The following is a 54,791-nucleotide window of genomic DNA, read 5'->3' on the forward strand; positions in this document are numbered from 1 at the left end:
CCACTGCGTTGGCTTCGTTTCTCCATCTGAGTGCTAGTGACACAGGTTTGTTTAGTTTGTGAAGATTCATTGAGCTGGGCCCTTGTGATCTGTGTGCTCTATATGTCAATGTGCAGCAATTAAAAACTTTCCTTAAAAATAATTTTAAGAAAGATATTTAGAACAAGACATTTTAATAGATGCTTGTCATGGTGATCCACCTTGAGATAAAGGAATACAAAAACTGGGCAATAAACGTAAGATTTATTCCTTGCCTTACAAAAATGATTAATAAATATTTTTTTTTTTGCGTCCCCAAGTATTTAAAATAAGATTCTATTGAGACGTAAAACTTTTTCAGTGACATGGCCACAAATGAGGCACAACCTGTATTTTAAAGACTGTTTCCTGCCTTTTCTTTCTTCGGCAATCCTAGGTACAGATCAGAGAATCGCTCAGAATGCAAATGTCTTGAAATCATTTTGATTGGATGTGCTCTAGCAGAGGCCGGAATTGGGCAAGAAGGAGGCTCAGATCACTCCATGGCTAGTGGGCTGTACCTGGAGACTTCGAGACTTCTTCCAGCTCCAGGGTGCCACAGCTTTATGAGGTAGAAAGAACATTGTGTGTTTTAAAAAAACAAACAAAAGAAATGGAAACAAAATTCTAGAAAAGTCAAGTCATACCCCAGAAATAAAAAGGGACTCAAAGAAAAACATATACACACACATGAATAATGAATTTCTATTCTGGTTCTTGGTTCTCCCCTCCTACCTACCAAAAAAGTTCCTAATCGTCAGGACGCTGGACATAATTTTACCTATGCAAAGGTAGAACCAAACCATAAATTTCTGACCTGTGTTCTACTCTGAGGTTACCTGTGCTAATGGTATCCATGAGGTACTGAAAAAGTAGAAATGGTCAAAGGGCCAATGCAATATAATAATTTGCACTAATTTTAATGTGATCGTGTATGCTGGATTTTTATGGACAATCTCGATTTTAAGTAACCAATCACTCTGTTCTCTTAACTGAATTTTCAGCAATTCATTCATTCATTCATTCATTCATTCATTCAACAAAACTACTTGCTGATGGTACTGAGCTTATTGTATATCCATGTGGGAAAAATTAATTTGACCCCAAACTGCACCAAAAAATTAATTTGAGATGAACCATAGACCTAAATGTGAAGGCAAAAACAATCAAGTTTCCAGAAGAAAACTAAGTAGATGAACCCCTATGGCCTTAGGCTGGACATAAAGAGTATTATTTATAAAAATAAGATTAATAGTATTTTTTAATTAAGAAATTCTGTTAATCAAAAGATGACATTAAGGGTGGCAACCACTCGATGTGTCCCTTTCACGTCGATGTTTCTCTCTCTCCCTCCCACTCTATCTGAACAAAATATCGAAAAATGTCCTCATGTGAGGATTAAAAAAAAAAAAAAAAGATGACATTAAGAGAATGAAAAGAAAGCCACAGACTGGGGGAAGATAGTTGTAATACATGTATTGGACAAAGGACTCATATGTAGACTATGTAAAGAACTCATAGACCAGTAAGACAGACAAATCCCTGAAAATGGACAGAAGATTTAAACAGACACTTTACTAAAAGGATATCAAAATGTCCAATAAACATATGAAAAGTTGTTCAATATTATTGGTTATTAGTGAATTGTAAATTTAAATCACAACAAAATACACACACATACACACACACACCTTTTTAAAAAAGTAAACAGACTGAATATACCAAAGTTGTGGAGCAACTGGAAATCTCATATCACTGGCTGGAATATAAATTGTCATACGACATTGGGAAACTGTTTGGCAGTCTATTTAAAGCTTAATATGTGTATACCATATGATCCTACAATTCCAATCCTGGGTATAAATGTAGGATGAATAAGTTCTGGGGATCTAATATACAGCATGGTGATTATAGCTAATAACACTGTATTTATATACTTGAAATTTGCTATGAGAGTTGGTCTTAAGCATTCTCACCACACATACAAAAGGTAACTATGTGAGGTGATGAATACGTTAACTGTTTTGATTGTGGTGATCATTTCACACTGTATATCAAAACATCATGTAGTGTACTTTAAATATATACGATTTTTATTTGTCAAGTATACCTCAGTAAAACTGGAAAAAGGATTATTTGTAAGCAGCTTCATTCATGATAGGCAAAAAGTTGATGCAACCCAAACATCCACCAATAGACTGAGTACATAAACTATTGAATATTTATGTAATGAAATAATGCACAGCATTGGAAAAGAATGAACCATTCATTGTTCCATGCAACAACATGGATGAATTTCATAGACACACTATTGAGTGAAAGAAGCCAGACACAAAAGTACACACGCTGTGTAATTCATCCATATCAAATTCAAATATTGGTAAAACTAATCTATGGTGATAGAGACCAGAACAATTGTTACCCTTGTGGGACACTGAATGGGAAGGGGCATGAGGAGGCTGGAGATTGTCAATGTCTTCATCTGGGTAGCAGTTACTTGGGTGTACACATATGTAGAAATTCATCATTCTGTACACACAAGCTTGTACACTTTATTGAATTTATACCTCAAAAACAAAAAGTAAAAAAAAATCAGACCACATATGCTGATTGCACGTCCCACGACAGTCACCTGTGCCTTTTCTTACAAGCACTCATGCTGATCTCCCATCTCCTTGATGTTTCAGGAGCCCCCTCCCCAGAGAAGGCATACATTTGAGAACTCTTTATCCTGACAGACACTGAGAGCCAAATTTATTTCAGGCAGGAATAGAAGGGGTGGGGTACAAAAATACCGCATCTGGGGAGTAATCTTTTCACCCACCACCCAGAGGATCAGTACAAGCTCAATAAACGTTTATTGATAAACAACTTACTATTTGCCATAAATAACATTTACCACACACCTTACTTTAGGCACTGCCCTAATAGCTTTTCCTTTTCTTATTTAATACTTATATAACCCTACAAAGTTGTACCATTTTTAGTCGTCCCCCCCCCCCCATAGGTGAGGAGATGGAGATTTATGGAGCGCTGGTTAAATTAGTTGCCCGAGGCCTTACAGATAGTCAGGTGATGAATGGAAATCCCAACCCAGGTTATCTGAATTTAGAACCTGGACTCTAAACAACTTGCTTTGGAATGAGGGGTGGCGTCCAAACCCCGCCCGCACGTTATATAACACACGCGGCGGCCCTGGGACACCGCGTGGGGCCCGAAGCTGTCGCGGTCGCCGGGCTCGGCGACGGACCCTCCAGGCCCTCGTCGCACTAACTGCACACAGGTGGTTACCGCGGCCGGAGAACCAACTGCGCTGATTCTCTCCCCAATAACCTCCAGCCAATTTGCTTGGGGAATCAGGAAGGTTCTCCGGCTCAGAAACCACACCTTTTTCCCGGCTTCAAAAGACACCCCGGAGGTAGGCGTGGGGTTTCACTCCTCACTCCTGGAAAGAGAACCAACGCAAAACTTCTAGAGAAGCTGAGGAAAAGCAGGTCCGCGAGGGAGCGGGACAGAGATGGGAAAAGCTTGGGGGAAGTTGTGCGTTAGGACGGGCAGGAAAGAGTGCAGTGGAAAGTAGAAACAGAGGGAGTCCCAGTAACTCCGAAGTTCAGGGGGTGTCAACGTAGCCCCTCTCTATTGCGCGTGCGCAGTGCTACTGCCTTTGGCACCCCCGCCCCTTCCCGCCGCCGAAGATTTACTTGTCTCTCGGCAACCATTCACCCGAGGAGCCAATCAGAGGGCACCTTTGGCCCTGCCCTTGCCGTCAGCGTCCAGGCGGAAGGATCCCGTGGCCGTTGGCTCCGCCCTGCCCTGCCCCTCGCTCCCCCGGGAGGCAGGCTTAGGGGCGGGGGCGGGGGCGGGGGCTGTGGGCGGAGGCGTGGTCAGGCCGTTTAAGAACGAAGGGGGCGGCGGCCCGCCGGCTCACTTGGTGCAGCTGCTCGGGGGCTGTAGTGACCGTCCCGCTCCTGTTGGGGGCTGCCCACACCAAGGACCTGCCTCTGTCGTCTCCTCCTCCGTCGCTCAGGTGAGTCCAGGGCACCCCTCCTCCAAAGGGGCGCGGATGCGGCGGCTCCAGAGAGCCCCTCTCTCTGCCGTCGGGGGTCTGTCCCCGCCGAACGGAGTTCAGGTCCTCGCCGAGCCCAGCGGGGGCGCGGGGGCACGAGGGGTGGTGCGGACAGGTGCTGGGACCCGCTGCTCCCTTCCCCCGCAGCTTCCTCAGGGGCAGCCGCACTCCACCCCCGTCCCCGTGGGCCAGGCGAGACGCTCCGAGAGGGAGCTGCAACTTTCCAGAGACTTCGCCGGGGCTTGGCAAACTTCAGCGAGTTCCTGCTCGCGCGTCCAGCGGGCTGCGCGCTGGCCGGGCGCCGCGGGGAGGCCGAAGCGTACGTGATGGGGCCTTCGGCTCCTGCCGGCGGTCCGCCGGCGCCCCGCCACCCCTGCCTCGCTTGCGGTCTCTCGGGCTCGCACCTGCGCTCCCACCGGCACGTCCCAGCGTCTCCGGCCCGCGCAGCGCGAACTCGAGCGCGGCGGTTCTGGGTGGCGCAGTTGGAGACGCAGCGGTCAGGGGCTGGTACCAGGCTGGGCAGAGGAGGGGCGCTCCCGGGTCTGGGTGCCGGGGCCCGGGCCGAAGTCGCTCACTTTTCTTGGACTCACACCAGACTGTGGACCCCGTGAGGAGCCAAGTGACCCAAGCGAGTGACTTGTGTGCTGCGCTTCTCTCGCAAACTTCTCGGGAATACGGTGTCTGCGACCTGGTTCCGCCCCTTTTAGAAATGAAACTTGCTTACGGTGTAGACTAAAAGCCATGACAGTCAGTTGACTCGGCTAGCGGTGCTGCGGGTGGCTCAGACGCGCCGCTGCCCCGGGAAGTGTCGCAGTTCAGATCGCGAAGGTGTGAGGGGAGTCAGAGGAAAGTGACGAACCCGGTACAGGTCGGTAGCCTACCTAAATACATCGCCGCGGGCGGCAGAAATCCGGCTCCACCTCGGAGCAAGGGGGACTGCACCCATCCTCACGGAACCTACTGTTAGAGCTGGACCCCGCGGAAGGGATCCGCTCAGCTCCCTAACCCTCTCCTTTTGGTTCAGAAAAAGGCTTCTGCAGGGCTGCCGAAATCCTTAACCAGGGATCTGCTGCTTTTTAACTTTTGGTTTTGTGTGTGTGTGTGTGTGTGCAGTTGAACATGCAAACAGTGCAGTGCTTAAAGTGTACCGATTACTGTAAACATTTTCGAAGACTGTGTAATTGAAGACTCTGTAATCATTTGTATTGTGACAGTTGGTATTCAGGATATTTGGTAGGTGCGTTAAGAACCTGAACCTCCCCAGGAAATGAAGTTAAGATTATTAAATCCTCCTGAAGCGAACTCTGGGTTTGGCCCAGCTGTCCTCCGGGGGATGAGAGTGGCCATTGTTGGCTTCAGTAACCTTTCAACATGCGTAACTTGGCAAGGACTTGGCAAGGAACGGAGCAAGGAAGCAAGGTGAGGGTGGTAGGAGCGCTAACAGAGAATTGTGCTGAGTCTTAAATCCCCAGAGGTATTATCCAGGAGGGGGGAGACCCGCACATGAGACTGTTAGCCGAAGGGGGTGGGGTGGGGACTAGAGAATGCTGACTTTTCTCTTGGCTGTGGTCTGAGCTGGACCAGCAGGGATTCTGTCCTTTGCCATTGTTGTTTGTGAAGATGGAAAACTCAATATCTCTGGAGTCAAGCTTTTACTTGAGATAACTGAAACCTTATGTCTTGAGGGTATACCCATATCTTTAGAGCACCCTTATTCTCAATGAGGCATTTTTAGAAAGAAGCTTTGAGTATGTTGTATATATTTGTTCAGGTAGCTGTGGGGAGAGTCCCATAAACATAAAAAAAAAATACTTTTTCTCTGCCAGGAGGCTTCTAAATTGTTACCCAAAACAAAGGTTCCTAATTTCATAAGGAACATTAGTGTGTGAATGTAGAACTAAACAGCAACACTCTCTATGTGGGGTTTCTTCCACAGTGCCTAGAGATTAAGTTGGGGGAGCTCTGAAGGAAAGGATTTGGCCCTTGGCCTGTTAGAATGAACCTGATTTAGCGGAGCACCAGGGGCCCCCCTACTTAGTTCCTTTGCTCTAGTCTGAGCACCAGTAGCTCCCAGAAGTCCCATCCTGAGTTGCAGAAGCTTCCCCAATAGCCCCTCTCCCAATAGCGCCTTGCTTAGCCAACATTCCCAGCGGTCAAGGCTGGAGCAGACTGGACATTTTGCACCATCCACCAGAGAACAGAGAAGTCCTCGTACTTCTAAAAGTCCAAGGAACCGCCTGGCAATAAAGATAACTTAGAGTGGACTGGAATGTCCTTGTTCTGCTCATGCCATTAACCAAAGGACATTTTTTAAACTCACATAAGTAGTACCTTGTCTTCATCTTTGATATGTTGTGTGCATGGGGCCAGTCACTAAAGAATGACAAGCCATGAGCTCTACATGGATGAGAGAAGTTGAGGAAACCCAAGACTAGTTTCGAGAATTCAGTTAAACTTGTGTTTGGGTTTCTTGGTTTCACACCAGACTCTGGGCTGTGTCTGTTATTTTGTATGTGTGTTTGTGTGTTTGTTTTAAGGGGAAGCAATGCAGACCCTGAGGTGTTACTTGGGGATAAAACATTACTCTGGTTAGATAAGGTTCATTGCTTTTTTTGTGTGTTACTGAAGTAAACAAGGCAATATAGGAAAACCTGTTCTGCCATGTTGGTTCTTTGACTGTCGCACATTAACCTGGCATGCTCTATTTTATGATGAAGCAGACACCTGTGGGTAAAGGAATGCGCATGTGTTTAATAGCCACTTGGGAACAGCAGTGGTGGTGCTCTCTTGGGCTGCTTCTGGGATTTCTGGCCTCAGACTTTTTTATTCTTTCACTACACGCATTATAAGGAAGCTCATATTTGTACTTGAAGATGGAGTAGAGGAAGCATCTTTGTATAACTCAGCTATGTGAGAAATCGCCTTGTGAATTGTTTACAATTAATAGATTTTGGACAGCTGTCCCCAGTAGCTACTCTAGAACTGTTTGCAGAATTTCCTGAAACAACAGGAAAAAACTATATGAAGAAACAATTGTTGTTGTTAAGCATCTCCCTGTAGGGTGTTTTTAGTCTCAGAGCCTTTTGGAGTCCTGGTCACTAGCCACTTTAAGTGCTTATTTCTTGGCTAACAGTGGTAGAGTCAGTAAGCAGTTCAGTGCTTCCTAGGCATCATTTGTGCTCAGTGCTGAGGAGGCCACGGGAATGGTGTGTGGAAGTGCCCTGGCTGCAGGAGGAGCTGGTGCTGCTTCACAGTGTCCTCTAGGCATTCAGTTTTTGTTTGTCTTAGCCACAGTCTGTGAGCCCGGGAAGGCTGGGGTGAGTGTTCTCTGCTGGCTCCCAGGCGCCTAGAGCAGAGCCTGACCCACAGAGGTTAAGTGGAGGGGCTGGCACTCTGCCCTTCTCTCACCGGGGACGCCTGCTTCCAGTAGGTGTTGTGCTGTTGGGCCAAGGTGCCTTAAATGCACTGGTTTCTGGGCCTTTTCTAAATGGAGGCCTCAGGGGTGTAAGTTTGGAGCTGAGAGGCTGTGACCACTAATTGGCCCACAGCTGAAACCCCTCAAGCTGTTAACCTGCCCCCTTCCAGCACCTCCCATCCTGCCCATCCACCCAACACCAGCCTTACAGGGCTCACTCAGCCTTTCTCTCTCAACGTGCACTCGGTGGCCAGTTCTGCTGAGTCTTTGTCTTTTTACTTTTGTTTTCCACTGCCATCACTGACCTGGGCTAGGCCCTTCCAGCCAGCAACTCAATGAGAGCAGCAGTCAGCTCCTCTCCCTGCCTCCGGCCAATTCTACACCCCCAGCTCCTGGATCACCACCTTCATAACTCACAGGGACTGCCTGTCCCTCTAGACTAGAGGCTGAGCATCTTGTCAGGACCTGAACCTTCCTGACCTTCTGTTTATTCTCTACCTCCTACAGAGGAGTCTTCCCAACTGCCCTACCTTGCCTCACAGAACACATACTCAAATCAAACTAGTGCTACTCCTCCCTCACCATCCTTTAATCCATCTTTGGACCCTTTTCAGAGGCTTCTGAGCTAACCATCTGAGGAGGTCCTTGTCCCGTGCCTCTGCTCTTCCGTACGCCTTTACAGTTCTGCTTTGTGCCTTATTTTCTACTCTTTTCAAATCTTATCTTCAGTTGGATGAACACAAAGTCCCATATCTGTCTTCATAGTGTCTCCCTGGGAACACCTGTGAGAAGAACATTATCATGAATCTTGAACTGCTCCCACCCCCTTGTGTTGATCTAGCTGCTTCATCTTGCTTAGCTCTCAGGAGGGTGGGAGAAGGGGCAGTCTTCTACCTTGCCTGGCTGGCTACCCTCACCCCAAATACACCTCGTTTATCCCTGATCTGTGGTCGTGAAGAGGTGGGCATGAGCACCACCATAGCCCGCTGCCTGCGTGACCGTAGCCAGTCCTGTCACCCGTGTGGAGTAGCTGTAAGGTGGCTGCAGTAGGAGGCGCACTGATCCAGGCAGAGATGAGGTGGACTGAGCTCCTGTGCTGGCCAGGGGCTGGCTAGGGTCCCCCGTGCCCAGGCCCTTGGTGATCCTGATCCTTACCTCCTTTCTGCTCTGAGGCTGCCTTAGCTGTGAAGACACCCAGATTGGGGTCCTGGTAGTGCGTTGACCTCTTCAGGCTTCAGTTTCTTCATCGTAACAAGGGCGATAGACCAGTGCTGTCCAATAGAAATATGAGAGCCACAGTTAAGTTTCCGGTAGTCTCATTAAGAAGTAAAAATAAACAGGTGGAAATAATTTTAATTTTATTGATATCATTTCAGTTTGTAATCAGTGTAAAAATATCAATGGACTATTTTACTTTTTTTTCTTGTACTGAGTCCTTGAAATCCAGGATGCATTTTACACTCACTCAACACCTGAATTTTGACTTGCCCCTTTTCTACAACAGCCACATGAGGTTGTGGATACAATAGTGGACAGTGCATGTCCCCACCATGTGCAAAAATGCTTGGCTCTCAAATTCTGATTCTGTTTGTGTGGGAGGCAAGAGTTAACAATGCAACGTTATGGAAGAAGAGTGTCAGCTAGGATATAAATTCTATAAGGGCAGAGCTCTTTGTTTCTTGCTTTGTCTCATAAGCTTCTAGAACAGCACTAGGAACATAGTAGGCACTCATATATTTGAAAGAGTGGAAGGAAATTCAGTCATCGTGACCAACTCATTGATAATCATTCACCCTGTGAATGAGACCTGACCCTAGAACACAGGATGTTTGATTCCTAGTCCAGCACGGATTATTTTGTTTCTCTATAGTTGAGAGTAATCATAAGGTAATCAAAGAACTGAAGATCAAATCCGAGAGTGTCAGGGGACCAGGACTCTAACAATTCATCAACAGTTAAAATTTGAAATTGCAACAGGAAATAACTCTTAAATTATATGATGCCTAATGACAACAACGCATGACTTGGTAAATGCTGATTTAATGATGATTATCCTAGTGAGTGAGAGTCATGGTTTATATGACTCCACAAATGTGGGAACCACAAGGTAAAGTGGTTTGGCTACCTGAAGAGCAGTTGGTGCAGAATAGGTACCAGCCCATGGTTTTTCCCCTTCACTTCAGTCCCACCCCTTTACCCCCCATTCTGCCTACCTACCCAGATTTCTGCTCTTAGCAGCATATATAATGTTGCCAGAGGGACCACTGAGTAGCTGCTGTGCTCAGAACTGGAGGTCAGGTGACTGCTCTGTGAATGTTAACTCCACAGGGGAGGTCTGTGCGGAATGAAAACTGGATGGAACTGTGCGCATAATTAGCGTCCTCACTGAAGTGGAGGCCAGCTAGGGCTTAGATGTATGTGGGTGTGTGTGTGTCTAATGTACGTAAAGTGCATTTGAGCACCTGAGTGGCCTGTGCCTTTCCTGAGAAGGCCCAGGGATGCTGCTAGTGACTAGGCTTTTAGGAGACTGAGGACCTCTTTTGGACAGCTGGCAGCTGTTCAGAGCTCTAAGCTGGAAAGTTGGATGATCAGGTAGCCTGTGAGAGCAACCCTTGCTAAAACCTGAAGGCTGTCAGCCCTAAACACTGTAGATTGCATGTAACCTTGGTCACCCTTCCAGTAAAAACTCTCCTTCTAGATAAAGATTGTCGCATTTTCCCAGGCTAGTGAACATCTAAAACTGTAGGCCCAGCTCTGGGATCTCTTAAAATGAGTTCAGACCAGTAACATCTCTGATTTAGAAAGAGGCATTTGGCAGGAGGGAGTGGGCCACCCAGCAGCAATGAGGATTATTTCCAGTTCAAGTTGCGTAGTTAGCACTTAATAATGCTGACACCTTGGAAAAATCAAGGCTTCTCTACTTAGCTTCCATCTAAAGATGTCTACGCTCCGACCTTGTTAATATATACCTCTGTGGCTACTTCAGCATATTCCTTTAAGCATTTGTGCGTCTGTGTGTCCCTGTTACATGTGGGCCAGTGTTTTGATTCTGTTCATGCTGTTTTGTAGCGCCAGCGTTATCTCTCCAACCACACTTGCTGAAGCATCCTATTTTGACAGATAGGATGAGCTTTCTGTTTGGAGTCTTCTCAGGGTGGGTGTCTATGGACAGAACCCAGTCATTGATAACCACGAAGACTGTATGTTGGCATCAGTGGAGAGGATGAACTTGTGAGGGCCCCTCAAACTCAAAAAGCCTGGTGTAGAGCAAGGTGGCACAGGTTCTCTGTGGTCCAGGACCCTCTCTTCCTTGAGCTCAGGCAGCATCCCTGTTGCTGTGGGAATCAGACTAAATTTTTTTTTTTTTAACCTCACCCGAGTACATTTTTTCCCCATTTTTTGTTCAGCTAGAGTGGGAGGAAGAGAGAGAGAGAGAAACATCGACTTGAAAGGGACACATCGAGTGGCTGCCACCCACACGACCAACCAGGGCCGAGGACAAACCGCAACCGAGGTACATGCCCTTAGCGGGAACCGAACCCGGGTCTCTCTGGACCACAGACCAATGCTCTAACTGCTGAGCCAAACCAGCCAGGGCCAGACCAAATTTTTTAGCTCTGGTAAACAGCAATGTTCAGTGGCTAGGAGGATGCTGATAACCCTGAGAAAATAGATTGAGACCTGAATGTGACCAAGAGCCGAGAGTGAGAAAAGACCATCTGCGGGCTTGTTGTGTCACTGACGGAGAAATGTTTTCTCTGGGCACAGCTTTATGGCATGGGGCAGTTATTTGAAACAAGGTAGAATGTGTTTGTGGGTGTTTACACGGGCAACTATAAACATAACTTCTTGGAAAAAGTAAACACAACATATTTGATTGTCCTTTTCATAAACAAGGCATTATTTTATCTGGTTCTATTACTTTGGGCTGTCTACTAATGTAAACTTTTATTCCATGTACATTAGACACAGGTGTGTGTCTCGGTTATCTGTACCTTTTTGTGTTTTGGGGGCAGTGGGGAAGTCTCCAGAATACCCACTCCTCCCTGGCAGTGGGGCCCAGGGCCTGGTGAAGGGGCTGGCAGCCAGCAGACACAAGGCTTGCTCCGGCTTCCCCCTGGTCCTAGATAACTTCTGGCCTTCACTCCTCTAGGAATTCAAGGAGTAAGGGAGGTTTTCTCTTCAGAAGGCCAGATCCACCTTGACCCTGGATTTCCTCCGTTCCGCCCACTTATCTGCTGCTGCGTATATCAAACCATGGCCATTCAGAGTGCCTGGCTATTTTCTCAAGGTGAAGGAATCTCAAGGGTCAGACTAGACGCAGGTGGGAAGAGTGGCAGGTGTCCAGTCCCAGGTTACCACACACGCTGGGTCGGTCTGTGCCAGGCTGCTTCTGTTTTCGGTTCTGTCCCAGCTCTCCTGGCTGCTCAAGCTCGCTGTGGCTCCTGCTCACTCTTGCAGATGGACCTGCCTTGTCTCGGCAGCTCCAGTTGGGCTATCCGTTTCCTAGATCTGGTGAAGTTGCCCTCGTGTTTGCAGGGAGTGTCCTGTTCTGTTGCTTTATCAGCAGATGGACACTCCCGACCTCCAGCCGCCAGCACGAATCCTGGCAGTCACTGCTTTATGCTGTGAGCAGAGCAGTGTGCCTTAGTTGCCCAGAAAGGTAAAGATCAGCCATTTCTAGAATCTCCCTCTTGTGCCATTGTTTTTTCTTCTTAACGCTTCCCAGCAAGCTGATTGTCACAGCTCCCTCCACTCCTGAGTCCTCCCTTCTCGACTCGCTGTGTCTGAACTCACCAGTGCCTTGCCTCCTGGCCAGCACCTCGGAGCTCCCTCAGGAGAGGACCCTCAGCCTTCATCACCCAGCTATGGTTCCTGTAACACAAACATTTGCATAGCTGTTAGAATTTCTACTTAATTACATTCAGTTCTGGTGGCTCGCCAGACCGCACACATCCCCAAATCCAGGACGATTTCAGGGCTAGAGTTTCTGTACTGACAGTTGTTAGTTTCGTTTTGAATGCTTCTGTCTTGCTTTCGGCACCTGCCCTCTGACCTTTCTCAGGTGACCTTAGCTCTTTCCCTCCATCTATGAAAACTTTCTCACCTTCTTCCCCTTTCCTGCCTTCCCCCTCTCCTTCCTCTTGCTGTGGTCTACTTCCTCCCACTACCTAAGCAGCTAGTTCGTCTTTAAAGCCCCGCCCCTGCCCCAACACCCACACCCAAGTAGCCACCTCCAGGGAGTCTTCTTAAATGCCATTCCTGCCACTTGCCCTTGCCCGTGGCGAGTCCCTGGGTGGTTATTTTGTGGATCCTCTTTGTGCCCAGTTTTCTCATCTGTGAAGGAGACGTAATAGTATCTCCCTCACCAGGGATGTTGAAGGAGCCAGGGCGGTAACCCACACAAAGCACTGGAACTCGGGCTCACTGCACTTGGGATGTTGTCAAACAGAGTTTGGTGGCTCATACTAGGACACCTGGCTAAACATATAGTCACCTTTGGTGTCCTCTGGCCATGGCTGTGGCCACACAAAGCCCCCACCGGGCTCACATCTGTCAGTACCTGCTGGGGTCTGAGCGAGTGGTAGAGTGGCAGCTGACATGCCTCTCGCTGAGATGTGGGAGTTCCAGACCGCACGTGGGCAATGACTTCTCTTCTCCGGAGCCTCTCTGCCCTCAGAGCCACCTTGTGTCCTTGAAGATGGCCACTGTCCTTTGCTCAGCTGGAGTCTGCACTGAACAGGCACTGAAGGGTGACTGACCCAAGCTCACTGTCTTGGTGTATGTGGTGGGGGCCAGGGGCTGTGGGGAGGGAGGTGCCATCATTACATGTTAACAGAAGGTTCCTTCTCCCTCTTTGGACAGGACCAATAAAATCGATTCTAGAAAAGATCACATTAGCAGCAGCAAGCACTGGTACAAGTCGTCTCCATTTGCAAGACTTGGAACACTGACTCTGGAGCTGAGGATCTGGAGCTGATTAAGTGAGATCAGGGGACAGCTCACTTAATCACTCCTGGTCCTCGTCCCTGAGCCGAGGGGAAGGGGCAGTTGTAGCGCCCTCAGAATGCTTGTGAGAGTGGAATGGGATCTGCTGCATGTGGTCAGACTACCTGAGGCACCGGCCCCGACGGTGCTTCTCCGTCAGCTGGATAAGAGAGGGGCGGGGTAGGGTTTAGAGGCCTGTTGCCATCCACTCCCACTTCTGCTTCAATTCTCTAGGCTTTTATATGCCAGGGAACTTTTGCTTTGAGTGTCTGCTGCTGTGGACAAGGAGAAGAGTTTGTGTGGAAGGTGCCAACAACAGGTGCAAGGGTCCCCTCTCAGCCAGGAGCTGGGACAGCTGGTGTCTTTGCTCTGCACACACATCTCCCATGGAGTTTGTCACCAGGCTTGGTCCAATGCCCATGCTGCACCTCTTACCGTGAGCTGGAAAGTGTACCTAGGAAAGTCCAGGCTTTTTAAATCCTCACTCAAGGATATTTTTTCCATTTATCTTCAGATAGAGTGGAAGGGAAGGAGGGAAGGAGAGAAGGAAAGAGAGAGAGAGAGAAACATTGATGTGAGAGAGACACATTGAGTGGTTGCCTCCTGCATGACCCCAACCGGGGCCGGAGACAAACCGCAACTGAGGTATGTGCCCTTGGCCGGTATTGAACCTGGGACTCTTTGATCTACAGGCCAACACTAACCGCTGAGCCAAACTGGCCAGGGCAGTCCAGGCTTTTGAGGAAACATCCAGTAACAGTAAGAGGGACCTTTGCCATGAAAGGAATGTTTGGAGTTCTTTTGTATTCTTCGTTGTTGTTGTTAATCCTCACTGGAGGATATTTTTTCCATTGATTTTTTTGTTTGTATAGAGTGAAGGAGTGAGGGGAGACAGAAACATAGATGTTTCTATGTCAATTGGTTGTCTCCCACATGTGCCCCAACCAGGGCCAGGGATCAAACCCACAACCCAGGCATGTGCCCTTGACCAGGAATCAAACCCTCAACCCTTTGGTGTGTGGCCAACACTCTAACCACTGAGCCACATCAGCCAGGGCTGCTTTTGTATCCTTAAGCCCACAGCAGGCCAGGCGAAGAGGGTGAGGCTCCGTCATCTCTGGGCGTGGAGGGGCTGCCTCAGAGCTGCGGTGTCTCCAGGGAAGCTCTGGAGCTGTCACGCTCAGTGTCCCAGACTCAGCTTCAGTGTGTACGTCCTCACTCGGAGGCGCGTCTCCACATACACGAGAGCTCTGGACAGTGTCTGTGTTTCCGACTAGTCACAAGTAGCAATCAGTGTGGACTTGGCCTACGCCTGTGACCATGAGACCTAAGTGCCATCCATGCTCTCAGCACTCCATGTCCAGCTGTCCCTCCGCCACCCTGCTCGCCCACCCCGAGTCCCTGCTCGCTTCGCTTTCTGGGATCTGGAGAAACTATGAAGCAGGACTAGAAAGAACCCCCTGCCCCCAATGGACTTAAACACAGGATTTCAGGTAATCCCGCACTAAGTGGCTCTGTCCTTGGCAGTGGGGAAACAGAAATAAATTAGACATCGGCTTGTCCTCAGGGAGCTTGGTTTAATCTGGCTTCCTTTCCTCCAGCTGTGGTTGCTATCTCTGCAGACCTGTGTTCTTTTCATGTGTGTATTCTATTCTGTTACAGCCAGATGATGGAAGAAAAGGAATTAAGGGGTACCCAGGACAGTTGTTCATCGTGAGTCAAACATTTTAGATTAAATAGCTTGACCTGAGTAGGCAGTTGGTCATCTTTACTTGTAAAAAGGTGCCTGAATTTTCAAATCAGTGAGGAAGCATGGTTCCTACCTTTCCCAGTGTCCTCTGTTCAAAACATGACGACTCTACTTCTCACACAATAAAAGGAAAATCAAACACTAGTTTGAATTTATGGGGCTTCAAATTAATTTTTTTTCTACTCACTATTCTGTGAATTTTTGAACCACAATTTGCCTTTAACCAGGGCATTTCATAAGCTGGGAATGTGTGTTTCATGTGATTCTTTTATATGGGGATTATATCAATGTTGATTTCATGTGGTTAATTAAAATGAAAACTGTTTCACTAAGCTCTGGTGTGTTCTCTAAGCATTAAGGGCCCATGACTTGGATTTATTAGTAATACCGGTGTTTGTCTAAGTAACTGGAAAATGTACTTCTGATATTTGAAATTGTTTGGATTGGTGAGAGAAAACAAAGAATTCCTTTCTAGTAGGCGGCAGTAACTCACTCTGGCCTCTTCTGATGAACTGAGTACTAAATATGAACCCAGCCTAAATGGGCACCTTCAGTAGCTTGAGTTCCTGTATGTAAATCATGGTAAGTTGGGAGCATTAAAAATTACACGATGGACTTGGCATTTGTTGTGTCCGACACTGTATCTGTATATAGATTACTTTTTTCCTGAGGTAACTCCATTATTCATGTGTGTCAGAAGAAGCTGACGTGGAAGAAGCTAACCATAGGCATCTTAGAGTCTTGAAAAATGTTTATTGCATTTATCAAGGCTCTTACAGCTATGGCTAGTAATCAGCATACCAGCTTCATGTGAGGGTAGCTGTAATGTGTCTGCATGAGAAATAGCAATTCTTACACTACAAAACTTTTTTTGGATAACAAACAGAATGGAACTAGATGAGATGGCCTTTCCATTCGTTTGAAAGTTTTGGGTGTGGGGTTTTTTGGGGGAGGTTGTTTGTTTGTTTTGGTAAACAGTGAAGGAAAAAAGTCTCTCCTCCCCTGCCCACCCCTCTGGAGATCAGCATTTACAGCTTGGAGGGAAAGCTTCTAAGGGTGTGTGATTTTGGCACATGGATGTGGGGAGGGAGGGGAGGGATAGGAAAAAAATTAAATAAGGTAAGCATATGAGTAGAAGGCTCATGGGGAAAGATTTTAGAACACAGATAATATTTTAACTTTTTTCAACTTAACACTTGTATAGGTCCTAAATTCAAAAGAGATAAAATAAACTTTTCTTTTTCCTCTCTCTCTAACCTAGGAGTGGTATTTGGTGAACTACTGTGTGCCCTTGCAGAGATGTTTAAGATTGTGTAAGCATAGATTTGCCCTTTTACACAGTTTTTCCCTTGCTTTTCTGTGAATAAATCTTGATGAGCATCTCATGCTCATACAGATAGAGCTGTCATCATTCTTTTGGATGGCTGCATGCGTTGGTGCTTGTAGCTTTATACATACTTTTCCAATGACTAGTCTCGTAATACTTGCAAGTATACCCATGGGATGAAATCCTAAGGAGACTTCCTGAAAGTAGAATTGCTGTGTCCAAGGGTATGTCCATTGAAAATTGAGAGTGCTGCATTGTTCCCTAGACCGAACCATGGGCGTTGTACCCAAGGTGACTGCTTCTGGATCTTTGCCCCTCGGATAGGTCACAGGATGCACTGAACTTTTAATTTGCCCGTCCCTTTAAGGTAAGGTTGACTATGTTATGATCTGAGTCACTGTTCATGTCCTTCGACCCTTCTGCTATTAGGGCTCTAGTATTTCTGATCTGTAGAAGCTCGTTATTCATCAGGGAAATAAATACTTTGTCTAATGTTACAAATATTTTTCTGTCTTCTGACGTCTTTATTGCATTTTTACCATGTAGCTGTTTTAATTTTTATATAGGCAAATGTCTCTCTTTTTGTGACTTTCAGGTATTAAATGATTTAGAAAGGATTATGTAAGTATATAAATTCCATGTTTTTTCTTAGTACTCTTAGGGTTGGTTTCATATTTTATACTTTTTAAATTGTTAACACTATTACAGATGTCCCTCATTTCCCCCCCTTTGCCCACCTCCTCCCAGACCCCACCCTCTAGCCATCACTACACTGTTGCCTGTGTCCATGGGCTAGGCATATATGTTATTTGGCTAATCTCTTTACCTTTTTTCATCCAGTTACCCCCACACCCCCTCACCTCTGACATTTGACAGTCTGTTCCGTGTATCCATACCTCAGGCTCTATTTTGTTCATCACTTTATTTTGTTCATTAGATTCCACATATAAGTGAGATCATACGGTATCTGTCTTTCTCTGACTGGTTATTTTGCTTAACATAGTAATCTCCAGGTCCATCCATGCTGTCTCAAAAGATAAGATTTTCTTCTTTTTTACAGCTGCATATTTTCCAATGTGTGAATGTACCACATTTTTTAATCCACCTATCTACTGATAGGCACTTGGGCTGTTTCCAGGTCTTAGTTACTGTAAATCTCACTGCTGTGAATATAGGGGCGCATATATTCTTTCTGATTGGCATCTCGGGATTCTTAGTATATATTCCCAGCAGTGGGATCGCTGGGTCAAAAGGCAGTTCCATGTATAATTTTTTGAGGTAACACCATATTGTTTTCCATAGTGGCTGCACCAGTCTGCATTCCCACCAGCAGTGCACTAGAGTCCCCTTTTCTCCACACCCTCGCCAACACTTGTTTGTTGTTTTGTTGATGGCGGCCATTCTGACAGGTGTGAGGTGATACCTCATAGTCATTTTAATTTGCATCTCTCTGATTATTAGTGACATTGAGCATTTTTTTATGTCTATTGGCCATCTGTATGTCCTCTTTGGAGAAGTGTCTATTCAGGTCCTTTGCACATTTCTTTTTTTTTTAAAGATGTTTTCATTGATTTCTCAGAGAAGAAGGGAGCGAGAGATCAATATGAGAGAGAAACACCGATTACCTGCCTCCTGCACGGCCCCCTACTGGGGGTGGAGCCCGAAACCCGGGCATGTACCCTGACTGGGAATTGAACCCGGACCTCTCAGTCCATGGGATGGTGCTCAATCCACACCGGCTAGGCCTTTGCCCATTTCTTAATTGTATTGTTCATCTTCCTGGTGTTGAATTGTATAAGTTCTTTATATATTTTGGAAATTAACCCCTTATCAGATGTACCATTGGCAAATATGTTCTCCCATACAGTGGCTTCTCTTCATTTTGCTAATGGTTTCTTTTGTTGTGCAGAAGCTTTTTAGTTGGATGTAGTATACTTAAGTTTTTTATTCATCTAGATCTTAGTTTGACACAAAATAAGGAGCCAACTTATTTATTTTTTAAAATCTAGATAACTATCCAGATGTCTCAAGTTTTTCCCTTTACTGTTTTGAAATGCCTCCTTTATTTTATACTAAATCCCTTTATTTTTAGATTTTATTTCTAGATTTGAAAAATTCTCTTCCATAGTTTGTATGCTTTTTGTGCCAGTACCACACTGTTTCAATTATTGTGGTTTCATAATATGTCTTACGGGGCTAATATACATCATCCCTAGTTTTCATAACTTGTCTGGCTATTTCTGCCCCTCCTCCCATATGAACCTTACAAATTCTCAGTTTAAAACAGATTCTAATTTTGAATCTACTATAAGTCAGAGATTTAAAAATCAAAGAAAATTCTCATTTGTATGTACTTTTTCTCCCCAGGAGACCAGTGATAGCTTTCATTAGGTTCTCGCTGGTCTTAGATGTCCCTCCTTTAATGTTCTAGAGGTAGGAGCATTCCTAACTTTAACTCGTCACAACTTCATTTTATAACAATTCCTTAGAGAGAAAGGCCTGAGTCAAAAGCCATTCCCACAGTTATTATCTGCAACATGATTGAGGTGCTTCCTGGAGATTTTCTTAAAATTAATTGTTCCTTCTATTCCAAGTATTGATTGGATTTTGGCTTCCCCATTTATATTTTTACAGGTACATCAGCATATCTGTCACCCAGTCATAGGTAGTTTAGCAATGGCTCAAAACAAAGCTTGCGCCATACCTTCCTGTGATCATTTGAACTTAGTTGGGTAGTGCCCTGTGTATGCTCATACAAGGGGCCCGGGGCCACAAAGAACCAAGTGTCCACAGAGCACATTGGAAAGAAAACTACTGTCCCAAATCTGACTTGAAGCCAAATATCAGTCACGAGAAACATCAATTATGTCATCACATGTTTTGTCTGGTATCCTGAATTTAGGAATGTTCTGGTAGGGTGATCCACATAGCTTACGACTTCTTAACACTGTCCAAACAGGTTGAGGGGAAACTTTTATCTTCCCCTTGGCGTGTATTTTTCTGTAGCAAGCAGAGGAGTGCTCCTCTCCAGCCCCGCCTTCCTGGAGCTCAGCCTCCCCATCACCAGTCAAGTAAATTCAGTCTCTCAACCTACATGCCAATAGGAGCCTGTGATTGGCTTGAGGAGACGGGGCCAGTCTCAAGCCTCAAGCTCATGTTGCCTTTCAGCTGTCTTGTGTCCCGTTCCCATAAGTGGTTTTCCTGTTCACCCCAAAGGACACTTTTTTCTTCTACCTTTCTATTACATTTTCTTTCTACCACACACTGCCTTTAGATATGTTGTGTTCTCACCCACCTTCGTGATGGCCAGCTCCTGGAAAGCTCAGCTCACCATCCAGTGGTGCCCCAACACCGACAGCCATCCCACTGATCTCGGTGCCGTAGGTAAGGCAAGGATCCCTGGGTCCAGGGCAAGAGTAATTCCAAACTGGAACCCCAGGACAACATGAGCTGGCTGTGCATTCAGAAGCTGCAGCTTCCAAGCCATGCAGCTGTGGAGGCCATGGGGATGGATGTTGCATGTGTCTAGTATGTCAGAAAGGTGAAGGGGGTGGGAAAACTGCTCACCGTGAAGTGTGAGCACAGCACCTTGACCTTTTATTTCAGCTCTTCCATCCTTGTAGCTAATGTTTGACCCATGTGGCTCCACAGGCACCTTCACTGTAATACAGTAAAACCTTGATATAATGGACTAATTCGGGTGAAGGGGTGTCTGTGGAAGCTGAAAATCTGTTATATAATAAAGTAGGTTTTGGCCCTGGCTGGTTTGGGTCAGCAGTTAGAGCGTTGGCCTGCAGTCCAGAGAGACCCGGGTTCGGTTCCCGCTAAGGGCATGTACCTTGGTTGCGGTTTGTCCTCAGCCCTGGTTGGGTTGTGTGGGTGGCAGTCACTTAATGTGTCCCTTTAACGTCAATGTTTTTCTCTTTCTCTCTCTCCCCCTCCCACTCTATCTGAACAAAAAAATGGAAAAATGTCCTTGGGTGAGGATTAAAAATAATAATAAATAAATAAAGTAGGTTTTGTGAATGCGTATGTTAAAAAATTGACAAATTACTTAGTGTACCTGTTTTTACTTATGCAGACACATTTGTGTAATTAAAATGATGTATGAGAAGTTTAATTTCACAGAAAAGTTTTCTATATGCATTACAGTTAATTTATATGTACACTGAATAGGTCTAGTACATGCGTGCATTCACCAGTCATGGCGAGGAAACGTGCACGTGGCCGGGGCGTGGCTTAGCGCACATGCTGGGAACTCGTGGGCACACATTAAAACTGCCGCAGAAAGTCACGAGACAACCAGTGACTGTGCACAATGTGATGTGATCACGTGCTAATCATTTGCCGAACATTGGATTTAAATATGTAGACTATAGTTATATATATGTAGTATTTATTTATGTTGGCGAAATCACTACAGTGTTTTTCCAATATATAGTCTATTCATTAAAATTTGTTAAAAATAACAGTGAATTAATAATAACAACCTGTTTACTTATAAGCAAATATTGGTTAAAAACTTTTTAAAATTAACAGGGTATTAATTTTCACATATGACATACAGACTGGAAATTTTGTCTGTTAAATTGAGGTCTGCAAAGTTGAGGGTTTACTGTATATCGGTATTTTTTAATATGTTAGGATTTCCAGGGATCTGTTGCATTTCATTTTCTGCAAATATAACTTAGTTGAAAATTCCTTTGGTGACTTTGTGGCTCTGGCAGGTGAAGTGGGAGCAGTGCCATGCTTTTCTCCTGGCACTGACTGCCGCTTTCTTCTCCTTGGAGAGTTTAAAGGACTATTTTTCAAAATACAGGTGAAAGATGAGCCCCCCTGAGGAAGTTCCCACGTGCTGTGTGGGGCCTCCTCCTGGGCAGAGCTGCCCCACTACATACTGACCTAACCCTTTGTAACCCAGGAACTTTGTCATTCAGAAACAACCCCGTGGACCTACCCTGGATGACGAAAGTGTTTCTCATAGGGCAGATCACCCCCACAGGGAAAAGGACATGGGGTTGTTGCCGACAGGACTGACCCGACTCCCTCTTCTCGGTGGTTGTAGCCCAGAGTTGAGAATTCATCTGTTCACAGGGTGAAGGAAGTCCTTTCTTGTGGATCTGTTTTCTGTGTGTGGCACAGGTGTCAACCAGTTCAAGATGCAGTTAGGTAGCTAAGAGCAGGGAAGGTGATTTCCAGAGAAAACAAGGAAACTTAGCAAACCATATGTTGTGTTCAAGATACTTGGTGTAATGAGTTTGTCTCCTTCCCATCACACAAGCCAGCACAGTCCACCCCCACCCTCATGCAGACCAAACAAGCAAATTGTGAAGCTCTCAGTTTGATGTAAGGGCAATGTGTGTATTTTGTCCTTACTTCAGTGAAGGGCACTATTCTTGACGTACTTAACTCATTTAGTCCTCACTGCAACACCCAGCAGTAGATGCCATCGATCACTGCTTTACAGGAAAGGGTTCAAAGAAAAATCGGCATCATCCCTGAGTCCCTCGAGCTGCTTTGCCACCTAGAAGTGAATCCTAACTCTGTTTCTCACCCCTCACTTTCAGTTTCCCTGGCAAGAACATCCCCCAAGATGGCAGAGGAGAGCAACAGTACCAGGGACTGTGTGTCCTTCAGCGTGCTCAACTGGGATCAGGTCAGCCGGCTGCATGAGGTCCTGAATGAGGTCGTACCCATCCACGGGCGAGGCAACTTTCCGACCTTGGAGATAACTCTGAAGGACATTGTCCAGACCGTCCGCAGCCGGCTGGAGGAGGCAGGCATCAAAGTGCAGGATGTCCGGCTGAACGGCTCTGCCGCTGGCCACGTCTTGGTCAAAGACAACGGCTTGGGCTGCAAAGATCTAGACCTAATCTTTCACGTGGCTCTTCCCACCGAGGTAGAATTTCAGCTGGTCAGGGATGTGGTTCTGTGTTCCCTTCTGAACTTCCTGCCGGAGGGTGTGAACACACTCAAAATCAGCCCGGTCACTCTGAAGGAGGCCTATGTGCAGAAGCTGGTGAAGGTGTGCACAGACTCCGACCGCTGGAGCCTCATCTCCCTCTCCAACAAGAATGGGAGGAACGTGGAGCTGAAGTTCGTCGACTCCATCCGGCGTCAGTTCGAGTTTAGCGTGGACTCCTTCCAGATCATCCTGGATTCTTTGCTCTTCTTCTACGACTGCTCCAGCCAGCCCATCTCTGAGCAGCTCCACCCCACAGTGATCGGGGAGAGCATGTACGGGGACTTCGAGGAGGCCTTCACCCACCTGCAGAACAGACTGATTGCCACCAAGAACCCAGAAGAGATCAGGGGCGGGGGGCTGCTCAAGTACAGCAACCTCCTCGTGCGGGACTTCCGGCCCACAGACCAGGAGGAGATCAAAACTCTCGAGCGCTACATGTGCTCCAGGTTCTTCATCGACTTCCCGGACATCCTGGAACAGCAAAGGAAGTTGGAGACCTACCTTCAAAACCACTTTGCCGAAGAAGAGAGGAGCAAGTATGACTACCTCATGACCCTGCGCAGGGTCGTGAATGAGAGCACCGTGTGCCTCATGGGGCACGAGCGGAGGCAGACCCTGAACCTCATCTCCCTCCTGGCCTTGCGCGTGCTGGCCGAGCAGAACATCATCCCCAGCGCCACCAACGTCACCTGTTACTACCAGCCAGCTCCTTATGTCAGCGACGGCAACTTCAACAACTACTACGTTGCCCAACCTCCAGTGACCTACAGCCAGCCCTACCCTACCTGGCTGCCCTGCAACTAACCTTGAGACCGGAGGGTTTTCACAGTGGGAACCCCCATAGGGCAAGGGCTCTCAGGTAGGGGAGCCTCCTTCTAGATGTAGGTGTTTGGCTTTTAAAGGGGAACTCAGCTCTGATTCTGCTTTTTTGTGTGTGTGTACCCATTGGAATGGGTCTGCAGTACATCGTGAGCCAGCCCTGAAGGGACCCATTATTCCAGTGCCACTTTGGAAAATGCTGTAGGAAGTATGGTCTGTCCACATCTTTCCCACATAGCCGCTAACAGGTCATGTCCCAGACGTCAGCGCAGGGGACCTGAGCTCTGTGCGGGAATTGAGAGGGGGAACTCTGGGCGGCGTAGAGTAGTCAGCTACTTGTCTGCTCGCTCGAGCCTGGAGCAGGCTCTGCTGGCCCTCACTCAGGGTTCTCAGTTACATGAAAGTTGTGTGGATGGTCTATTTTCTTGTATCAATTTTAGTCAGGCATAAAATTGTAAACATGAGGGTGCTCCTGTGACTTAATTTTTTTTTTGGTTCAAAGGACTACATTGTTTATGTTTATTCCCTGTCAGCAGAGCTGAGGATTATTTTCATCAATAAACCAAAGCCTATAACTGGAGAATTAAGATCTGGTTAGAAGTGGTTTATGGTTTAGATGCTGTGCTATCATGAGAAATTGTGTGAAATATTGCTGAGGGGGGAAAAGAAGATCTTTTCTTGAAGTATAACTTGAAAACAAAATAAAATGTGCAACATAATGTTAAAATAGAATTGTGGTGGGGATGATGTAAATAGGAAACAGGAATGTTCAGTTGTTGTTTTTTCTTGAAGAAATTCCTATTGGATAACACTTCTTTTTTCCTCATCAGCTCATCGCTTTTGTTTTTCTCTTCCTAAGACTAGGAGTGTGCTAAGTCTAGGGGGTCCTCGTAGTAACTGACCTGTGAGGGTCTTCCCGTGTTTTAATTGGAAACCCATTTTGATCACATTCCAAGTATGACAAGCTGTTTTTCTGGAGTACTTGGGCTGATTTGTTGTTGTTGTTTTCAAAAGGAGCGATTTCCTCCTCTAGGTGTTTTTTTTGTTTTTTTGTTTTTTTGGGCAGCCAATGAGTCCCGGAATTTCAGTAGAACTGAGTGACCTGTGGGTGGTCCGCGCTTGCGGGCAGAGCTCTTTGGCTTCCGGTTGCTTTAGAAAAGAACCCGCTGTCCCTGTGCTGTGCGTGAGGTGCAGGCCTGGCGTCCGGTCGGGCCTGTGTGCAACGGCAGGGCTGAGGCACCTTGCGTGGTCCTCTGGTGTATTTGCGGGAAGAACTGAGTGAATGAAGAAGAATTATCCTTGTTCTGGTAGATTCGACCATACCTGTTTGTATTCTGCACTTTAGAAGGAAAACAGTATTAATCTCTAGTCTAAAGCAAGCTTAGTAAATGGGGGAGTTCTGGGCTGTTGCTTTCCCGGTAGATTAAATAAGGGATTTTGTGTTTTGAAACTTTTTGTGCGTTCTCTTAGCAAGCATCACTTTAGGGTGTCAAGGGCAAAGAAACAAAGTGTTGCCAGCCAGCTTGGTTTCTGAAGTTATTCAGTCTAACCCGTGGTCCCGATTTTAAATTTCTCCTGTAGCCATAAAAATCCCAAGCCCTGAGTGATTGCTTTTCCTTGCTTTAATAAGCAATGAAGTTACCTTAATGCAAAATATGCTTAATAGAAAAGGAGTGGTTTGCTCTTTTCTGAAGATTGTATTTTCAAAGTTTTTCCTGGAATGTGATGTTTTGGTCTCCTGAAAAGCAGATGGGGCATAGCTGAGCCCCAGGGCTTAGCTGGTCTCCAGGTTGTGCTGTATTAGGTGAATAGAAGCCACTTCTTAGTGTAACCAGCTCCTGTTTCCCTGTGAGCCAGTCATATTTAAATTCACTGGCTTTGAGTCAAGGCTGGTGCAGCATTGGAGGGGTGGGGGCGGGGTGCTTCAGTGGTAAAAGGGGGACAATGAAGAGTGAATCCCAACTTTAAAAACGACATGGTCGTCCGTGACCTTAAAGACTGCCATTGCGGTCAGATGGCAACACGTTTGCCCCAAAATGGCAGATCTGTTTCCCCAAGTGTGAGTGTGATGAAGCTGCCAACAAAAGCACTTGCCAATAGCATTGCACTAACCAGGAGGCTTGGGGCTCAGGGCAGTCAGGCTCCAGATGAAGACAGGACCACAGCTGCAGCAAGTAATTAAATTTCAGTTTGTCCTTCGAGCTCTTTCCGCTCATTTTTCTCCTAGTTGGTACTAGGCCTTCTTTAGAAGGAAGGGAGAGACAGAAGATGCCAGAAATTCTCAGCCCCCTGGTTCTTTACCACCGCTGCCTGACGGCCAGCTGGTGAGTCTCTTCACCTGAAGTTCTTAGGCGGCCCGGCCGTTTTGGAGTTTCAGAGTGACATGTTTGAGAACCATCAGGGTAAAAAGCTGCACTTTTGAAACACCACCTTGGCCTCGCTGTGTCTCCACCTGCTCTAGGAGTGTTTTGCCCGCCTCAGAATAGACCAGGTAACCTTGAATTTCAGGTGTCTGGGAATTCTAGCCGAAACCAGCCTTTCGTGCTGCTCACAAGCACCAGGTACTCTGAACTCGTGCTGAGTCCAGTGGTTCTTCTGCTCTGTGTTGAGTAACATGAAACTTGGCAGAGGCCAAGGGCACTAAAGTTCAAGTTCAAGTTCTCATATACATTTAGGCAGTCTCCTCTGCTTCGGGGCTCAGAACAGTTTTCTGATGCTTTCTACAAGTGTGCAGCTGGTTACCCTGCCCTGCTTCTTGGCGTCAGGTTGAGCAGCAGTGAGATTAAAGCAGTATTTTTCCCTTGTGTTGGGAGAAGGGAACACACTAAATTCCCAGCCCAGAGCATCAGTCTCACCCTTAAATCTCACCTTGGCAGCAAGGCACTGCTCCTCACTCAATGACTGGATCTCGGAAACCCAACTCCGTATCACTAACGCCTTCGAATCAGGGCTCCTGCTGACCACATGCGGGATGTGGCATGAACCACACCCAGGAGGCCTGGCCGATGGGGGAGTCGGGAGGAAAATGCTGGGTTCCTGATGTACAAATGTAGTTTGGTGTGTGTCCCCCCCCCCCTCCCCCCCCCACACACACCCTGTTGAATTTTTCCCTGAAGATTTGAGTTACAGTGAGCTGTGCATGAACCTGTGGGTTTTTGTTTTTTGGTGACTTTTTTTTTTTTTTTTTGGTGATGACTCATTAATAAACAAATGGCTAAAGCCCAAATCTGCTTGTCTTTCAGCCTCTCCGCCAGCCCTGGCCCCTTAACCTTCCTGGTAGGTGAGGGCTTTAACTAGTACTGCTTTCTTAACTTTGGGAAATGGTGCCACTCAAAAGCAACTTCCTAACTTTCAGAAGCCCTCTCTTCTAGCTGACTGTCTGGTACTGGTGCTTGGTTTTAGGGTGCAGCTAGATTCTGAGCTCAGATGTCCTTTTCCTGAGAATAAATGACAGTTACCAGTTGTAAGAAGAGCCCCTCATGTTCACTGGGGCCATTACTTCTGGGGTGTCTGACTGGGGCTCCACACTAGGGTGAACCCTTCGGGGGGTTCTATAAGGTGACAGAACTTGCATTTGCCAAGGTTAAATTACCCTTAATCTGGCAGAGACCAGAATGTCACAGCTGACTTTGGAACATATTCCAGTTTAGCTGGTTACATTCAGAGGACCAGGGGAAGTGTGTGTGTGGGGGTGGGGGTGGGGGGGTATATTTAAAAAAAAAAAAACCTGGCAAATTTTTGGGATTATTTGTGGAGACTTCCAAGGTGAGGATCAGGAAAGAAAATGCTTTTTTTTTTTTTTTTTTTTCTAGTGAGTTCAAATTCTAAATGTTGTTGACCTATCACTTAAAAAAAAAAAAATAGGTTAAGTGTCAGCAAAAGAAAATGCTTGGAATTTTGCCTGGGCTAGTGAGAATCGGCGCAGACTGTCAGGAGTGTTTGCATAGGAGGTGAGAAGACCATCCACTGAAGAGGAAGTCGTTATAGAATATGGATCTGTGGGTGTTTTAAAACTCAAGCCATCTGGTTTTTGTTTTTTAATGGTTTAAAAAAATAGCTGCTTTAGGAAAATTAAGTATGTTTGTCCATTAACTTCCAAATTAATATAGGTAAAGAGTAAGATACTCATTAGACTAATTTGGAAGCTTTTACTCTAGATTTGCATAGCCTTTGAAACATTAATGTTCTAGTGGTGCCTGGGGTGCGTGAGGCTTCCTCTCTGGTGTGATGGTCACTGACCTTCTTATGTGAAGCAGGTAAAATCACTTGTCAATGCAAAATGTGTTAGAACCTGATGAAATAGAGCTTTAAGTTTGAGAAATAAAAATATATTTCAAAAACCTTCTCAGTTATGAGACATTACTGTGCTCATTTCTTTGTGTGTCTCTTCAATGATGAACTTATCTTAGGTGTCAGGGAAAATGCTGCGTGGAGGTGGGTGATTATCAGAAGTAACACCTGGCACTCCTCAGAGAGGGTGCTTCTCTGGGGGTGGTGTGGTTACCTCGGGCCCATCATTCCCATAACGTTGGCTCTGCTCAAGGTGCCCAGCTGGTTTAAACTGAGCTTTGTATCCACCACAGCCCTCAGCTGATGCCAAGTGGTGTAGTCTTGAAATCTTCCTCCATGGTACCCTGTTTGATTCTGTGCTAACAGCTAGGTCCTAGTGAGCTTGACCTTGATCCCAACCCCAAGCCCCTTTCAGTAAGAACCAAAATAATTTTGCTATATACAAATGCTATTTGGTTTCTTCACATTTTAAAAGAAGCATAGAAGTGAACAGTGATATGTGAGTAGTTGATCGATGTGTGGAGGGTGTAAGGAGAGACTAGATCTTGCATGAGACCAACTTGCTTCCTGATTCCTCTGGTCCAGTACACAACCCCTCTGCATCCCTGGCCCTGCCCCTTCCATGGCCTCTCTTCTGCACTGAATTGAACTCCTATGGTATTTTCTGTAACTGTCATCAAAAGACATATGTCTTTGTGTAGAAATCCTTCACCCCTTTGTCTTCAGCCTGCCTGTTGCTCCTTAAATGGTTCGGTCTGAGGACAAGCACCCTCTGGAGTGCGGCCAGAGCGGAGGCCCCTCCCAGATCATTTCCCAGAGTGTCATTCAGTGACCGTCTCCTCGGAAGCCCTGCCTGAGGCCAGCCTGCACCGTCCTGCTGGGTGTGCAGCCTTACAGTTGACCTCCTCTGTTGTCGTCATAGCCTTGCCTTGGCTCGACTGCGGATCTAGAGCTGCTCATGAAGGTTGGAGTGACTGTCTCTCCCTCCGTGATCACAGGATTGGGCCCATATCAAAGAGCAGTTTTACGATCCTATTCTGTTTGCCTTTGAGCCAACTCCAGGTTCCTCCTCCTCCGTACTGCGTGTTCCTTCTGCAGTGTTCCTTGATTCTGCTTTCTGGTGTTGCCTTCAGCACTTGCGTGGGCTAGTTCATGAGTCTCGTCACTTGCCTCTTATTTTCCTTATCTCGTCCAAGGGCTCTTTCTAAAACAGGTATGCTTGTGCCCTCCCAACCATCAAAACCTGCTGAAGACCTTATTGCACAAGGGCAGAAGTCAGACCTCAGAATGTGAGGAGTCCGGCACGGCTCACTCCAGCCTTTTACCTACTCTGCGAAGCAGGCTTTCTTCCCGCTCCAGAGCACGTCGCCCCTTCCGGGCGCCCCGCCATGCAGAGCCCCGAGACCCTAGATGAGACGTCACGCTCTGGTTCCCCACCCCCTTCTCCTGCCTGCCGTTTTCTGTTCGAGCACTTACTGGGCTATATCAGTTCTTCACCAGCGGTGGGAACACCTGCTTGTTTCATTGTCCCCTGCCTACCCTCCCACACAACTGGCAGAGATTTGGTGCTTCAAACATTGGACTCGGTGTCTTTGTCCCTGGAGGACTTGGACTTGGGCCACTAGCAAGCAGGAGGCCGAATCCTGGATGTTAACCTGGATGTGTTGTAATGCTCATTGTGACGCCAGGAAACATTTTAGTCCAGGCGTTGTCCAGACCAATATTACATGCAGGTCAACATGCGTGGGAAGTGGTGGTGCTCAGTTCCCCAGAATGAGGAGTCACCTTCTGGCCACTGACACTTGGTCATAAACTCTTGACCTCCTGAACAAGGTCGGTACTAACAGCTCCAGTCCTCGCACGCCAGTGTATTCTCCTGAACTCCCCACCCACCTAATACCCCAACAGACTTTCTCTTTGGGTGTTGTAATGGAAATTCTCCCGTGTCACCTCCGAGTGTGGATAACTCAGCGTTGGAGCGGGGTGCCCCTTAGCACCAGTATCTGCAGGGTTCCAGAAGTGTATTTTCAGTTAGTGGGCGATGTTTTCTCTTTTGCTGTCCAAGTAGTGACTTGGGTGGGACAGTAACAGACTTGGTTGTCATGTGGGATTACTGTCTGCTGGAAGATGCTAAGAGCATTAATAGGACCTCAGAGGGCTTACCAGACCACCTCTGGGGGGATCCCAGTCTTGGATATAGTAAGAAGTTGGACGGCACCGTGGTCAGCATCTGGTCCACCTGCCACCCCTGCTCAGAAGCTGAGGGGTCACTGGTGAGGTCCAGTGACTGCCTTCCCAGGTGGCAACAGCAGAGCGGGGCCCACAGTGCTGGCTTCTTACTCCCGGTCCTCGCTTGCTCCTGTATCCCAGGCGTGTCCCTCTGGGATAAATGCTGTCTAGAAGAATGTGCTGGCCGGGCAGATGGCCCACAGTCTTTCAGCCACGCGACTGGCATCCCTCTCAAGCAGATTCCTGTGCATGCTGTCAAAAAGCCAGGGACGCTGGGCCATGTTGGGAGGCTATTTTATGCCCAGGTAGGTATTTGCTCACCTAGCTCACAGCAATCTGGCCTACCTGTTCTAGCCACGACTGCATCACCTGTCAACTCCAGAGCTTTTTATCAAAACCAGGCACCACCAGGCTGCCTTTTACAGGAGGGGGTGTCTTAAAAGTGGTCCTAGGAGAAAGTTATCTGCCTTCTTTCAGATGCTCACCTGGGAAGGAGGGTTCCAGAGCTGGCTGTAGTGTGTGTGTGTGTGTGTGTGTGTGTGTGTGAGAGAGAGAGAGAGAGAGAGAGAGAGAGAGAGAGCGCGCGCAGAACAGTGACTTTCGCAGACTCTTCTAAACAATTTTAGTGCGTTCATTATGGGTCATGTGTGAACCTTTGCTCAGGTCTGTTGGAAGCTAAAGCCGGGAGAAAATGGAAGGACAGTTGCTCATATTCGACTAAGGCTTGGGGCTTGCCAGCTCCATGTTACGTGTGGGTGGCTTGTGGACCTCAGACATCTGGGCGGTGGGCAGCAGTGCTCCTGCTTCACAGCTGGGGCCAGGAGCTCTGAGCACCTGGCCCTTGTGAGAGGCAGACCTGTGCACAGCGACCTGACTCCAGGGTCCGTTCTTCCCACTACCTCAACCCTGGAGGCACTCTATAAACCGTACCTCCCCACGCAAATAAAAGTTCATTGTTGTGCCGGGCCCCTCTCAAGGGCCAAAGAGGTGTTGAGTTGCCTGGTAATAGATCCTCTTCCCCTTATACAGGAAAGGAATTCCTTGGACAGGCCAGCAGCTTTTCACAGACAACCCTCCCTTTGTGACTCAGGTGGGCCTGGGGTGGGGCACCTACTGCAGGCTCGCTAATGCGTTTGAGGAGTATCACCGAGCACCAGGTCCTGTGCTAAGCATTAGCATTTAATTTCCTAACAGCACAGAGATGGGACCATTAAGTGTCCAGAGGAAACCGAAACTTCATACAGCTGGCAGAGTCTGCCTTCCACGTGTATTTTACAGGGCAGCACGTGGGTGAAGCATGGAAGAGCAAACATCCGCCTCCGACGGGCCTTGGAAGAGGACTGCACACACCTCCCGATCTGTGGTTAGTAAACATTAAAACAGAGACCAAAGGGACAGATAAACTGATGAGTTCAAAGCTAAGCTAGCACAGGGTGCCCATACTGGACTGAGGTTGGCAGAAAGGTTTAAATTAGAACCCAGATGGAAACAGCCTGCCCTTTTTCCTCAAAGGGACATTACACAATAGAGGGGTGTTGGCACTACCTGCGGGCTAGGAGTGTTTGCAGGCCTGTGCAGGAGGGTTGGGGAGCCAGCTGGCCCGGCTGTGGAACAATGAAACCCAGAGGGAGGGACTCAAAACCAATAGCAAAACCCAAGCAGTTCCTAGAGTTGAACACCTGTAGATGTTCATGCACTAAATATAGTGGAAGTGGGCCATCTTATCCCTAAACAAACACTACAGCAAGGCAAAGGACTTTTTTAAAAGCATCTTTACATTGGCTCTGTGAGCCGGAGGCTGGGAGGGGCGTGTGCGGGCAGCTAGGAGTGCCTCCTGGCAGCTGTGGCTTCTCCACCACCCCTGCTACTTCAGGATCCCAGGCAAACGTCCATCTGTGCTCTGGGGTTCTTCCCTCCCCTCCGGTCCACACCATGTACCTGGTATCCTGTGCCCTTTGTCCCTTCCCCCAATGTGAGAGGTCAGTTTCCTTGGCCCTCACAGGATCAGCACCGGGACAGCAGAAGGGCCCCTCTCCAGCCCTGGAACAGAGGCAGCTTTTCAGCAGTTTCATTTTCCATCCACTTTAGATGCTAAGTGGAAAAGGAGTCTTTCTTTGCCTTTGAATTTTGGCTGCTACTGAGTCAGGCGCAGCCCCTATTTCAGGAAATGTCAAACCAGAGGCTGGATGGCGCAGCTCTGGACGCTGAGGCTGGGAGGTAGGCTTCCAGCCTCTTGCCTGAGCGCCAGTTCTGTACCTAGCAGGGCACAAGGGGTCAGAGAGAGGAGGAGGGCTCCAGAGAGGCAGAGCCTCTGAGACAGTGAGGACAGCAGGCACCTTGGACGCAGAGGTCCAGATGCAGCTCCTTACTCCCTGCGTGCTCACTGCCCATCAACGTGGGGTTGCTGAGGATTCAAGAAACAAGGTATTTGATATAAAGCCCCAAGCCCAATACCAGGGCCTCATAGATGGCATCTAAGCTTGATATCCTCTGCCCTCCAGCAGTTTAGTCTGCCTGGAGAGCTAAGAGAAACTAAGTGGTATTGAAAGCATTAACATGTGTGCCACAGATTCTTCAGCTCTGTTAGGAAACAAACGGTAACACCAGCTACCATTTATTGAAACCTCCAAGGCCAGTTACAGTGCCACCTATACTACCGCCACTGCTCCTGACAGCTCCACCAGGTAAGTGGTAGCATTGTCTCTCCCCACCCCCTGCCACTTAAGAGACCGGGAACCACGGCTCAGCGACATTAAGCCGCATGCTGCAGCCCACAGACTGGGCTGAGCGGTGTCCTGCCTGGAGCCAGATGGTGTGGATCATGCCCAGCAACTGGGCAGAGAGCCTGGGGCTCCGGCCAGTGCTCTGTCCTGGCAGCCTGCCCCATTGCCCGTTGGCCCATGGGTTGCAATATCATCATAATTCCCACTAACCACCAATTAGCCTCACTCCCGAGGTGGTGCCAATTCACACAGTTCCCCCGAACTTCAGGCCAGAATGAGAGATATGGTTCTGGAGGGCGATGGGCCACGCGTTATGCAAGCAATGACTTTGTCCCTTCACCAAACAGCTTCCCTGTCCCAGGAGTTAGAACCTAGGGCTGAAAGGCCCAGAACCCTCCTGCTCCAGGGTGGCAGGCTCATTTGTGAACGTGTGACCTGCGGGTTTTGCTGGGATCGCACATTTCTCATAATGGTGTTGATACACAAAGAGGCAGGGAAGGGGCGTTTCTCTCTCCAAAGCTGCTGTTTCAGATATTCCTCCCCAGCATGAGCCCCAGGGCCGGTCCCCACTCCCCAAGGGGACCAAGAGTCCAGGAGCTGGGGCTTCGCCTGCCTGGGATACGACAGGCTCACATTCACTCAGGGTGTGTGTTCTCTGCCAGACTAGTGCCTCCCCCCAGGAGCGCCCGGTGACACGCAGCAGCACAGCACCTGCGGGACAAGGAGTGGACGTTGCACAGCCTTGTGGGGTCACTTGGACGAGCTTCTGATCCAGCCATCCCGGAAACCAGTTTGACACATAACTCACGGGGGACATTTTAAGGGTACTTCTGGCTCGAGAGTCAGCAATCCTTTAATAAAGGACAGGATTTGTGGGCTATACGGTCCCCGCACAGGATAGGCTCTGACGGTCTCACAAGAACAGCCATAGATAATACGCAAATAAATTGGAATGACTGTGTTCTGATAGAGTTTTATTTAGGGGCGCTAACATTTGAACTTTATGTAATTTTCATGTATCATAAAATATCATTTTGATTTTCCCAACCATTTAAAATGTAAACTCCACCGTCACTTGCCGAGTGTATGTAAATAAGCAGGAGAGACCTGCCAGTCCTGAGCCAGAAGACGGGCCGATTCATAGCAAAACTCTTCCTCTGTTTGGTCTGCCCCCACCCCCAACATGTCCCTCGGCCAGGGGAAGCTGACTGCCAGTCCTGCTACCTGGGTGCTACCGGCCTCCTCCTGGCTCCCTTCACCCCGCGTCCTCAGGGTCCAGGTGCGCTGCCCATGGCACCTGCTGGCATCAGTTGCTGTCACTGCGACCCTGAAACTGGGCCTGGAGGTGCCAGCCACATGCGCATCACTGCCCTCTGGCCCCAGATGGCCTCTTGGCTCACCATACCTCTTGTCCAGCTGGGGAAGCTCCTCTTCCCAATAAGATTTCTTCTAAGTTCCAGAAAGGGTGGACTCCCCCTCTCGGTTCTTTATAGAGCCCTCAAATATTACACCTTATCCTAGGCAGGCTGGCTCGGCTCCTTGAAGCTCCTCCCTAAGAACTTGGAACACTGTGCTCGGGACTTTCAGGCTGCACCCTCAGCGATGAGTCCAGTACATCCCTCCCTGCCCACGCGCCTGGCACTCCACTACGGCTCAAGCAGTCTGCTGCACGGGTGTCCTGGGGCTGACTTCCAGACCCCAGAAACCGTCCACTTCTCGTAGGGGTTCAGGGACTGCTTGAAAGCCAGTCGCCGACTGTACCCCCAGGCTGGGTGTGTCCAGCAGGGTCTGTCCCGCCTGGCCCACGCCTCCTGCCCAGGCACTGTCGGTTCTGCAGCAGGTCCCCAGCGGTTGGGAGAACCATGGTCTGACACACCAGGTGCTCGAGAAGGCTGGAGGTTCCGCATGTAACCTTGAATGTGCTCCCTGGTGGCCATAACGAGAGAGCCTCGACCTTGGTGAAGACAAGCCAGGAAGAAAGTACCGGAGGGGCGCTAAGCTTCCTCCAGGGTGTGTGTCTGCCCTTCCAGAGGGAACGGGTAGTGAGAAGGAGACATGGCTGAGGGCTGAGGAGTCGGATGGACTTTGCACTGCCCGTTCCCAGTCTGTGGCCTTTGGGAGTTATTTAACCTCTGTTTCCTTGGTTATAAAAATGGGGGATGCTTACCTGCTGTGGTTGGTATAAAGATGGAAAGAGATAACGTTAGTAAAGACCCTAGTACTGAGTAGATGGTTAATAAATGATACGTGTGTGTGTGTGTGTGTGTGTGTGTGTGTGTGTGTGAACAGACCAGTAAAGCAGTGGTCTTCATGTGGCCTTTGGATTGCCTGATTGAAATCACCTGCAGTGCTACTTAAACATTCAGTCACAGAATCTCACCCCACTATTCTGATTCACTAGGTCCGGGACGGGGCCAGGGGCTCATTCCCAAACAACTCTCTAGACTTTGGACATCACAGCCACGAGGGTTGGGGAGATGTCTCACAGGAGCAGGGACCATCAGAGGGCCCAGTCTCAGAAGATGATGTCAGGATACTTGAAAATACTTGAAGATGGGATCATGGGCTTGACCTTTGAAGGATTGCCCAGTGGATGCAATCAGAGAAACCAGTCTGCCTGTCATTTCCTTAGACTAGTAGGTCAGTGTGCAGAAAGACAGTTTTGTTTTTTAACTTGACTAATCGTTAAACCACTGCATTTTTACTTCAGATTTTGAAAAACTAAATCATTGTGCCTGGGGAGGAACTGTGTACTGAATGGTATTAAAATCAAGGAGATTTGTGGTTTGTAGAAGCAAACTGAGTCCAAAAATTGCAGTCCGCTCAGAGGGTGAGATTTTCACTTCCCATAATAAAGTGTGAAAGGAGAATCTTCCAGCAGGAAGAGTCAGCGACCCAGCAGCTCTCGCTGCCCCTCTGGGGCCTGCTACTCCCCTGGCCCCGGGGGCTGCTCCTCTGCAGGCTGCCCCCACCCCCAGCAGGGACACCCCCAAGCACCAGTGATTTCCTGGAGTGAGCTGAGGCAAGCTGGATTTTTAAAAAGACATTTTAGGCTGGCCGGTGTGGCTCAGTGGTTGAGCATTGACCCAGGCACCAAGAGGTCGCCGGTTCGATTCCTGGTCCGGGCACATGCCCAGGTTGTGGGCTTGATCCCCAGTTGGGGGCATGCAGGAGGCGGCCAATCCATGTTCTCTCACATCGATGTTTCTATCTCTCTCTCCTTCTCCCTTCTTCTCTCTCTAAAATCAATAAAGGAAAAGAAATTAAAAAAAAAAAAAAGACATTTTACTAAATTTTAAAGTAGAACAAAAGGAAATAAATATGGAAAGAACAAGAATTATAAACAAAGGACAAGGTCCAGAGTCTTGGCCCCGATGCCCCCCTGGGTGACCTGGGTCACCCCCAGCTGGCCAGCTCTGTGCCCCAGCTCCAAAGCCTGGCTTCACATCTCAGCCTCCACTGGTGGGACCCACAATTCCGGTCACCACTACTCAAAGCCACCCCCTTGACCTCTTGACCCTTTCTGGGGTCAGAACCCAGAACCCAAGGACAGATTCTCTACCCAGGACCTTCCCCTTCACTTTTTACATCTGCCGAGAGAGTTCCCAGCAAAGACCTTGCTGTTCGGGTGAGGCACACCTGAGCACCACTCGCTGTGGGCATTCATAAATCCTGATGATGGCAGGAGCATTGCTCCTTCAGGGGCCCCCTGCCTGCAGTTCCCACCTCTCCTCAGCCTGAGGCCCCCCTCCAATCAAGCCGGCCTGTTCCCAGAACCTTCCATAGCTCCTCATTGCTTGGAGACAAGGCTGGGAACTCCACTGGCCTCCGGCGGCCTTCCCAGCCTCTCTCCCACGCCATCCCCGCGGCCTCACTGAAGCGTCCACGGAGGGGAGCATGAAGGTCGTGTGCGGAAGCACTCCCCTCATCTGAAAGCCAGTCGCCAGTCCCCCACCGGCCCCATCACTCATGGCAGGACGCTGGCCTGGAGGCTGGGGGACCATGTTGTGTTCTGGGGCCTCAGTTTACACGTCTGCAAAATGAAGACATTGGACTAGCCCATACGTAGGGGTCTTAGCTCACAGCTCCATGCTGAGCCTAGTGCCACATGACCTTTGTGACTCAGAAAAGCCATGAAGGACTTGGGTGCCCAGAGGATGTGGGACCCTTGCTCAGGTTGGTACAGAAGTCACCTGGGGCCTTTCTCTGAGCTCAGCTGTCCTATGAGGAAGAAATGGGTCAACTGTCATCAGTAAGTGCACAGGAGTGCTTACCACATGCCAGGCTCTGCGCTGGGCACTGGAGGTCCAGAGATGGACCAGAAGTAGTCCCTGCCCGTGAGGGCCCGTGGACTCCTGGGAAGTGCTGTATCAGGGCACACCGATGCCGCACTGAGGATGCAGAGTGAGCGGAGGAGTAAGGCTTAGGGTCCCCCTGGAGGGACTGGCTGGGCAAAGCCCACAGCAGAGTCAGCGAGAGCTTCCGAGCAGGGAGTGACGCCACGGGAGCCGGGCTGGAGAAAGACCTCTCTGGTCACTGTGTGGTGGTGGAGGGCCAGAGGTGGGGCTGTGATCAGGGCGACCCGGAGGGAGGCGGCAGCAGTGGTCCAGACAACGCATGGTGACAGGGTGCAGACCTGAACGTGGGCACAGACAAGGCAGAGCCTTTATGCATGTGAGCGTCATCCAAAATCATCACATAGAATGTGTTTGCAGACTCGTGAGACTGTGGCCTGCGTCCTGGAATTTTCTCACTCTTCTCCATCCTTTCCAATTCAGCTCTCTTCTCTTCCTCACCCCCCGCCCCCCGGACCCCCTCCCAGCTCTCTGTACCCCCTCAGCCTCGTTTCAGAAATCAGCAGCCTCAGAGCGGAAGCCAGAGAAAGGGTCTGACTCGGCATTTCTCACAGATGTGCTTCTGGGATTACAGGGCGGACATTTCTTTCTTGAGGGGCTGTCCTGTGCCCTCAGGACAGTTAGCATCCTGGCCCTTGGGGAACTAGGTGGCTGTAGTATCCCCTAGCAATTATGATGACAAATGCCCCCATATTCCAAACTCCCCTTGGGGGAGCCGGCCTTGGGATGACTGCTTGGGCCCCTACACACCGGTCTGTCCTGACAGCAGCTGCATGCAGGTGTCTCCTCGTCCGCCACCCTTTGGAAGACCAGCTTCCAGAAGCACGTCACCAACCATCCCACCTTCTGAGATCGGAGTCGACTAAGAGGACAGAGGGCCCAGCTAGCCTGCCTGTATGTCCCAGATAACTGTCTTCTACCCTCGTGTGGGTGAATTTAGCATGAACTTCTAGGCTGGAAGTCATCTTTAAAATGTTGAGGCATTTGCCATTGTTCTTCGGCTTCTAGTGTTGCTGTTGAGAAGTCTGATGCCCACGAGCTCGTTATCCTTTTCTGTGACCTATCCCCATTCTCTGCCCTTTTAGGGTCCTCTCTTTACTTCTGGGTGTCTGAAATTCCATGATAAAGTGCCGTGTGTGTGTGTGTGTGTGTGTGTGTGTGTGTGTATACATTCACTGTGCTGGTCGTTTTAATTTGAAAGTCATATCCTTCTTTATTGCTTCTTTTAAAATCGTTTCCTCCTTTTCTCTTTCTGGATTTCGACTATGCAGATATCGGGCTTTCTGGATTAATCGCCTAATGTTATTGTTTCACTCTGGTTTTCAATCAAAATCACTCTCCAGATCTTTCTCCCTCCCACCCCTCTTCACTCCCTCCTTCATCTCTGTCCTTTTTCTTTAACTTTCCAAGTGATATCCTGAACACACTTTCTAATTTTTAATTTTTTCTGTCAAGTTTATAACTTTTAAAAGTTCTGTTTTGAATACTCCTTTTGTAGCTTTCTTTTCCTGTCTGTCGCTTTCTATCTTCCTTTCCCTTCGCTGTGTCACTTGGAGGTTTTGCTGACGTGTTCCCATGCTCCTCGCGCTGTTTGCCAGAGGTTCGCAGGTACCCAGCTTCCAAGGCACTCGCCTCTCGGCCGTCACTCTTACTTTGGAACGAGTCACTTCAATATGCGTGAGAAGCACTGGTCACCCTCCCAGCCTCCTCTGGGGGGATTAGGCAGATACTCAGCTATGCTTTTTTGGGAGAGCCCCCCCGCCCCATGTGGATATCTGTAGGTATTTTCTCTCCGGCTGGTCAGTTTTTTCAAAAGGAATCTTTCAGCTATGCGTGTGTCTGGAGGTACCAAACTGGACTGTGGTACGTGTGCGGATTTTCACTTAATCTCCACTTTCAGAATGGTGGCTCAGGCATGCCCTTGGCTGTGTTTGATATCCCCAGACCCAGAGCCTGTCCATCCACCGCCCATCTTCCACTGGGAGAGGCAGGAGCAGTTGCCAGACAGCGCGGACTTGGGAAGGTGTTACGGGGTATAACAGCTCTTTATGAAGACTTTTTACAGGTCCTCTGGCTTTCTGTTCAGCCCACATGGACTTTCAAAGACATCTGGTACCTCTAATTCCTAAGCCTTTCTGAAGCTTTGAGCTCGGTCGACCTGCTTTGTGTTAGTTTCCCCCTCCCAGCTCTGACTTCAACACCCTCAGTCTGTGAGCTTGGTACCTTCACCCAACGGCTTCCCAGCTCCCAACCTGTGTAGATCACTCTCGCCAGCTGTCACTTCTTCTAACACTCTCACTGTTGTCACGGACACTTGCCTTTTTCATTCTTTTTGGCATAAAGGCACAGATACATGCTCCTGGTTCTTCCGCCTTGTGTATCTGTCCAAAGTGTGTTCTCTTAACCTCCTTCTGGTGGAGACCCCGAAGTTTATTTTAAGGAAATTTAAAATATTAAGGAAAAAAATATTTAGCCATGTAATTATCATTTCCAGTGCACTTCATTCCATTGTGTAGGTTCAAATTTTTAAAAATAATTTTTTATTATTGAGTTTAGAGAGAGGAAGAGAGAGGGAAAGAGGTAGAAACATAGATGAGAGAGAACATTGCCTCCTGCACGTTCCCCCACCTGGGGATCAGGCCCACAGCCTGGGCATGTGCCCTGACCGGGAATCGAACCGGTGACCTCTTAGTACACAGGACAACACTCAATCCACTGAGCCACACCAGCCGAGCTAGGTTCAGATTTTTGTAGTTTTCTCACATATATTGAAGATTTCTTTTGAATTGAACCATTTATTAATAAAAACAAACCTTTATTCATGCCATGGTCAGAATAGGTAGAACCTACGGTGCCTGTGGTCATGAAACAAAGTCTACCGAGTATAGCTTTGCAGTCTGGGTTGGGCTGAGCTCTGGTGGAACCACCCAGGGGTCCATGCCATCGACCCGCGCCCTCCCCAGAATGGGACCTGAGGTGATGGGACCAGTGAGGTTGTTCTGATGTCACCTGAAGGCCAGAGGTCATACTCTGTCTTTGGAAAGTGTCATAAAGGAGTGGGGGTGAGGAATAATGAAATTATTGGAGAAAGATGATAACACCAAGGTTGTTTTTCTAATTAAAAAGCTTCATCTAACTGTTACTCAACTCTTTAAGACCCTGGAAGGATGGGTGTTGCTAACTAGGGAATCTATTTTGGCAATTCAAGAACGATCAGGCTAACAGAATGACTCCCTGGTCCTCTATGTCTTATCTCTGGTGGCCTCATGGTTCTGCACCCCTGGGTTATCCTGCAACTCAGGCGCTGGGCCAGCTGTTTCTCTCGCACCAGATTAGCCCCTGAATGCCAGCACTTCCAAAATGCCACCTTCTTGATAGAATTATTCCTAAAATTCATTGCATACTTTCCTGCCTTAGTAAGAGAACATGACAATACCAATAATAAAAATAACAATGAGTTTGGCACAGTTCTAAGTGCTTTGCACGGATTAATTAATTTAATCCTCACAACAACCCTGTGAGCTATGTACAAAGATTGTCGCCGCTTCATAGATGCCGACACATACAGAGAGATGAGGTATGTGTTGACGGCACCTGGATCACTGAGCATAATTTTATCTGTTCTTGATAACTCAGAGATATTGCTGGGACAATCAAATATTGGACTGTAGCCACGGATGTAGACACACATACAGAAGGTCCTTGAAATTTGAGAGCTATCCTGGGGTCCCCCCAAAGTCAGAACCATCCTTGGGAACTCATAGAAGACCCTGTGTTGTAGCATTTGCTCCGCATGAGAGGCTACGAAGAAACAAAGCATGGAGGTACCGCTGGAGAACGAGGGCCAGGGACTGATGGGGGAGCACGGAGAGCTGGGAAGAGTGTGGTTGTGGGGGAAGCATGGTGGGCTGTGGGGGTGCTGAGGTGCGCAGGTGGCCACCATGGTGGGCACAAAGCAGCATAATTGCTGTTGATAATTCAGTGGATTGGATGGGGCCATTCAGACTGTATCGACACAGTCATTCTGACAGCTACCAGACAGCTCCGTGTATAAGTTTCCTCATCTATAAAGTGGGGAAAATACTTAAAATGTAAGTAGGATTGACTGGGATTGACCCAGATATGTACATAAAGCACTCAGCAGAACATCTGGAATGTAGTAATAACTCAGTAAATGGTCCTAGCTGTTTTTAATAACGAAGTCTTGGACTGAGGCCGAGAGGAACGGTTGCCTTTGGTTACATAATGCCTTCTGCCTATGACTTTGAACTTAGTCTCAGAGCCCCACTGGACACATTTCCCTGGTGGGTGCTTGTTCTCTGAAGGGCCAGCGGCTGGGCTGGTGCTGGGGTCCAGCAAGGGTCAGACTCCCATTCCCGCGGGCCGGGCGCCCTGAGCACGGCCCTTCCACTCGGACGCCTGCGCCTCGGCTCGCTGACGCGGGCGCCCGGCAGTCACAGGGCTGCTGCTCACTGTGCCCAGCTGGCTCCAGCAGGGATCAGCCAGCCTGCACAGCGAGGGACTCCTGTGTCAGCAGCTCTAGGAGCCAGCAGGTCAGACAGGAGGCCAGAGGTCCTGAGTCCCGGCCCCAGCAGCAGATGCGTCTAGAACAGGCTTAGCCCGTGGAATGCAGCCGGTGGTGGCTGCAGTGGGTCCCGGGGACTCCTCCTCCCGTACCCAGCTGCGCACCCTGCCCAGTACCGCCGGGGCTCCACCTTCTGGAAGCTGCGCCCTCCCTGAAGAAGGCCGCTGGGTGCGCCAGCATTGCTGGGATTGGTTCGTGTGCCCCAAGGAGACACCTCTTTCTCAGCACAGAAGTGGGGGAGCGTGTCAGAAGGGGTGAGGTGGGGAGTCGGGGAGCAAAACTCAGGACCTCAGGGCCCAGTGTCCAGAGGGAGGCCTGAAAGAAATTGCCTTAATGAATAGTCTGGAATAGAAATTAAAAAAGAAAAAGAAAAAGTAATTCTAGTATTTCTACATTCTTTTACTTAGTATTGAGAATTGATACCACCAGGATTTTCTACATTTTTATTTTTAGCATCAAAGCCATATTTATTTATTTAATCTTTATTGTTGAAAGTATTACAGATGTTCCAACTTTTTCCCCCATTGACCCTCTCCTCCCTGTAAAAGTCATATTTAAATAAAATCCCCTATTTCAGTTAGCAACAAACTCTCCAGGTCCCTCCATGTCCTCTCAAAAGAAAAGATCTCTCTTCCTCACAGCTGCATAGTGTTCCATTGTGTAGATGTACCGCAGCTTTGCTTTTTTTCCAATCCTCCTGAGGACACTTTTGCATTTATCTTCAGATAGAGCTAAGAGGGAGAGAGGGAGGAAGAGAGAGAGAAACATTGATATGAGAGAGACACATCGAGTGGTTGCCACCCACACGACCCCAACTGGGGTGGGAACAAACTGCAACCCAGGTGCGTGCCCTTAGCAGGAACCAAACCCTGGTCTCTCTGGACCACAGGCCGATGCTCTAACCGCTGAGCCAAACCGGCCAGGGCAGTACTGCAGCTTTTTTATCCACTCATCTACTGCTGGGAACTTGGGCTGTGTTGCAAACTAATCTAATGATAGGGAATTCTAATTTTGAACCCTAAGTAAGCAAAATGTATTCCAAAAACAAAGAATCCCATTCTTCTCATTAGCAGACTTACCAAAAGTTGTACTCGATCATTACTATTAGATTTTTAACTTCATCAATAAAATACCTGTGGGGGGCGGGGGGAATCCCTGCGGGTGCCCGATCTGATCTGTAAAGCAGCTACAAGCCCAGCAGCTGTGCTGCCAGATGAGGGGCCAGAGGTCCTGCTCAGTGGCTTACTGCTCCCTTGGGAAACCCTGCCCCACCTTCACAGAGCCCCAAGGGCCGTGCTTTGAAATCCCTACAAAGTAAAAGACAGCTTAGCTGAGGCAGTGCCCGAAGGGGTCAGGGAACAGCCACGTCCCACTGCTCCCGGTGGGCAGAAGCAACTCCCAGCCCACAGCCCAAAGCCCACAGCACCCCAGGGTGCTGCTGTCCTGACCTTTGGGATACTCTCTCCCTCCCCTTCCGTGTGCTCTGGTTGCTGTGCGGTGCCCCTGAGCGCTGCGGGTTCGTTGTGCCTGTTTCTGAACTCGTTCGACACGAATGCACAGCTTTATTCTTTGAGAACGTGCCTCTCTTGTTCAACAGCACGTTGGTAAGATCCAACTGTGTTACTGAATGGAGGGCTTCGTTGGCACGGGTTCGGAGCATGTCATTTTCGTGTCCGTGGCAAGTCCCACGCCTCTGCTGTCTCGTCAGAAACTGGTTCCGAAATGGTTCCAGAGCCGGCTTCAAACTCCTGCCTCATTGGAGTGGAGATAAATAGACACAGTGGCCACGAGTCAGTAACGGGGGTGGAAGAGGAGGAGCGAGCGAGTTTTAAGAGGAAACTGCCTTTTCTTTGAAGGGGAAGTAAGTGTACACTTGGAAGCAAGGGGATTTTGAAAAGAGATTTTTCTATAAATTGGAAATTTTATTTTTAAAATTCCACATGTGACTTTCTCACTTCAGGAAGTTAGAGGACCTTTAGTAACAGAGCCCAGGTGAACAGCTCTTTATTTTGTGTCAGGCATTAATATATATTTTAAATTTTATTTTTTAGTTACAGTTGACATGCAATATTATGTTAGTCTCAGGTGTACAACATGGTGATTAGACGTTTGTATATATGAAGTGACCCCATGTGCCACCGCCCACAGTTACTGCAGTATCATTGACCACATTCCCTTGGCTGCACTTCACATCCCTGCGACTTTTTTTATAACTGGCAATTTGTCCTTCTTAATCCCTTCACCCTTTTCACCCAGATCCCCAACCCCACTCCCATCTGGCAACCACCAACTTGTTCTCTTTATTTATGAGTTTGTTTCTGTTTTGTTTATTCGTATATTTTGTTTCTTAGATTCCACACATAAGTGAGATCACATGGTATTTGTCTGACTCACTAAGTGGAGAGCTCTGATGGACAGCACCTCAGTCTTCCACCACATTCCTTCCTGTGATTAAGGTGCCATATAAAAACCATGAAAATTATATACAGAAATCATAAATATCATTTATTGGCTCCCTACCAGTCACTTGAATTTGCTGGAACTGGAGTTTTGCTGTGCTGACCCCATTTTATCCATCATCTTCTGTCTCCCCTTGCCCTCATGTCCCAGCCTCCTGTTCAGATGACGGCTCAGCACCAGTGGTCATTATATCCCAGCCTACAGCTCCGTTTCCTTGTGCAGTCCATTGGGCTTCTCCTGGTCATGGACATTTTTTGGATTTGGTGAGAAAACATCACAAATACATAGAATGCCCAGGCTGCCCTTAGGCCACACCCTGATGTCCAGTGGCCTCCGAGTCCCCACTGACTTCTCCCAGAGTTTAACTCTCGCTCCCTGAGACCATATGGGATTTTGTTGTGTAGAGATGGTGATATCACCCCCAACAGAGTCTCTGCTGGGTTTGGAGAATGTTTTGGGTAGGAGGTAGGGGAGGGGTGCAGAGCACGACCTGTTTTACTGAGTCCAGCACAATCATGATGAATTAAACTTTTTCAAGAGCAGCACTGGCCAGAGACCTTTTTGAAATAATGGGGATGTTCTGGGTGCAATGCAGTAGCGATTTACTACTTGATCACCACTGAGTGCACAGCCACTTGGCTATCGTGATGGAAGAGCTGCATTTTTATGTACTTACGTATTTAAAGAGCTGCACGTGGCTAGTGGTTCTGTTATTGGACAATGCAGTTCTAGAGCGTGCCTTGCCTATAGAATTTCCTCTTCGTACATATTGAGCTTTTATGTCTTCAATTCAAAATAAGCGCCCCTCAGTCTCCACCATCATTGTCCCGTCTCTCTTTCCCAACTCCCATTGACTTGTGCAGCTTGGTCTCTGCTCTGCGGTGCACAGAAATCGGAGAGATAAGGCCACACACGCTCTCAGTATAGCCAGACCACTGACACCTGACACTGGGTTATTCCTCTTATCTCTCACCCTCTAGCTTCATTCCTTCACGCAACATGTCTTTACTGAATGTCTACTATATACCAGGATTTTGAGTGATAATGAGCAAAAGGACACTGCTCCAGTTCCCATGCCCCATGTGACAGTCTGTGGTGCTCATTTCATAAACCGGTGACATTCAAACTAATTGGACCACAACCTAGAAGTACGTTTTACCTTGCAACCTAATATACACACATGCATATAGATATAGTCACCAAGGTTTCAGGGAAAGATCTTTACCAAAATTATGGGCACAGCACATGAATATTTTCAATACTATTTTTGAATGCTGGGAGATACTTTATTTATAACCCACCAACAGCTTGACAGTCCTGCCCCGAATGCCAGTGCTCCCAGGCCTGATGCTGCCACTGTCCCCGGGTGCATGGCCCCCGCCCCTACCCAAAGCGACTGCTCCTTCCTTGGACGCTGTCTCCACGGACTCACAGATGACAGTCTGAGACCCAGCAGCCTCCCAGGCACCACTGGCCGGTCCCCATTTTACCTCTTACTCACTGGGTCCAAACCTGATTCTCTCCCTTTTCCCCAAAATCCGGCCTCTTCTGCTCTATGTACTGAATAAATGAATGGTTGCACCATCCACCCATTTGCCCTTGGATTAACCTAGGAAGTTCCTAACTGCATCTACCTCTCCTCACTTTGAATCACACTGTGTCTTAGAGACCCTCCCCTCGTCTCATTGCCATTACTTTGGCTTGGACCCTCCTCAATTCTGCCAGAGATATTGTCTCAAGAGTCTTAAATTAGCTCTGCCCAATAGCACTTACAGCAATAACAGAAACTGCTGTAACCGTACTGTCTAACGTGGTAGCCACTAGCCATGTGTGGCTCTTGAGCACTTAAAATGGGCCCAGTGCGACTTAGAAACTAAATTTCAATTTCAGTTTAAGTAGCTGTATGTGGTTAGCAGCTGATGTATTGGACAGCTCAGATCTAAATGATCTCCCTGCCGCAGTGAACCTCCTCCCGGTCCCTGGACCAAGGAGACCACCAAGGAACCCCTGTTGACTAAGCTATGACTAAAATTATGAAAGCCATATAAAGATGCTAGCAACACCATCAACTAGTAAGTAGTATAACAAATCAACTCCATTTCTCAGATACAATTTTTGCATAAATTAAAAAACAAGAAGAGGGCACCATGCGACGCAGCCTGTCTCTGCATCAATTGATTAAGTTAAGTGTATAAATATCAATTGACTGTTACCATTGTAGTAGGCATTAGTTATATAAATATGAATAAGACATCCCTCAAGGAGCTCCGATTCCAACGAGAGAGAGACCATAAACAAATAGCTGTAATTCGATACAGGAAGGGCTGAGATGGACGTCCACAGGCTGAGGAAGAATTGCAGGAGGAACAGCCGTCCCTGGACCCTGAGCACGCGGAAGGCCGGGCAGAGGAGCGGCGTTTCCATGGCGTTTGAAGAATGAGGCAGAGAAGGAGGCTATTTAAGTCCCGGGAAGAGCAGGAGTGAATTAGTTATCTATTGCCACATAACACAATACCCTAAACTTACCAGCTCCAAACAACATTTATGACCCCGCACAGTGTGTGGGGCAGGAATTCAGAAGTGTCCCAGCTGGATGGACCTGGCCAAGTCTCCTGAGAGTCCATCGAGATGCTATCGGGTCTGCAGTCATCTGAGGCCTTGCTGAGGTTGGAGAATTGCCTCCCGCACTCACAAGGGCTGTGGGCAGAAACCTCATACCTAGAAGGCCACTGGCCTGGGGCCTCTCCATCGGCTTCTCGACTGCTTCCACGACATGTCAGGTGGCTTTGACAGTGAGTGATGAGAGAAAACAAGCAGGAAGCCACGTGCATTTTGGGATTTAGTCTCTGAAGTCACCTGTTGTCATTTCTACATTATTCTGTTTTTCAGAAGGGAGTCCCAATCCAGCCCACACTGAAGGGAAGGGTCTCAGGCTCCATCTCTAGAAGAGAGGAGAGTTAGAGAATTTGTGGCCTTATCTTAACACTATTACACAGCAGAAAAACACGAGGTGGGATATCGCTGGTGTGTTCACACGGAGTGAGATGTCCACTGTGGGTGGCGGGCGTGGTGTGGAGCGGGTGGGGTGCGGGAGCCTGGAGATGGGGCAGGAACTCAAGGCTGGGCTCTACTTGTCTCCGGGCTCTCAGCTCCGAAAGGCCCCAGGGTTGGGGGTGCCACGCCTCTCAGTGGGTGCACTTGCGCTTCTCTGCGAGCCCAGTGTCATGACTGCACGCACTAACCACAGGCAATAGTGCGGGCACCACACAGGCTGGCTCCCAGTGGGGTTCAGCCCCAGAAGAGGCCTCAAAACGAGTGCTGGGGTATGTGGGCTGCTCTGTGGGCTGACAATCCCCACGCAGAGGGGCAGCCGGCCTGGCCCAGCTGCACGGTGCTGGGGAAGGACAGCGGGCTCTGGGGGCTCAGCAGCTGCACCGGGACCTACCTTACAGCTGGCAGGGGAGTGCGAGCCCCTTCCTCACACTCTCTTCGCAGCAAGGGTTCGAATGAGCCTGGTGGAAACTCTTCCATGGTGTATGTGGAAAAGCCAGTTGGGCTTTCTCAGCTCCCCTGTAAGTGACCGATGAACCTCACGTCTGCAGCCCTGATTCTTAGGTTAAGAACTTTCCTGCTTTGTTGTGGATCCTGAATCTAAAATGCTCCCAGTGGAGGTGCGGGATGGATGGGAAGAGAATACAGTTCCTCTGACGCTATCCGCTATCCGGAGCTCTTCAGGTGTGCTAAGTATCACCCAGGTGTCGCTGGTCTCTCTCTCCCTTGAGCCCCACAGATTGCCTCGATGAGGCGGCTCCAGCCCTCCCTCGCTGCCTGTGACAAGTTCTAAGCCTTGCTTAGACTTCCCCAACATTACTCTTTGTGGTCACCTGACTCTAAACTGATTCCACTGAATGTGTTCGGTTTCTGGGTTGGCCTGCCTCTTTGTGCTGTTCCTGTCCTGTGCCCCATGGTCCAAATTCATCCTCAAATTCATCCTCAAATTCATCCTCATGCCTAATTCCACAGAACACCCTAAATCGTACAAGGCACAGTGTTCATCGTAGCCTTGACCGTACGTTTGCAGGAGGAGGGATTTATATCATAGCAGACATATGTCCAGATACTATCCAGAACACACAGTTAAATTTTAATTTCAAATAAACAGTAATTTTTTTCATGGTCTGTCCCCCCTTTGTTTTTCTAAACCTAGCAATGCCAACAACTCCCAACTGAACATTAGACGTTCTGCTCCGGGCCGTCCCACTGAGCACCTCTCGCGGTCTGTGTTACCTCTGGGGGCCCAGCTCCCGCCACCTTGCGGGCTCCCTGCCTTGCTGTGGTCCCCGCCCCCCGCCCTGCTCTACCGCAGGCCGGCATATCCCAAAGCGTCCTGGCTCCCCGCCCAGCGAAGGGCCCTTCCCTTCACCCAGACCTGCTCTCCTGTGAAGGCAGGTCTCCCCGCCTACATAAATATCATACAATAACCTTCTTCGAGTGGGCCACCATGTGACAGCAAGGCCTCATCTTCCACTCGGGCTGGTCACAGAACTCCCTCCCGGGCTCTGGCGTTCCCGGTGGAGATGTGCTGGGCGGAACTAGTCATAATTCAGCGCACAGTTATTGCGTCCCTGTGACTAAATAGCCCTGGATGTCAAATGATAAGACGGGATGTGGGTCACCGAGCATGTGTGAGCTCCGAGTGCAGGCACCTGGAGGGCACTGGGGTTGGTGCAAGGTGGAGGGGTCCTCAGCGAGCCGGGAAATCCACAGCAGGGTTTCATGGAGGAGGTGCCATTTAGCTAGTCCAAAATCAATTTCGATAGCAAGAAAATGGATAAAAGGGAGTTCACGGGTCAAGAAAAGGGGACCGATATTCTAGGCAGAGAAAATATAGATTCGGGGAATGATAGAAAAGTCGGTGTGGGAGAAGGTCTGCAGAGGTCAGTGAGGGCGGCTGGCCCCGTGGGCCTGGTGCACCTGTGCGCTGCACACCCCTGCTTAGTTCCAACAAGAGAAGAGAATGCAAATGTACTCATTTCCTATTGCCATGCGATAAACTAGCATATATTTAGCCCCTCAAAGCAACACACACTAGCTCACAGTTCCTGCGGGTCGGGACGCAGAGCGCAGTGTGGCCCGGTTCAGGGTCTCTCACAAGGCCGCAGGCAAGCATTTGGCCGGGGCTGGGTCTCATCTGAGGCCTGGCTGGAGAAGAATGCATCTCCAGGCTCTCATTCGTGGTTGCTGGTAGACTCCGGTTCCTTGCAGGCTGTTGGACTGGGGGCCTCAGCTCCTCACTGTCTGTCCGCTGGAGACCACCCTCGGTTCCTGGGCTGGGAACCCCTCCCAGCTGCCACCCGCTGCACCGACGCCCACGGGCCAAGGAGACAATAGAAGGTGTCTTCCAGCAAGAACACAGTTACAAGTTTATGTAATCTAATCACAGAAAAGACATCCTATCACCTATGCAGTGTTCTGTTGGGTCGAAGCCAGGTCCTGCCCACGCTCAGGAGAGAGGAGTAAACAAGGACATGAAGACCATGAGGCGGGGTCATTGGAATCTGTCCACCACACTGAGTAACAATGAGTTGTGTGTACTTGTGGTGGGGGTGAGTCGGCAGGATGGTTTCGTTCTCGAAGGAAGCACCACATTGGGTGAGAGGGGGGCAGGGAGCCCTCCTGGGAGAGACCAGCTCATGCCCACACACTGCAGCCTGTGCAGGCGGCAAGGTGGTCCTCTTGTCCACCCCTGCACGTCAGCGACATCCTATCTCTGGAAAGAGGCACAATGCCTGTGAGCTAGGCTGCAGCCTGCTGTCACATGGCCCGTGGTGAAGGGGCATAGGCCCCCTGCACCCTAGATGTACCCTTAGGGCCCTGCCCACCTTGCCAAGGAGGCTGATGAGGGCACAGATCAGGGTTAGCCTTAGGGGTGGAAAAGAAAGTTGGCACAGGGTGTCAGAGGAGAGAAAATACATTTCTATAGCGGGAAATTCGGTTGACAGTGGTGACATCAACCAAGAAAAGAAACATGAATAGAAGGTTTGGAGACTTTGGTTACGGCGACTTTGACATTGAACATGACCAAGTGTAGTTTCAGAGCTCCGGACCGGGATGAGGGCTAGGGCTGGACAACCGGCAATCAGAGGGAGGAGGTGGTAACTGGAGTCCCCTCTGTACATTCAAAGCACCCACGTGGGCAAGAGTCGGCCTAGGGCAGATTTCTTGAGGCTCATCTACCCCCAGAGAGCTAGCAAAGCAGCAAACTCCAGGGAAGACTGAGAAGGAGCAGCCAGCCAGGGAGGCGGAGAACCAGGAGGAACGGGGGAACCAGGAGACCAGAAGGGGTGATGGCCCAGCAGCCAAAGAGGGTGGTTGGCAGCATCAGAGGTAGGCTCAGATTGGTGAGAGGACATATCACATCCCTGTGACTGAAGAGGCAGGCTCACGGAACAGACGGGGCCAAAGCCCCGTGGCCCGGGCTGCAGAGTAAATGGGAGGCGATGCCCACCAGGTGCAGGAGAACGCCTTGAAGGACAGGCAGTGGGCTTAGCAGGCAAGAGCCTGGTCTCGGGGACCTGGCTCCAGGCTCCCCAGCGGAGAGGCCTCAGGCGAGCGTCCACTCCGAGCCTGTTCCCTCACTGATGCCACAGCCCCAAAGGGGCAGGGATGACAGCAGCCACCTCCGAAAGTAGTCATGAGGATCGGATGAGGCGGTGCAGGTAACAGCATGGTGAGAAGCAGCTCGGCTTCTGCTCCCGCCAGCCTGTTCTCCAAAAATTTACTGTTAAACATATTTCTCTCCCCAGCTGAGATGCTCCCTCCGCAGGCAGGTAACTTCCCAAGTCCCCACGGGAGTTGCTTTCCACGTACCTCTCCACCCTCACGGAGTGCCTCCCACACCCTGAACCTGCGAAGCTCCTTCAAACCTCGGGGCGGTCCACATGGAGTGCCCTGCTTGGGACACTCCGCCCACCCACCCCTCGCCCGGTTGTCTCCTCCTCAGCCACCCTTCAGCTTGACTGTCACTTGCTGACGTCTCCTCTGACCCTCTGACCCCACCTCCCTGGTTATCCAGCGCCAGACACATAAGAGAAACCCAATAAATGTTTGTCTGTGAACAAATGAGAAATAAATATCAACAACAGCTGTGTGACCTGGGACTGGTCACTTGACTTCTCTGGGTTTCAGAGTTTTCTCATCTGCATTATGGAAGACGGACTATGTACCTCTAAGATCTCTTTCAGCTCTTCAGCCTTCACCCTTTAACTCTAGTGTCTGTCCAGGGTCACGGCAAGGAGTCGCTGGACAGTGCCTGCGGGAGGGCAGCAGGGGGCCTGGGAGGAGGCTGGGGCCACGGTGGAGGAGGGGACACCCACAGGGACGCCCACTCATCTCTGGGTCCACAGCCTCCACTTGGGACCTGATGGGCAAGAGCTAGAAGGGGACAGTCAGAACCAGAACCACGGCCTTGCCTGTTCAGTGCGTGGGCTTCGGTTCAGTGAGTAGTTAGTCTCACACTGTTGTCAGGCCCCCAGTAAGTCTGCTTCTGGAGAATGAACACAGCAGAGACCTGCAACCGGTGTGCCACAAAAATCTTGAAGACATGCAGTGCCTGACTGTTTAGTCAGGGGCACTGACCTCTTTTCCCTTAGATCGTCAGATTTGAAAAATGACAACAGCCAACACAATAGTCTGGTGTGAATGAATCAAAAGCATACCCTTTTTTTTTTTGTCAGATTGGTAAACTATGTATTTTTTGTGTGTGCCACAGAATTTTAGTAATCCGTTTGTGTGTGCCATGAGATGGAAAAGGCTGAAAATCCCTGCTCTCCAGGGCCGCGTGAACACAGTGTGTACAGCACACCGACACACATACACCAAACGCAGATTCAGATTCGCAGTTACAAAGACAAACAAATGCACACACATGTACCAGCACACAGTGCACCCCCGGGGAGCCCACCCCCTGAGCCCGGGGGCTCCACTGCCCTCTGTGCCTTCCCTGTCTCCCCAGACAGGCTGTGCCCTCGGGCGCAGGGCTTAGTGCCCACTCTCTGAGGCGAGAACTGGGCTTGGGAAGTGAGACTAACCTACATGTCTCTCCAGGTGCGAGGCTATTTGCATCTCCGCAGTCCAAGGGGCCCAGAAAAACTAGATGTAGCCACTAGAAACTTGTGGTCGGCAGGTGCTACTTTCGAGAGACCCGGTGACATGTGACGACGGCTGCAGCCAGAGGTGGGGCAGGCAGTTCACAAAACAGCTCACTGAGGGTCTCATTTAACCTTCACAGCTCCCTGTGCGGGAGTATTTACAGATGGGAACGCAGACTTGGACAGGTAAGTGACTTGCTCCAAGGCCTGCAACTGTCACCGACAGACGGACTCCAAGGCAGGCCTTCGGAGGCCAAGGCCACATTCCCCTCGCCACCCCGTCAGCTCTGCCTCCTGCCTCTGGCTCGGCCCTGACTCGGGTCGGACCAGGCCGCTCAAGCTCACCTCCCTCAGCTCGGCCTCTGGGGCCCTGGCCTGGGTGGAGAGGAGCTGGAAGCATGGTGTTTTCTAGAAAGCCATCAGAGTGCATCTTTGAGAAGGACTGACGAGCCACGCCCCAGCCGCAGGCCCTGGTCCACTGCTCTTCTCAGAAGGGACAGAGGTGTCTGAGGAAAGCAACATGACTCAGAAGACAGACATGCACGTCACACCCGTGTGCTGGCCGCCCGGGGCCTCGGAACAACCGTGCGCTGACTAATTCCCGAAAGCTGACAACTTGATATGTTTTTGAAATGTAATGCCCAGGTGACAGGTGACAGTTTCATGAGCCCCGAAGACACACCCTCTCTTTGTCTCTGTCTCTGTCTCTGTCTCTCTCTCACACACACACTTCCCATGGGTGGTGGGACCGAACTGTGCAGGACTTTCACAATCTAAAGGGCCTTAGAGCTCCTGGAGCCCAGGATTTCCCAAACCACCTTGATGTCAAGAATGACCTGACTTAAATGACAAGTCACTTACTCAAATGACAAGCTCCAACCTGGGCCCCGGTCCAGGCCTCAAGGGCAGAATCTCAAGGCAGAGGCTAGAGAGGCCGGTGTGTGATGAGGCTCCTGACCCGGAGTCTGGAAGCACTCCACCTAGGCTCACCCCTCCTTGGACGAGCCCATGTGAGTGACTTGCAGAGTGCCTGGAGTTGCCCAGCGTCACACAGTACGTTAGGAGGGCGAGGGCGGAGCCCCAGCTCCAGGCCCTGCCATGTGCAGGGGGAGGTCCCTGAGCACTGGCCTGGGGTCTGTGCCCCACAATTTAGCAGCAACAGCAAAGAGGACCTCCTGAGTGCCAAGTTCTGTGCTGGGCACTTACCTACTTACAGAGCCCTGCTGGGACCCGTCCCTCCCTGGGTAAGAGGTGAGGACACAGGTCCACGGGGTTGAGTGTCTGCCACGGCCCCAGAGTTAGCAAGAGGCAGAGTCAGGGTTTGAGCCTGGGCCCGGGAGAAATCAGTGTGGCAACTCTGTGCCCTGTTAGCTCTGAGAGCCACTTTACCTGTCTGATTTCATCTGGTCCTCACAGAAACTAATGGTGTGGGCAGTGTAAGCTAAGGCCCGGAACATGGCTGGGAATTGTCCAAGTGACAGCAGGGCAAGGCAGGACGCGATCCACTCAGGATGCCACGCGCTCTCCGCCACTTGGACAGACGTGCCCTGCTGGGTTGGCCCTTTGGGGGATGGGGTTCTTTTAGACAACAGGAACTTTGGATTTCCCCACTGGCAGGTGGGCCTGGCTGTTTGTCCATCCTGCTTCATGATCCTAATGGCCCAGTGTCCACACAGGGAGGAGGAAAGGAGTCGCTGGTGTTTTGTGCGAGTTGGTGAACTGACACAGATGTGGACAAAACCATGCAAAATTCCCATGTGTTTCTTCACTTTATCCTCAGCTGAGTCTATCACATCATCCCCAAAATTCAGATCACAGACTCTGGTACATAGAACGTTATTGTTGAGGCAAATGCTTAAAAACTTGACATTTGTAACATAAACTTTATTTTAAAAGTTTTACTGCCTTTTCAAAAACAAAATGGAAAAATCTCACCTCAGTTTAGCCTTTTAAGGAAAGTATAACAAATACCAACTCTGTAGATTAAACTGTGATTCGATTCCGATACGAATTTGATTTCTGTTTTGTCACATGCCTCCCAGGCCCGGGATCATGTCGGGAGGGTGTGTTGTTGGCTCGGCTCCGAGCACAGGGGCTGCGGGACTGAATCTATCACTCGGTGAGCAGAACTCTTTCCCCACAGGACTGTCCTTGCCGCAGAACACAGGCCTTTGTCCCAGGCAGGGACTCACTGCGTGTTTGAGGACGTTGCACAGATATGAGTGTTTGAGATGGTGGTGACAGTGGAGCATAAACGGAGATGATGCACCGCCACCTCCTCCTTGCAGCCCTCTGGGCTCTGCTCCCTGTTGCTAATGCCAGATGCCCTACAAGGGTGCTCTTGGCAAGTGTCCTGGGCTGCCCGAGCCCTGCCACATATGCTCCAGGAACTGAAGACACACCGAGGGCTGTGTCCCAGCACAGGCTGTCTCTGGGGAAGCTGAGCTTCACTGGGAGAAGAATGGCTGGAAGTGGGGCGGCGCGGGGCGGCGTTGCCAAACCGTCTCCCCCCAGCAGCGTTCAGGAAGGTCACTGGAGCTAGGCCTGTTCTAGAACAAGGATGGAGAGGGTGAGCACTGTGAGAAGTGGTTGCTGCTGGTGGGGGAGGGGAAGGGGAGGCGCAGGGGCTTCAGTCTAGACCGAGGGGACCC

The 54,791-nt window shown here is 49.1% G+C and overlaps 2 protein-coding genes across 14 annotated transcripts; both read left to right on the forward strand.

Annotated features, from left to right (window-relative positions):
- Positions 1-3,912: 3,912 nt before the first annotated feature.
- On the forward strand, positions 3,913-26,549 carry TENT5C (terminal nucleotidyltransferase 5C). Of its 2 annotated transcripts, none has more exons than XM_036273503.1 (2): positions 3,913-4,045; positions 22,132-26,549. In XM_036273503.1, the coding sequence occupies exon 2, from the start codon at positions 22,158-22,160 to the stop codon at positions 23,331-23,333; it is 1,176 nt and encodes a 391-aa protein (XP_036129396.1). In that variant the 5' UTR covers positions 3,913-4,045; positions 22,132-22,157; the 3' UTR covers positions 23,334-26,549. The 2 variants fall into 2 exon arrangements, with proteins under 2 accessions (XP_036129396.1, XP_036129397.1); XM_036273504.1 differs by lacking the exon at positions 3,913-4,045 and adding an exon at positions 4,841-4,952.
- Positions 26,550-29,454: 2,905 nt separating this feature from the next.
- On the forward strand, positions 29,455-33,280 carry LOC118637876. 12 transcript variants are annotated; one of them, XR_004960972.1, is made up of 6 exons: positions 29,455-30,172; positions 30,897-30,957; positions 31,062-31,230; positions 32,128-32,291; positions 32,437-32,551; positions 33,253-33,280. XR_004960972.1 is itself a non-coding variant. In XM_036273505.1 (5 exons), the coding sequence occupies exons 1-5, from the start codon at positions 29,741-29,743 to the stop codon at positions 33,255-33,257; spliced, it is 636 nt and encodes a 211-aa protein (XP_036129398.1). In that variant the 5' UTR covers positions 29,455-29,740; the 3' UTR covers positions 33,258-33,264. The 12 variants fall into 12 exon arrangements, 1 of the variants encoding a protein (XP_036129398.1); XR_004960970.1 differs by having other exon boundaries at positions 30,897-31,230; XR_004960973.1 differs by lacking the exon at positions 30,897-30,957.
- Positions 33,281-54,791: the final 21,511 nt, after the last annotated feature.

This window comes from Molossus molossus, unplaced genomic scaffold (assembly GCF_014108415.1).
Source record: "Molossus molossus isolate mMolMol1 unplaced genomic scaffold, mMolMol1.p scaffold_m16_p_20, whole genome shotgun sequence".
Taxonomy (NCBI): domain Eukaryota; kingdom Metazoa; phylum Chordata; class Mammalia; order Chiroptera; family Molossidae; genus Molossus; species Molossus molossus.

Coding starts and splice junctions, on each gene's coding strand:
- TENT5C (XM_036273503.1), top strand. CDS start 22,158: ATGGCAGAGGAGAGCAACAGTACCAGGGACTGTGTGTCCTTCAGCGTG.
- LOC118637876 (XM_036273505.1), top strand. CDS start 29,741: ATGTGGGATTACTGTCTGCTGGAAGATGCTAAGAGCATTAATAGGACC. Junction 30,173..30,896: donor GGAGGCTATTTTATGCCCAG/GTAGGTATTTGC, acceptor CCCCTTATACAG/GAAAGGAATTCCTTGGACAG. Junction 30,958..31,145: donor ACCCTCCCTTTGTGACTCAG/GTGGGCCTGGGG, acceptor TGTATTTTACAG/GGCAGCACGTGGGTGAAGCA.